Source organism: Gossypium hirsutum, chromosome A12 (assembly GCF_007990345.1).
Source record: "Gossypium hirsutum isolate 1008001.06 chromosome A12, Gossypium_hirsutum_v2.1, whole genome shotgun sequence".
In the NCBI taxonomy this organism is placed as follows: Eukaryota; Viridiplantae; Streptophyta; class Magnoliopsida; order Malvales; family Malvaceae; genus Gossypium; species Gossypium hirsutum.
Window position 1 is genome coordinate 303527 of NC_053435.1, and position 69230 is coordinate 372756.

Genomic DNA, 69230 nt, shown 5'->3' on the forward strand with positions numbered 1-69230 from the left:
AAGTTATCGTTGAAAGAAAAACACGTTGTATCAGTGAAAGTACGCCCTGTAAGACGCGTTTTCTTTTCTCTCTCTAAAAATAATATAAATAGATAAATTTAAAAAATAATTTCTCAAAAAAAAATTATTTGCAGCATATATCTATAAATTAGCAGTCTAACTCGGCCATTATATAGAAGAAGAAAAAAAGACAATGTCTGACTCAGCACTTGTCAGTTGCATGTAAATGCAAACTAATTAACGCACCTAAGTCGTACAAATACCTGAAAATAAATAATACAAATTGTCAATTTCAAGATACTGTTGTTTTCTTTTGACGTTTCATTTTCAACTGACCTTTTTTTTTATTGTTTTCATTAATTCAATTCTCAAAAATAAAATTATTATTTTTATATTTCTACCAATCATATATATCAACATCAGCAACAGTCAATACTTCTCTCAATTACTTTTTCTTTAATTAATAAAACAGTAAAGTAAATGGAAAAATTTTTAGAAATATGAAAATATTTTCTATTAAATTAATGAGTGGAACAAGTATATTTATAAAATTTTTTTATAATAAAAATTGATTTGAAAATTAAATGACATTTACTTGAAATGTTAAACATTTTGGATTCAAATCTATTTTTCTAAATTTCACATGATTTGAAAAAATTAAAGTATCACTACAATAATATTTATTATTTTATAAAAGGAATAATTTTCGATAATTGCTCAATTAAATTGACCTAATTAAAGAGAAATACAAACACTTAAATATAGTAAAAACAGATACTGATGGTTAATTTTATAAATGAACAACGAAAAAATAACGGATAAAGAGTAAAGAGTCAAATTTAACTTAAATTATATGCGTACGAACGTAACTTTTGGTTAAGCACTTGATTAATAAAGTAAATAATTAAAAATTGAGAATCAAATTAATTTGATTTCCTTTTTTAACTCTTTTAACTAATTTTAGATTAGTTTTGGGGTGTTCTAATTTCTTCAACTATAAAATAGAAATCAGCTACTTAAGTTTTTAAAAGTTAAATTTGACATTGAGCATAAACGAGACTCGGCGAGTCGGCTGGCCGTCGAGGACCCATTTTTCATTTGAGAAAATTACAGATACAGGCGGTGGATAACAAATTATCAGAGTCTTGGTCTACCGCCATTAATAATTAATTAAAAACGCCCCCAGCCTCCGCCACCCCCTCCCCAAAAGAAGCAGAGCTTGAGGGAGGCTGTTGCCAACGATCAAGGCAACCTTTTATGCTTGTCGACAAAGGAAAAGAAAATTTGAAATTTCTTAGGGTCAAGGCTTTTGTCAATTTATTTTCCAAACCAGATTTGGTAAGATCTTTTTTGTATTTTCATTTCCAGTTTATTTTCGAAAACCTTTTCATTATTTTATTTAACTAACACCATACCACAAATGAAAAATACACAACATTATAGTGTTAAATTCAATCTTTACATGAATAGATTTTTATTTTTGGGTTAATTCATTATTTGGGGTTTGAATTTGACAAGTATTCTTAAATTGGGATTTGAAAATTTTTTTGTTTAAGTTAGTTTTTTAATTTAATAATTGTTCCCACATTAGGTCTAAATTTTTTTGTTTAAGTTAGTCCCTGAACTTGATAATCATTCTTATATTGGGACTTAAACTTTATTTTATTCAAGTTAGTCCCTATATTTCATTAAAAAAATTTTAAGCCTCAATGTGGGGACAATTACCAAGTTCATAGATTAATTTTGACAAAAAAAAATTCAAGCCTGAATGTAAGAAGGAAACAATTACCAAAATAAAAAATAAACTTGAGATAAAAAAGAATTTAAACATTAATGTAGGAACTATTGAATATTGGTAATCGAATCTAAATTTTCATACTACACAACACCAAAATCTTATCACTAAGCCAAGTTTTTGTGTTGCTTATAATACATGAAATTAGTGTATCATGTCTAATATTTGTTGTTGAGTATTCTTACTTGTTAACAAGAGTGAAATCAGAAAATTTTTTAGGGATCAAAATTAAATTATAATTTTTACTATAAAAAAATATAATTTTACTATTTTAATAAATTATATTTTTTAAAAGATTAAATTAAATTTTTATATTTTTATCATTATTAATTTAAAATTTTAAAAATTTTAAAGGATCGATATAGATTTTTTTTTTTTAGGATGCAGGGCTGTTTCGCCTCTGCCTGTTAACGGCATAATTATTTGGAAGAATTTATGGCTTTACCCCATTAGACTCAAAAACTGAGAAGTAAATGAAACATGAAAAGAAAAGACAAAATGATGTGGTATGCTATGGTGTTAGTAATCAAAAGTAATGGAAAGTAATAGTATTAAGGTACACAAAATCAAAATAATTATATGTTTTGACTTTTAAATTCCATTTTTGTAATTCTGCCTCTTCCACTTCTTCACACAGTCCAAGAGTTAATGTCTTTTCTTTTGTCTTTTTGAGTCGATATCCCTTCAATCATTAGATGATTATTCTTTTTCCCTAGAAGAGCTCACTCCTTTCGCATGCGTTCACGTCACTAATAAAAGACAATTATTTATGTCTTGTCAATTTTTATATACTAATATCTTTAGAAATTGTATATTTAGAACAACATATTATTAAAAATTAAAAAAAAATGTTACTTTCAAATATTTAAATATATTTTTATCTAATACTGGTAAACTACTATGATTATATAACAAATATATTTATTAGAAAAATATATAAAAATCATAAATTAAGTTTTAATTAAATTAATATAAGTATTATTTTACATAAATTTAAATACACTGAAGTCAATTATCTAACTTCTTAGAAAAGAAAAGATAGATATCTTAAATTTCAATTACACGCTAACAATAACTGAATCCTATATATATTGTATTTCTTTTTGACCATACAGAAAATTTTGCTGACATAAGTCTTTCCATCTTTTTCTTTGGTAAGGGAACTCTGATTCTTATATTTTGCTTTGATTTTGGGCAGAACATTCTCTCTTCTTTGCATGCAAACCACTAATTGAACAAGGATTCGCTGAAGAAATTTGCTGCTTTTTATTTAAATTGTAAGTTATGCCAAATTTGTGGACAAGAGTTGGCTTGCTTTGCTGATTCTGGTTTTCTCATTTGTATTTGGTTGAACACTTTTTGAATTTAATTTTACCAATATCATGATTGGATTGGAATGCAGGTTGATAAAAGAAAGCAAAAGTTATCATGCAGAAGTTTGATAGTAGCATGATGGACTTTGAAGAGAGAGTAGACATTGATGATTTTGAAAGCGAAGTTATGGAGAGGATTTACAGTAAACCTCTTTTGATTAAGAGAGTGAACACCACATCCCAGATCGCTATTGTGGGTGCTAATGTTTGCCCCGTTGAGAGCCTTGATTATGAGTAAGCAAGCCTTTCCCCTGCGTTTCTTCATTTAATTTAGTATACCCAAATTCCCCCCTTTTTTTGTGTATGACAGGGTTCCAGAAAATGAATTAGTGAATGAGGATTGGAGGTCAAGGAGGACGGTTCAAATATTTCAGTATATTCTGCTTAAGTGGGCCTTTGCACTTATTATAGGGCTAAGCACTGGCTTAGTTGGCGTCTTTAACAATATAGCAGTTGAGAATATTGCTGGGTTCAAGCTGCTGCTCACCACAGAACTCATGCTGAAGCACAAGTAAGCCAGCTATTCTATTGCCTGCAACATTTCAATTTCTCAATGCCTTAAATTTATTCATGCTATGTTCTGCTTATTTTACTGAATTGAAAACATACTATTATCATTTTACTATCAATTCTAATGTGGGTTAGATGTTTAATTGGATTTACTTGACAGCTCCGTATGATAATTTGGACATGTTACTGATTCAGTGCAGATATTACAAGGCTTTTGCAGCATATGCTGGCTGCAATTTAGGTCTGGCAACATCAGCTGCAGCTCTTTGTGCTTTTATTGCTCCAGCAGCGGCGGGTTCTGGTATTCCCGAAGTGAAAGCGTACCTGAATGGTGTGGATGCTTATTCCATATTGGCTTCAAGTACTCTTTTTGTAAAGGTGAATGTCATTGGTATTGTAAGCCAGTATTTAAGAAGATTTCTTTCACCTCTCATTTATTACCTATTTGTGCTCCTGATATACTGGTTTACCCTTTATGCATATCTCATTACATACAAAACAATACTGGGACAGCAGGGCAATCTTCGATGTTTTGACTGATGATTAAACCTGTTTTCCCCGGTTGCGAATATACTTCTAATTTTCTTATGCTTATATCTGGCAGATTTTTGGTTCAATTTTTGGGGTGGCTGCTGGATTTGTTGTTGGCAAAGAAGGGCCTATGGTTCACACAGGTTCTTGCATAGCTTCTTTGATTGGGCAAGGAGGTTCCCGTAAATACCATTTGACTTGGAGATGGCTTAGATATTTCAAAAATGATCGTGACAGGAGAGACTTAATAACCTGTGGAGCTGCTGCTGGTGTGGCTGCTGCCTTTCGTGCTCCTGTTGGTGGTGTCCTCTTTGCTCTTGAAGAGGCAGCTTCATGGTAACCCCCTATCTCATCAACAAAATGGGTTTATGTGTTACTGCCTCATGCTATTGAGGCCATAACCTTTTTTTTTTTACTTGTTCAATGGCAAGTCTCAAAACACCTTCTTCTACTAAACAAGGTATAAAAGCATGATATTGTGATCATTGGATAACTGTTTGGAAGTCTGATATGCAGGTGCAAACTGGAGAATGTGTGAACAATAATCATGATCTAAATGGTGCTTGAATATATGATTTCATCAGGATTTGTTGATGTTTCAAAAGAGTGCATTTTGGAATGGATAGTACACGTATATTCTTTAGTGATATGTATTTCTTCCGTTGCTTGTCTACAGGTGGAGGAGTGCTCTTCTTTGGAGAACCTTTTTCACAACAGCTGTAGTTGCTATAGTTTTGAGAGGTTTCATACAATTGTGCTCTACTGGAACTTGTGGGTTGTTTGGGGAAGGAGGACTGATTATGTATGATATCAGTGCAGCCAAAGTTGTATATAGCACTCCAGATATACTGGCTGTGATACTTCTAGGGGTCATTGGAGGAATCCTTGGAAGCCTATATAACTATCTTGTGGATAAGGTCCTTCGCACCTACAGCATCATCAATGAGTATGTAACACATTCAACCATAGATCTTGGAGTATTCAAGTAGTTCATTAATTTTGTTAACGTTATTAACATGACCCCGTCAATAATCTTTGCTTGTGAATTATCACTTGTTTTCATTTGATGAAAAGTCCTACAGCCTAATGGTTCTGTTTCTGCAGAAGAGGAGCTGCTGTTAAGATTTTACTTGTTATTATGATCTCCCTGTTAACATCAATCTGTTCTTACGGCTTGCCGTGGTTGGCTACATGCATCCCCTGCCCCGCCGATGCATCTACAAGTTGCCCCAACACTGATGTATCTGGCAACTACAAGAGCTTCCAGTGTCCACCTGGTCATTACAATGACCTGGCTTCACTGTTTCTAAACACTAATGATGATGCTATTCGCAACCTATTGAGTACCAATACCGTGAAAGAATTTCATATCTCCTCTCTTTTCATCTTCTTTGTTGCTGTTTACTGCCTTGGCATTATCACTTATGGCATAGCTATCCCCTCTGGGCTCTTCATCCCTGTCATATTGGCTGGATCTTGCTATGGCCGCCTTGTTGGTAGACTATTTGAACCAATCTCTAAACTTGATGTTGGACTCTTTTCCCTCCTTGGTGCAGCTTCATTTCTTGGTGGCACTATGAGAATGACAGTTTCCCTATGTGTCATACTGCTTGAGCTCACTAATGATTTATTGATGCTTCCCCTTGTAATGTTGGTTCTCCTTATCTCAAAAACCATGGGTGATATGTTCAACAAGGGTGTGTACGACCAAATAGTAAAATTAAAAGGATTGCCATACATGGAGGCTCATCCAGAACCTTACATGAAACATTTAATAGCTCGGGATGTTGTTACAGGTCCTTTGATCACCTTTTCTGGTGTTGAAAAGGTGGGAAACATTCTACTTGCATTGAAAAATACAGGACATAATGGGTTCCCTGTGATTGATGAACCACCATTTTCAGATGCACCTGAATTGTGCGGCCTTGTTCTAAGATCTCAGTTGCTTGTTTTGCTTAAGGGAAAGGCATTTTCAAAGGACAGGGTACTTGCGGGCAACAAGGTTTTACGTAAAATTTCTGAACTAGACTTTGCCAAGGCTGGGTCAGGAAAGGGACTCAAACTAGAGGACCTAGACATTCAAGAGGAGGAGTGGGACATGTATGTTGATCTCCATCCTATTGCCAATACATCACCATACACCGTTGTTGAGACCATGTCACTCGCCAAAGCTGCAGTTCTCTTCCGTGAACTTGGTCTTCGCCACATGTGTGTTGTACCAAAGAGTCAAGGGGTAATTCTCTCGCGCTCAATATTTTGGTGTGTACTAAATGCAGGCAATTTTGTATGAACTAATCGATTTTATATGTGCTAAATGCAGAGACCTCCAATTGTTGGAATCTTGACAAGGCATGACTTCCAGCCAGAGCATATTCTGGGACTGTACCCTCACGTCAGGTTCCAACAGTGGTGATTCGAATGAGCTTATATTGGTGGATTAATGTTTTATGGTAAGTTGAAGATGGATGTTTGGCGTCCTCGCTGGAAATGAAATCCAAACATTGTTGGAAGCATAGTATTTCAGGAAGAGGGCTTTATATCATCTCAAGGCAAACATGTTTGAAGCAAAACATCATAAGCATTCAGCTTTCCCTCAAATATAAACAGTTAGATTTCTTTTCCTCATGTTAGAGTGCATGCAAAGTTGTTGTTGGTAGCAATTGAACATAATTGCCATGGAATTTGTTGTTGGCGCAATAGGAGGCTTTACATTTTACAATGAACATGGTGATGATGATTTTGTTTTCATTGTTGCCTTTTTCTTTTTCATAAAAAGTAAAAAATCTTCATATTAATTATTTCTTTGTGTTGCAAGAACTTGAGATTTAAATCCTGAGATAGCGGTGGTAGATTCTACATGAGAGCTACATTTCATTGTCTAGTTCTAGTTCATGATTACATCACATGTGCTTTAAATAAAAATTAAGATAACATATAACTTTTTATCTAGCGTTTAATATTATATTCTCTGGGTTTTATATCATTTTAAACTTAATTTTTTTTAATAAGGGGAAGGGAAGAAATAAACTCGAGAATCCTGAGCCATGTGTGCCAACCATTCCCAATAGTCTCAAAAACATAAACCCAGTCAATGCAAGAAAAACATGAAAATCCGAAAAAACACAGTCAAAGTTAAACTTTGATTTTTTATTTGCTTCCATTAATATTATGTATTTAGTTGGTGATTGTAATTTTGTCTTCTAATTTTTAAGGTATTTTTGTTGAAGTAATTCAAATAATAAATCTCCGACAACAATGAATTGCATTATGTTTATATTTTCATTTTGGTCACTTAACTTTTAGGTCGTTTTCATTTTAGTCGCCCAAAAAATGTCTTTTTTAAAGTATTGATTAGGGTAAAAAAACTTAAGGATTAAAGTGAAAAAGAGATAGAAACTACAATAATACATAAAAATTGTCAAATTGTACTTATTTATCCTATTGCTAATTTTTTTTTCATGCATCGATAATGTCAATCAATTTGCTATTATTATAATATTGAAATTAATTAATTTAATTTCATTCTAAATTTTAAATTTTTATTTTATCTTCCCAATTATCATTAATGAAGTCAACTCAAATAAATCATATTTAAAGATGGCCTATGAAACTTAAATTTCTTTTGATCATATAATCTAAAATATTCCATTCTAAGCTAAAAGTAAAAGAAAAAAAATTACAATTAATTAAATTAATTAGATTAATTACTTGTTCTTCATTTGGGTAAAGAAATGAATAAAAAATTATGAGTTTTGTTTGACATAGAAGATAGAATTAATTAAATTAATTGTAAGGATTTTGCTTTGTTTTTAGCTTAGCATGTAAGATTCAAGATCATATAATTAAAAGAAATTTGTGTTTCGTAGACAATTATTAAATATGAGTTATTTGAGTTGATTTTAATTTGGAAATATCAAATAAAATTTAAAATTTTAGATGGAGATTAAATTAACTAATTTCAATATTATAATAACAAATCGATTGACATAATTTATTTAATTGATTTTAATGTTTTGAAATTTAAAATTTCAATATTAAAAAAATTAGAACTTCCGAAAATGGGGTAAATAAGTAAAATTTGACAATTTTTTAATGCATTTTGTAGTTTCTACCATTTTCACTTTAACCTTTAATATTTTTTTTATCCTGATCAATACTTAAAAAAGATTTTTTTTTGGATAATCAAAATAAAAAAACTTAGAAGTTGAGTGGTCAAAATGATCTATCTAAAAAATATTTTAATTTGATCGTTTTCTAATTGATCTGGGATTAAAATTAAAATTTCAATTTCTTAAAACATATCTAAAAGTATCTATCTTCTTATTTTATTAATTTATTTATAAACTATTTAGGATAAATGACCTAATAATTTTTTATTTAAGAAGAAAGATAATGAGATATTTATCAAAACTTTTTAGACTAAAATAGTAAAATAAATGGTTAAAATAAATCTTTTTCGCTCATAATGATTTATTTGATATTCATGTTTTTAATTTTTTTTAGAACAATGGATGTTTATCTACCAGTAAATTTTAAATATATATATATATTTGTGATATTAAAATTTACATTTTATACATTTCAAGTATATAATAATATTGGATTTTAATTTAATAGGATGTCTAACTTGACATTAGATTTTACATCTTTTAATATATATGATTATAATTATTATAAATTTTTTTATATTTTATACTTCAAAATTTATTCAAGTATTAACTCTATTTTAAAATTAGAATAATTTTTTTCTAATAATTATAAATTAAATTATAATTACTTTTAGATAATAGGTTCTCTTTAGGAATAAAATTCTATCCATTTTATTTATTTTTTAGAAAAAAAAAAGGACTACACCACGGTGTCCATCAGTTCATGGCATCCAAAAGAGCTATAAGACCATATCAACAGCATTCGCACGTGTGGGCACCTCTATCAACCGCACGGTAATCGCGTTTCTGTTATTGTTTTGGCTAGCTCCTAAGTCAGACCATTGCATAATGTTGGTTGAATCTTTTGCTTCTCCAGGTTGGTTGTGTAAGTGTTTCTTTGCTTCCCAATTTTCTCTTATTACCTCTTCTACCCATAGCTTCTCCTTCTCGCTCTTAAGCTTCGGTTACCCTTATCAATCCCGTGTCCCTACTTCCTTTTGAATCAGGCGTCTTCTCTTGTCCTCAATTCTTCCATTGCCATGTCTTTTCTGTCAGACGTGTCTCACACCTGGGGGACTTGCGACGGATGCTTTCCATTTTTTTTTCTGCTTTCTGTTTCAATTTTGATTTCGGTTCTTTCTTTGCTTGTACAAATAAATCTGCGAATACCTTGATTTTGCGAATTAGATCGCCAACAATCCGCGTCAGGGATCGTGCGATTCAATTCAGTAATATAATTCTGGCATCTCTGCTTTTCCTGTGATTGTTTAAATTTTTGTTTCATTCATGTCTCAGGTATCGTTTAGCCAGGGATCTGCCGTGCCGTATCGAAATCGGATTCTATGATATGAGCCTATTCCGGCTTGATATTATAGTCTGCTGCATGAGTAGGTAATGAAGGGTTTTCATGAGAGGAATGATTCTCTGAATTGCTCTTCTAAAGCTTCTATTGATAGCTCACCTACCCCTGGAACTGGATCAGAACCAGGTCCCAACGACTCTAAGTTCTCAAAGACTTCTCTCTGGTCAAATTTCTTTGCTTCTGCTTTCTCAGTATTTGACACATACAGTGAGTCGTCTTCATCTTCGGCTTGTGAAAAGAAGTCCTCATTTTCTAAAACCAATGGGTGGACAGCAGCTGTGAAGAGGGTTGTCTCCGGTGGCTCAATGAGGAGAATTCACGAGCGTGTTTTAGGGCCGAGCAAGATTGGAATATCTAGCTCAACTAGCGACATATGGCTTCTAGGTCTCTGCTATAAAATTTCACAGGAGTCCTCGGGAGACGTGGATGCCACCAGTGCATTAGCTGCATTCAAACAAGATTTTTCATCACGAATATTGATGACATATCGTAAAGGTATTCGTCATCAAGTTTGTGCTTTACAGGATGCGTGATGATAATACATTTTCTAAGTTGTTCGATTACAGGTTTTGATGCTATTGGCGAGACAAAAATCACAAGTGATGCCTGTTGGGGTTGCATGCTTAGAAGTAGCCAGATGCTTGTTGCACAGGTGTATTTTCGTTTTATTTTATTTTTCTCTCGAGAATGTTCAATAGTCACTAGGGTATGACTTTTGATCATGAAAATTGGCACTGCCTGTTATCTTGGGATTATTTTAGCTATCATTGCCTGTTATCTTGGGTTTATTTTAGCTAGTTCATGTAGTGGTTTTCTTCCCTTGCAGGCATTGCTTTTTCATAGATTGGGGAGATCTTGGCGAAAACCTTCACAAAAGGTTGTTTGATTGATTTATTTTTGAGGCCTGGTCTTGCTTATCTTCTCTTACTCATCTGGGATTAAAATTCTAACCTTTTTGCCTATGCAGCCATTTGACCTAGCATATATTGAGATTTTGCATCAGTTTGGTGATTCTGAGACCTCAGCTTTCTCCATTCATAATCTTGTTGAAGCTGGAAAGAATTATGGACTTGCTGCTGGGTCATGGGTAGGCCCATATGCCATGTGTCGCTCGTGGGAATCTCTTGCTCGCAGTAAGAGGGAGGAAAATGACCTTGAATGCCAGTTACTTCCTATGGCTGTTTATGTTGTTTCTGGTGATGAAGATGGTGAGAGAGGAGGAGCTCCGGTCGTCTGCATTGAAGATGCTTCTAGACATTGTTTTGAATTTTCACGACACCAAGCTGACTGGACACCTATTCTTTTGCTTGTACCCTTGGTTCTTGGACTTGACAAAGTAAATCCCAGGTTTGTGAGCTTATTACGTTTCTTCATTTCATTCTTTCATGTTTGATAGATTCATCGGGCATTATCCTTTTCGTAAATTGATTTATCATGTTTGTATCAATTAGCTTTCTGATTCTGAATTTTTCTTCAGTCTGGTTCAATCTCCAGACACCTATGATTGCTAAAATTAAGACTTCCACTTTAAGTAATATTGCAAGACTGTCCACTTAATAGTGAGAAGATAGGATTTTCTTACTCCTATTTGGTGCTAAATAATCAACTGGCACGTTCCTAAAATTCTTAGGTAACAACATTGGATAAATTCTAGGTCAGTTTATCATAGCATGGTTGTTGTCTCCTATTCCTGAGCTGTGATTATATTGAAGATGAGTGCATTGATTTAGTGAAATTTAATGAAGGAATCAAGACTAGTTCTTCAAAGCAAAGAAGTTTAAGACTAAGTAAACTTTTGAACATTTTTTTCAACACCCTCTGTTGCTTATCGCAAAAGATAGATTTGAAAGTCTGAGTGGGTTTTCAATTTTTTATGCTAGACATGTTTGCCAGAATTGATCCTAACAAAGTAATTGATCTGTTTCATTTCAGAAAGGCATCTTGCAAATGGCTACTTCTTTAATTAGTACTTGTTATTTTGGTGGAATTATTGGTAAAATCCCACCGTTGGTTCCCTTAGTTAGAAAATTAGGCCATGTGTATCCCTAAAATTATAATCCTAAGATGGCCTTATTAAGTTGTATGAGCTCAGAAAGTGGATCATGAGTATTTGCCCCTCCTTGGCTGTATGGGCACCACCTAATTGGATTGATGGATTTTTTTCCCCTTAGATAAATTCTATATAGAAGGATTAGTATGTTTATGCATTCAGAGTGAAGTGAATATGTAAATAGTGTCCTTTTGTAGAATATCAATAAGCAATAATGAGCAAAAAACAGTTGTCTACTTTTTTATTATAGTTTCGCCCAAAATAGTCATTTACTATTTGACCATAGTTTATCTTTTCTTCAACAAGGAGATGATTGGAATATTTTCTCTTCTATGTCAAATTGGTTCGATTGTATATGTTTTAGCATTAAACAGCCTCTCTATGTTTTATTAGTATGCTTGTTTTGCCATTGAAGTTGCATGATTAAGCTATTGGTTTAATCATTTATGATCTGGTCTGTAAGATCCATATAACTTTCCAGTTGTGGTAAATTAAGAGTAAATACCAAGTTATATGGAGAATATTTTTATCTTTGGTTGTGAGAAAATGTTGATGCAACCATATAACTAGTGAACATGATGTTAAAGATTATCAGCCTTATGGCATAGCATGCACTATATAATGGTGGTAGCGACTCCCTTCACCATTGCTATTCATTGCAATTGAGGTGTAAAATGTGATCTACATGCGTAGCAGCATAAAAGAAGCTAACAACTATAATGGGACTCTAAAGCCATGATTGATTTCTTATATTTCTCTATTATTAGTTTCTTCTTTTTCTTTGATTAAATCAAACGAAAACCCATACCAAAACTGAGGGAACTCATCCAAATCCAAGCAGTTCAACTAGAATCAAAATAAAAGTGGGAATTAATCAGGTAAGAAACAATATTCAGATAGGCTACCCTTTCTCACAATTTTGTGAATTTAAATTGTGGATGGCATGGAGAGATCTCTTTTGTAACTGCTATGGTCGTGGGTTTTAGATTATATGTCATTTTCTCTAGTCTTGTTTCTTGAAAGAGAGATCAGACTTGAGAGTTGAAACAGAGTGACTGTGACTATGTGGGTGAGGTGTGACAGTGCTTGGCTTTAGATTGTGGATGGTATGAGTATGGCCGTTTTAAATTGTGGAAGGGTATGGAGAGATCTATCTTGTATCTTCCATGATCATGGGTTTTAGCTTATGCATAATTTTCTGTAGTCTTGATTCTTGAGAGAGATAGATCAGACTTGAGAGTTGAAAATCCTAAAGAGAGGCCATGATAGTGCTGGTGAGGTATGAGAGTGATTGGTTGGGTTGGACGTAGGTGGTTCTACTATGGAATGAGGAAGAAAAATGGACAAGATCTTAGGAAAATGAATACATAAGAGAAATATTATGGTTTGAGGATTGTGGAGGCTTGTGTTTCTTGTGGCATCTAAAAGAGGAGAAATTATTTTATGAACCCTCCTTACCACATCATCCATGTTCCCTTCTTACCAACTATACATATGATGTGGAAAAGAGATGGTGTTTATTTTTAATTGGTAGAGCCCATGGATGATGTGGTAAGAAGGGTTCATAAAATAATTTCTCCTAAAAGAGATTTGATTTTTCATTACTTTTTTGAAAATTTAGGAGGGAAAAGAAAATGGTTAGTTGAATTTGAGATTTTGATTAAAATTTGGTACAATTGTCAATTGTTGATGACTGAATCTATACTATTATTTAAGCCTTTGATAGAGTTGGTGTCACGAGTCAATCAGGCACCAACTCAGTTGGAAAGTGACAAAAGGGTCATTCATTTTACAAAATTATATTATTATGAGGGTGTTTTTGTCTTTTCATATTTTAATAAATCAATAAAAACTTACCTTTGGTAGGGTTTGAACCAATAGCACCATGAATTTTAAATCTTTGACTTTACTTTTTCATCCAATGCTTTATTTGGTTCTTAGTAAATTTTTAATAAATATATTTGTTACATAATGTTTTTTTTACCCACATCTTGGTGTGCCATAATCTAATATTTTTTTTATGAGTTTATTTATGTTCCTTTAAGAAAACAATTAATTTGAATTACTGTATAATACATTTTGAAATTTCAGTGGAAGTTTATATTTGTTATCTGGTGTAGCCTTCTGTGAAAAAAATGCTTACTGAAGTGGAGGGTTTTATCAAAGTTATTCTTGATTGTATGTGTTTGATTGAGATTAGGTCGCAAATGATTATGTTTTCTTTTTCAATTAAGTATTTAAAGTGTTGCACATGGGCATGTGGCATAATTGTAAAGTGTATTTATCCTTGCTTACAAAGAAAGCTTGAATCCCCTTCTCAATAATTATGTCTTCCGAGAAAGAAATTTATTTAAAGTGTTCGTCCCTTATTTTTCCCGATTAAATTAATGTGAACTTGACTTTATATATGATACCTTTTCAATCATATATATTTGTAGCACTTATGTCCATAGTTTGTCTATACGACCTTTTAAATGCGCATATTAACTTCTAAAGTATAGCTAAACAATGTGAATAATTTATTTTATCATGTAAATTAAAGAATTACGTAATTAATTACTTAAGATATCATAATTAGAAGTTTCGAGCGGCACAATTATTTTTTGCTTCATTCAATGGTAGGTTATGCAGAACTGACAGAATATTTTAGACAAGCAGTTTGATTACATCTATTTTATCATTTTTTACCACATCCACAATAAATTTGGTGTCATTGAAAACTTGGTTGTGATTGCAATTTAAATCTCTTTTTATAAATGAACCTGATAATTGCTTTTAGTATTTGAAAAAGATTTTTATGCTTGTTTGTTTTGTTTCCAGTAATGTCCCCTGTACACTTTCTAGTGTAATGCCCCTCTTGCTTTGCATGCGTCTGTCTTTATTCTGTATGAATGGAAGTCCATAGGTTTGAGCCATACTGAGGGAGGTAGTTCACTCTCATTCCCTAATTAAATCCTGCCCTGCTCTCCTCTAGATTGACTTGACATATCTTGGGAGAGATCTCAGTTAAACAGTTTACTCTCATTCCCTAATTAAATCCTGCCCTGCTCTCCCCTAGATTGACTTGACATATCTTGGGAGAGATCTCAGTTAAACAGGGGTGTGCATTTCTGCGTTTCCTTATACATGTACTGTTTACTACATGTTGAAAAGATGAATTCAGCTTTTGGAATGCTTGTTGAGATAATAAAGTATTCTATTCACTGTATTCAGGATGTGGAGACTTTAGTATGCTACTTTACATCTATATTGTCTGTTTCATTTTTTGTCCATAAAAGATTTCCTGACCAGATAAGAAACAAATTTATATTTCCTTTATTCCATAATTGCTGGTCTCATTTCTATTTTCAAATTTTAAAAGTGTTTTTCCTCTTTTTTTTAAATACTTGAGGATATTTTCTATCAAACCTCCAACTTTGCCACAGCCATTATGTTATTCATGCTCGTCATTTTCCTTGAACTGTTCTTGTTTGACATATTTTTGGACATAAATATGGGACTGAGATACTCCAAATATATTTAAGAATTTGGAAAAGGATGGTCATATCACTAAATATTCACCTCCGAGTCTGAGTGACATAGCAGCCAATTTGATCTTCTTGAAGAAAGAAAATCTGTAATTGTTTTAAATGGGCACATTTTGTTATCAATGTGAGTGCATTACATGTTTCCTTAAGCATTGAGCTGGTAAAATAAGTTTACTGCTTATTTAGAGTCAGTAAAACATGTATATACTTCAATTAGTACTCATTGTTTTTCCTCACAGAAACAAGTAGCTTTATAGTTATAAATTATTAATTTGTACTTGAACTGCCATATTTCTAATCACTTGGAATTTCCTAAATTTTTTATCAGGTATATTCCATCGCTGCAAGCAACATTCACCTTTCCGCAGTGCCTTGGCATTTTGGGTGGGAAACCTGGTGCCTCAACTTACATTGTTGGCGTTCAAGAAGAAAATGTTTTCTACCTTGATCCACATGATGTTCAGCCGGTAAATTACTCAGTTTCTTGACATAACCACTCATATGTTACATTCTATTGTTCTTTTAAATGTGATATAAGTACTTAAGCTGATAGACTCATCTGGGGAACTTCTTTTGCTTGTTTTGTTTGTTGCTGATGAATGTCTTCTCTCTTCACTGAGACTCTGTTCTGGAAATTGTTTATTTGGCCACTTGTGTGAAAAGTTATAGGAGTAATATAAATCCTTGTATGAACCAAACCTATATGAATTCTTTCAAGTCAGAATTGATTGGTAACTTCAGATGCCTAAAGCCTGTTATTCATCCACTGGCATGGTAGTGAAGAGGGTCTGAAACTTGTTTCTTAAATCTTATTCAAGCCCTTTATTCATGCAGTGCTGAAGTAGAAAGAATGAAAAAACCTCAGCCAAGGGTAAAAATTGAATTTGGAATAGAAGTAAGGAGAATAAAATGGTTTTAAGATTGTAAAACCTTAACAGATCCAAGTGTAAATGGTTGCTTATTATGTCTAGAAGACTATTTATACTGGAGTTACAACATCGTTTTCTCCTAACCCTTAAATACATATTTCTGGTTTCTCCATCCTTTTAACAACTTAGGTTTCTGAAAAATAAATGTTATACTTGCATAAACAATGTAGAATGTCACTTACCAAAAAAAAACTGTAGAATGTCATCATCTAACTTTCAATGATGGTTACTGGATCTACTTGGTACACTTTCATCGTTAGAAGCAATGCATATTCTTAAAAATTTGCTTACAACTCAAATTAGTCTGAGATTTTCCAACTTGGTTAGACGTAAGAGATAATAACAAAACAAGAAGGCAGTCACTTTGTCATTTCTTTCCAATACTGGCATTTACACGTAGTTGCTTTCTCCATTGATTTTACTTTGAGTTTTTCTTGGTTTGCATGAATACAGGTTGAGGATGGTAAAAGAAGAATGTTCATTTTTTTTTTGAACCCAGAATCTATATTTAGCAGTGGGTTTAAAGGGAACCTTAGAAATATTTTATTATCAGTTTCCAGTGAACTTGGAACAAATGTCATTTCAATCCTATTCGATATTTGAAGAGAAGTTTAATGGTAATGGTCATTTCTTGTTGCTGTCCTTTTATCTCATCTCTAGGAATATCTGTTATGTTTGGAGTAAGGTTTACGTTCTCCTGCTGCCCTTCTGGCTAACAAGTTTGGCAGCTCATTTGCAGTCCCAAACATGTTATGGCCCTTACCAAAAGACCCATTTTATATTTTTTGGATGACAATATTACCCCTTTAATTATTTACATATTTAATAATTGAGTTTTAATTTATAGTTTGAAACAATTTTTTATAAAGACAATGTAAAAAATTTTAGTGTAAAATTTTAAGAGTAACATCCACAATATTATCTGTTTTGGTATAATATCTTCACAATAATTTACTTAAATTCAAGAAAATGAATTTAATTTTCAAAGACAGGTTCTTCTTAGACACTTTCACTTTTCACATCACTTTCTCACAACTCTTCTAAAACTTGCCTGTTCGAACTTGAGCTTTTTCCAATTCCAATTGCTTGACTATATCCAAGTGTGCTTTTGTGTATGCTTGCTGTATCTTAGTTGGGTTAAAATCGAACTTAGGAGTTTATGTTAGTTGTAGTGACACTGAAAATTTTCTTTACCAGGTAGTTAATCTGAGTTCGGATAATCTGGAGGCTGATACATCATCTTATCACTGCGAGTAAGTACCTTTCTCTGATTAACTTGTATGTTTTACATACATTGGTTCTTTTCCCCCTTAATTTTGTTCTCTCTTGTATGCTCCAGTATTATACGATACATTCCTCTGGATTCACTTGATCCATCCTTGGCAATTGGATTTTTCTGCCGAGACAAAGGTTTTCTTGTTAATCTTGTTGGTATTTACAATTTTTCATCATAGGTTTGGACCAGGCCTACTTATCGACTATGAAATGAGCTTGTTCTTTCTATCTTGATCATTTTGGCAGATGATTTCGATGATTTTTGTTTCCGGGCATCCAAACTAGCTGATGAATCGAATGGTGCTCCCTTGTTCACTGTTGCTCAAACTCATAGTGTTTTTAAGCCTATTATCCACGGTGATACTATGGCTGATGCCGGTGGTGATCGAATGGATGATTCCATTGGTGTACTGCCTACAGGTGATGTGGATGGCAACAGTCATGAGGATGACTGGCAGCTCCTTTGATGGAGCTTTCTGTATCTTCTACTGGATTGTTATGTAGACGTAATAGAAGAACCATGATTACAACGTGTGTAGGTTAGTATTTTGAGTTGTAATGATTCTTTCACTAAATTTCAAACTATTTGCTAAGTTATAATTTATATAATTGACTACCAGTGATCAACAGATACGTGCAATTATTGTTGGATTTTATTTGGCAGACATTCTATTTCAATGTTATATTATTTAGAAGATGAGGTAAATTAAGTGTATAGCATGCCATGTTCTGAAATTCATAAAATTACGAGTTTTCATCATGGTAGTAAATATGGTCTCGTTATTGGTTGTATTAGTCTGTATGTATTATTAGTGCTGAGCAAGAAAAATTAAAGATTTGGATGGTTTACAAAATGTGTTTCTTGAAATTGAATTAATTTTATTTTTTATAGTATAAAAATAAATATTTTATATTTAAAATAGTTGAAATAATTTGAAAGTTTTTGAAAAATTATTTTTTAAGAAGTATTTAGAAATTTTGTTAAATAATATTCAAAAGTCATAAAATAAAGTTTATTTTGTCAAAATAAATTAAAATATTTAAAATAAAAAATTAATATGAAAAAATCGAGCTGAATCGAATAATGGATGATTCAAAAAATCTAAAAGAAAACTTGATCGAATTGAATTGATATCACTCGTAGTATATATCGTTTTGATTTTAAATTGGTATCAAGTATAATTTTTATTTAGGTCAAAATTTCAATGTGTTTCAATTCGTTTAATTCAATATCAACTCGTACTAATGCGTATTGTTTAAATTGGTACTATAAATTCGGTTACTTTTTTTTGTTATTTTTTTTTCTTGTTATTTTTCACTATTTTGCTACCATTTCACTACTATATTGCTACTACTTTGTTGTTATTATTTGGATATTGTATAACTTTTGTTTTATTGTTAATTTTGTTACTATTTTAGATGCATTTACTTGTTAAGTTGCACCTGTCTTAGTGCTATTTAAGTGTACATATTGTTTTTTAATTTATTTTTAATTTGTTGAAAAATATTTATTTTAATATTTTTAATATTTTTGATGTATTATATATTTTTTAAAAATATATAAAAGAATAATATAAAAATTAATACGGGTGAGCGAAGCCAAGCTCGAGTTTTAACATTTTTATCCGAGCTGGACTTGAATAAAATTTTAGGTTCATTTTTTGAGCTGAGCCTAAAATTTCAGTTAGGCTCGGCTCATGAACAACTCTAGTTTAGAGCTATTTATACTAAGATTTTGTTGATGACTAAATAAAAAGAAATTACCCCTTGAGAAAAAATAATGAGGTGGATATTAAATAAATCGTAAGTGGAAAATAGAAAAAGTGATTTGGCAGTGAGTTTGGGATTCTGCCAACCCATATGCCCATGGTGACTAAAATGAAACTGAAGTACTTAAATTGCAAATTGTATTTAGATGCCTAAAATAAAATTTTATGATAATTGGGTTACTATATGTGCAGTTTACCCGCTAGCTTTATTTCCGCCAGCAAAGAGGAGTGCAAAATATAAGTTAAAAGATTCCAGAACAGATCTACGCTGGTACCGAACTTCTGCTTTGATAAAATAAGCGAGTGTCTCTCTGGTATTTGTATGTTTGTTTTGATTTGAACAACTCAGAAAAAAAAAAGTCCTTTTTCTTTTGTTTTCGATCTTGGAGCTCCCATAAACCCTAACCCGAGAGACAGAGAAAAGGAAAACTATGGCGCCGCCAGCAGCAGCGGGCGGAGGAGGAGGAGGAGGAGGAGGAGAAGAAGGACAGCAGCCGCGACAGCAGCAGCAACAAAATGGATTTGGACAGACCATAACTGGAATTATTAGGATCGCCGTGTTTTGGTACTTTGCTTCTAAATTCTTTTCTCCAAAAAAGCCAACCGATCCCTCTAACCTCATCTCCAATCTCTTCCAGAAGGGCGAACCCCTGGTATGTTGGTTTCATCAAATTTCACTAAACAAACTAACCCAAACCCACAGTTTTAAATTATTTTTGGGTTCTGTTTTTAGGATATGTGGCTTTATCTTTCTGAGCATGAAAAGTTCAATGATTTTGGAAACGAAGCTTCTCTTGTATGGCATGAGACTAACATTCCTTATGTCACTTGGGGTCCTGAAAGTACCCGTACTCTTTCTTTGAAATACTATCCTTCCCAGGTAACTTGTTTAAGAATGTTTCCTTTTACTTGCTTGCAATTTGGTTGTTTGTTGCACTCTTACAGTTAACGAACATGATCAATATGCGTTAATCTTTCAGGCCTTGAAAAACAATGGCAGTCTTTATGCCCACGTTTTCTTTGCACGCTCTGGTTACCCTCCAGATCCTAATGACCCTGAATTCCAGCCTCAAGCTACCTTTGGGAGGACTTACTGTGAGTCTTCCTTTCTCCCAAAAGATTCTTTTTCCAATTGCTGGAGATAATGGTGATCAAGTAACCAAGTAACCTCCTTTTAATTCATTTCAGCTGTTGTGGCATACTTACCCAAGTCAAGATCAGATAAGAGGAAAAGTCTTCTTGGAAACACCAAAGAAGGGGAAGCAGTTGAATCCGTGGCTATGGTTTGTTCTTTCCTAGTATAACTTATTTCATTGATGGATGTTCTTTCTTTTAAGAAGTTTGGGTTCAAGTAGAATAGTCCTAATCTTTCTTGGTGTTTATGTGTTTGAACTTTGAATTTCGTTTAATGTTCTTCATGATAGCATCTCTTTCATTTTTGTTCTCATATGTGCTTCAAATACCCTTGAATTATGCAACAATATAATGATAATGGTTTTAGCACGGAACCATGCTGCTTCAGGTGGCTGATGATGCTGAAACTGACTCTAAAGACGATGGCCCTGACGAGTGGATTGCTTATTGGAAACCAAATATCACCATTAACTTGGTTGAAGATTTCACACGGTAAGTTTCAACTTAATGTCTTGCTTCTGTAAATGTTCTGTAAACATATGCTTCAATGTTGTTTATTTTTTATTATTTGGTATGAGTTTATGCCAGTGGTTTTGGAAAATTAACTATTTTCATTTGCCTTAATTCTTTTCCAGATATGGGCACAATGCTGTACCACCAAATATTGCTCCTTGTATCCTTACATTCCTTATCTCAGTTATGGTTATTGAGTCCTATATAATTCTGCACTTTCTTAGTTTATTTTTGTAGTCTTATGAGTCCTTTGTTTGTTCTTCAAAGAATGTTTAGGTTTTATCTGGTATGATTTGGATTCTGGGACATCTTTTTCTTTTGGAAATATAAATTTGGTCAAGACTCAGTCCTATATGAAAGTGAAGTTATGTATAAGAGTTAATCTAGGAAGGAAAGTCAGATTATTGAAGGATGACAATTCAGCTCAGCCACTCTTCTTGACACTAGTATAGATTGTAACTAGATAGTGACTATTGAAGACTAGCTCAGCCATTCTTGTCATTGATTAGTATAAATAAGTACCGTATTGGAGCTAATCTAGGAAGGGAGTTTACAGGATTACAAAGCATAGTTTGAAGCTACTTTGCCAAATCATCTGTATTTTCAGCAATTGTTGATTGATCAGAATATAGACTTTTATAGTTTTGCTCAGCTGTAATAGCATTTCTGTACTTGAAGACGTAATGGAACTTATCCAACCCACTAAGCCTTTATGCCAATTCCTCATTCAGTTGGGTTTGGCTATATGAATTTTCTCCATTATGACTTTTTCTGGTAAACTCTTCATTCTAACTAATTAAGGCTCTATGCATTTTTTTAAAAAGAAAAATTTTGTGCCATGACGATCAATTGATTCTTTATTGATCCAATCAAAATTTTATTGTTGTGTCTTGACTTACCAATGCCCTAATTTTATTGTATATTTTTTTATAGAAAATAATTTTATTGTTGTGTCTTGGCTTACCAATGCCCTAATTTTTTTTAGAAATTCCTGTGTTTCCTATTTTGTAAATGAGCTGCAGCTGCAGAGCTTTGAGTTTCTTGACTTCAAATTTGCAGACTTAAATATTGAGCCTAGTACAGGAAATTACTACCCGACCATCTTCTTCAATGAATTTTGGTTACTTAGAGATAAATTGATTGCAATTAATGAGTCGGTCACAGAGTTGCCATTAAATTTGGAGGTTGGCCCCATAAGCATGATGAAGTGGCAACTATTCCTGCAAATTGACCAATCATTCCAAATTCATCGTAGTTATGGAAGCATGCTTGAAGGCGAGGCAGATGAACTAAAGGTAATTCTTATTTTTTATTATTGTGGAAAATTTAGATATCTCAGAAGTGTGTATGATTTATGACTATCGAAAAAGGTTAAAAGTATGTTCACATGATAATACTTTTTTTATGTCAAAGTTACATTTTAAGAATTTAGAAACTAAAAAGTATCTCATTTTTCATGAGAGCAACTAACCCTAAACCTTGAACTTCTACCTTGAAGTGAAGAATTCTTTTATTTGCATCTAATTTCTCTGAGTGCTAACTATATACTTGATCAATTTTTGTAGAGGGTCTTCTTAGAAGGAAATCCGTACTTGCTAGTGATCACCATGGTTGTTTCTCTGCTTCATTCCGTGTTTGATTTCCTGGCTTTCAAAAATGGTAAAATAATTCTGTAGTTTTGGAGATTTTTTATCCATACATGGATGAGTTTTGATAATTTTCTCATACACTCTGGAAACAAAGGTTTAGGATGTTGGCTTTCTTCTCTGCAGATATCCAATTTTGGAACAAAAATAAGTCTATGGAAGGACTGTCTGCAAAGTCTGTTGTAGTGAGCTTTCTGTGTCAGCTCGTTGTTTTCCTCTATTTACTTGATAATGAGACCTCATGGATGATACTGGCAAGTTCAGGAATTGGTGTCTGCATCGAATTTTGGAAAATAGGGAAAGCAATGCACATAGAGGTATGAGCTCATTTTTGCATTTGTTTTTCTAAGTATTATTTGAATTGCGAGCATCCTTCCAAGAAGGAAAAAGCAAAAAGGGCTTGTTTTTAGATGCATTTATTCCGTAAGTTTGATACTGAATGAGATCATTCTGTGGGTCTGTCTGTTAAACTTTCCTGATACTGTGAGGATATAGGTGACCATGCTTTCTTCTTGGTTAACTGAGTTCACTCCTAAAATGTATTTTATGTTGAAAGACCATTATTTTGAGGATTGTAAATGTATTTTGATTATGCTTTCATATTCTACCTGTAATTGAATGCAGAAACCGTCATTTTCAATCTGCTGTCAAATCTTTAGGAGGCTCATTATGTATGAATGCCTTTTCCATGCATGTTTCTTGTTTAGATGCCTCATTCTTCTTCTATTTTTTGTTGTTGCTTGAAAAGTAAAAATAGAACAATCATTCTTCTTACTTTTCTTCAGTACCAATCTAATTGTTTGTCTACTCTGGAAGTCTTCTTATTCTGTCCTTTTTTGGAAGTGTGCATGAAATGTTATGTGGTTCCTATGTCGTCATTACCTTTTATTTGAAACTTGATCTTTAGACTTTGATGGTGTTATGTATAGGCTAAATCTGGTTATCTGCAAACTTGTAATTTATTGAAGAGTATCTAAATCTGTAACAATTCCTTTTCATCTTCAGATTGATAGAAGTGGAAGGATACCTATGTTGAGGTTTCGAGATCGCGATTCTTATGCAAGTAATAAAACTAAGGAATATGATGATATAGCAATGAAATATCTATCCTATGTGCTCTTCTTCCTTGTTGCATGTTTTTCTGTTTACTCTCTTATGTATGAGCGCCATAAGAGCTGGTATTCCTGGATTCTCTCTTCACTCACTAGCTGTGTATACATGTTTGGTAAGCCATCTGTCCTTTCATGTTTCTTGCTTTGATACTTCTGTTAGTTACCCACTGTCAACTCCAACTTAACATAGTGAAAGTCTGATGTTTTGAAAGTTGGACAAGACCATGACAATTCCTATAAAAAATTTCTTTCCTCAGGGGCCTTCTAGTGTAGGAAACTGCTTTTTTTTAATGGAAAAAAAAAACTCTATGCATTATGTAACCTTTGATCCTTGGTCTCTTTCTATGTTTCTCTCAAGTCTGTTGCTGGTATAAAAATTCTGGTCAACAAAAAAATTATGGCAAATCATGTGTCGCCAGGCTTAGAAAAAAGCTACCTATGTTGTTGTTAGGTAGAAGACAAAAGGTTATACCTTATAATGGGGTGAGCAAGGAGCCGTCTACATTAACATTACTAGTGGAAATTTGGTCCATTTTGTTGAAATTCAACTTGGGTTGCCTGTTTCATAATATCTGATCATTACATAAATTTTTTTATTATCAGGCTTATTAGTTATATATCATGATCGAAAGGGGATGGCAAAATTGATTATTTGTTCTTATGGCTAAAAAAATTGGTTTGGGCAATGATCTTCAACTTCTGCTTTCTAATATTGATGCTGGGTTCCTTTTACATCTAATAACTGTTACAGAAAGTTTGAGGTTTATTTATTTGCTGCTGGATTTTCAATTGACCAACTTAAACCGCAAAAATCTGCGCTCCTATGTTTTTGGCAGGTTTTATTATGATGTGCCCTCAACTTTTCATAAACTATAAGCTTAAGTCTGTAGCTCATTTACCCTGGAGGCAAATGACTTACAAGTTCCTCAACACCATCATTGATGATCTCTTTGCATTCGTCATAAAAATGCCAACACTTCATCGGCTTTCTGTCTTCCGTGATGGTAAGATATAATTCTCTTTTCTTTTTAATATAAAAGGAAAAAAAATGTGCTTTGCTTGGTTGTGAGGAAGGAAAGGAGGAAAGAAAAAAAGTGCTGTAATCTGAATTGAAGATCATTCTGTATTAAATGAAACGTGTTGTTTTTACTTGAATATTTCTGGTGTAAATCACGTTCTCATTCTGATTGTGATGCTTAATTTTTGCAGATCTTATATTTTTAATCTACCTGTACCAGAGATGGGTATATCCTGTGGATAAGAAACGTATAAATGAATTTGGTTTTGGTGGTGAGGATGAGCATGGTCAGACGTCTGCCATTGCCGATCAAGATGACAAGAAAACCAACTGAGCTTACGCCCTATTACATTTTGCTCTAGCCACTCTTTAGTGCCAAAAAGAAATGCAAAAAACAAAAAAGAAATGTAAAAGATTCTGGTAGTGTGACCACGATATTTTGTAAGAATTTTAGAAGTTTAGACTAGAAAATTGTTCACTAAAAATTTTGGTTACAGGTCGTTGGCTATTCTAATAGCAGGCAGCCGATATCTTTTGCTTTTACTCCCCCTGATTTCCTTTGCTTTTACTTACCATTTTTGTTTGACCATTTGAAACTTGAGCCAGGTGCATACTAAGTCCATAAAAAAATTGTCTGCCACTGCCGTCACCATTTTTTCTCATTTCTCTTCGGTTTTTGTTTCACTCACTGGAAAAATAAAAGTCTCTGCCTTCTCAACACTGTTACGTGGTGACCACTGTTGTTGATCTAGCTTGGCGGAGTTGACTCATCCCTTTATTCTGGTGACACTCAACGTCTCGTTTCTTTGGGTTCGATGTGTTCGTTTAGAAGAGCACAAAATCATCCTTGTCAAAATTGCAGCACCAGTGAGGGGTATGCCGATTTAGTGGCTGATACCAGCAGTGATGGTGTTGGGATACCATTTGTTTTTTGGTACAAAGACGAGAGTTTAAACTAAAGCATTGTTACAAATGACTAGCCTTGCTATAGTAATTCCTTGCACATCTTTTAACAGCGTACTGCCAATATCCTCCTGTGGTTCTTCAAATATGTGAATACAAATCTCATAGAAATCGCCTGCCCTTTTTCTACGCACTTTTCATGGCCCTTTTTCCTTTTTACTCGAATAAGGAACGTGTAACATCACTTTTTTCTTTTTACTTTTTTTTTAAAAAAAAAAGCAAAATCTAAATTTTCATTAAATTAAAAGGAAGAATATCTTTTAATAAAATTAAGTCAACAAAATAATTTCTATTGATTTTAGTGAAAGTTAGTTTTTTAATAACAAAAAAAATATTTTTATTGATAATTACATTGAGGTTTTGGTAGATAGTGTAGATTTGGATATCTATAGGCGTTCGACTTATTTTTTATTAATTCAAATATTACAAATGCAAATAATATTCGGATTTAAATATTTCAAACTACTATTTACAATAGATTCAAAGCGGATGTAAATTTTGATTCTAGGATGTCCATTATTTAAATCTACTTTACTTTTGCAAATATTTATTAGAAAAATATAACTATCATCTTTTTGTTGTCTTTTTATAAAAATAGTATTAAAAAATTAATGAATTACAAAAATGAAGTGGGAAACAAATTAATTAAAAAAATGGGGTGTTTTTTTACAGTTGTTTTGAATGCCGCTGATGAACTTCTTTTTAAAAGAAATTTGACAGAAAAATAAAAAAAGTTGAAAAAGTAAAAAAAAAATTATGGTACAGCTTGACACATTGACAACACTAGTAAATTAAAAAAAAATCTGATAGTAAAAAAGCAGCTGAAAAAATGAAAATAAAAATAAAAAACTTTGGTTTATGGTTCAAACACCAAAGAATAGCCTTTCTCGCTACATTTAATGCATCAATGACTTTTCCATGCATTTTCCCTACATTTAATTTTTTTCATGCATTTAATTCCTAAAACAACAGTTTTTATTTATTTATTCAAGGAGTGTTTTTTTACACATTGACAGTGCCAATTAAAAAATATATTTTTCTTACTTTTTTTAGTTTTTTTTCGTTAGATTTTTTTTAAATTCATTGGTGTCATCAATGTGTCAAACGTCACCCAAAGTTACTGTAACAAACACTCCATTTTTGTAATTACTTTTTCCCACCTTACTTTTGTAATTAATTAACTTTTAATATTATTTTTATAAAAAATCCCTTTTGTGGATAACAAATTTGGATATCCATCATCTAAATATGTTTCACTTTTGCGGTTACGATTTCAAATTCAAAATTCGAATCAATTATTATCTTTACTTTTATTTTTATTTTTTTTACTTACTAAATGAATATATTTAATTGATTTTTATAATTGGTGGATAATTTAATAAAATTTGATTCAGATAGAAATATTTCAACTTAAGGTGGATAATAAATATTTCAGATTTTAAAGCATATATTAAAATTTTAAAATAATTCCAATTTTTGTAAAAGTTTTTTGGTAAACAAGAGCAGCACTAGGCGATTACAATGAAAAACATAAAACTATAAGCCTAAAATATCTTTTTGAATTAAATCCCGAACTGCTTGAGGAGATATGAAGAACACCTGGATACTTGTGAATCCTATAGCAGTATGTTTGGCCATAAAATTTGTGACTTCATTATGAGCTCTAGAAACATGAGATACAAATCTTCCAATTCTTATGCAACAGCTTATGAATAGCCCGTTATTCTACAATATGACTAGCAATAGAGTTACCGGCTAACATTAATTCTACTAACAGAGCGTTAACAAATTCAAGCTCAACCTGTGGATAGTCCCAAGCTAATCGAAGCCCTTCTAACATCGATCTCGCTCCAACCCTATACACTTCATCTTTCCCTAATGCTATCGAGTAACCACATAATCAACTACCATCAGCATCTCTAATAACTCCCCCAACTGCAGCCGAGTGAGCGCTAGTTAAAACTGCACCATCCGTATTAAGCTTAACCCAACCACTCTCCGAAGCTAACCATTTTGAATCAGAAGCCATAGAATTCGAATGGAACATAGCCATTGAGGGTGGTGAATAACTTCTCGTCCAACTGATACCTGTATCTACCGCATCCTGGATAGAGCTATGACTATTGGAAAACACAAACATATTCCTGTTTTTCCATAATAACCAACAAACTATAGGAAACAATGTTTGCCAATCAATTTCAGGAATACCACAATTCCCTATATTCTGCAAGTTCCAAGCAACACATTCATGAAAAGGTAGTGAGAAGAAAATTACCTGTTTATGAATTTGTACAACTGAATTCCAAATTGCCTTGGGAAACGAACAATCTCTAACAACATGTAACTCTGTTTCAAATGTACCATTGCATCGAGGACATTAGCCCTCCTAACCCATAAGTCTCCTAACTCTCTTGGAATTAGTTAACAACTTGTTTTTCCACAATAGCCAAATGAATACTCTAACTCGCTGAGGAGCCTTGGCTTTCCAAAACAGTTTCCAGATATTAGTTATTATTCGAATCAAACTGGTATATACCTCTATAAGTTACTGACATGGAAAAGCATTTCTGGTAGCCTATCTCCACGATAAACGATCATTTCCCGCATCCAGAAAGGGAGGTAAAACCAAAGCAATTTGCATCACAATTGGTTCTAGTAGGAAATTTTTAAGACGTTCCAATCAAAATTCCCAAATTCATCCACTAAATCATATACTCGTATAGTGTCATCTGGTTGCTCGGATCCCATGTAGAAATTCCTTAAGAGGACTCACCTGATAAATCCAACTATCATTCCAAAAGTTTGTCAAGGCTCCATCACCAATGGCCTAATAAACATTATCCACCAAATCCTGCCAAACCCACATTAAAGACCATATGTAGGGGCAGTTACTCCTATCAATTGAAATCGGTAGCACCCCACAAATCTTGTACTTGCTGATCAAAATCTTAACCCATAAGTTACCTGTCTTGGTCAATAAAAGGAAATCGAGTTTCAAAAGGAATAACTTGTTCTGAACAATTAAACTTCGTAAACCCAAACCCCTAGTCTCAATCGGGCGGCAGCATTCATTCCATTTTATAAGGGTCGGTTTCCTAACATCAAACAAAGATCCCCAAACAAAATTGCGAGCCAGCTTCTCAATTTCTCCACACACAGTTATGGGATACGAACAGTAGACATAAAATAATTAGGGATAGAAAGCAATACTGATTTAGCTAGCGTAATTCTACCAACCAGTGATAGTTTCTTAGCCATTGATTCTGCTACGTACCTTATTCACCAAAAACTCAAAAGTGCCAACTCCAACTCTCTTATGCATAATCGGAAGACCAAGATACATCCTCAAATCCTCCACACGTCCAAAACCCACAGTCTTGCATATATCTGAAGCAACTATTTCAGGAACATTAGGCGAGAAAAAAACCTGATATTTATTCTTATTCACATTTTGTCCTGAGAAATGACAGAAAGTATTCAAATATTATTTATCATGTCAGACTGCTTCGGATCCGCTTCACCAAATAGCATTAGGTCATCTGTAAAAAATAAAGGTGATAAACCTGGACCACCCCTAGATAAAACCAGAGGCCTCCACCTCCCGTTATTCATTGCTTCATCAATAAAGTGCACCAATCTCTCCATACATAGAATAAATAAGTAAGGAGATAGGGGATCTCCTTATCGTAACCCCCTAGTAGGCCTAAATTCATCCGTCACCATACCATTCCAGAGGACTTGGAACGTAACCGAAAACACACAATTCATAATTACCGTAATCAACATGGGTGGTAGTTCTGCTTCTGAAAGTGTATCCTTCAAAAAGTCCCCATGAATTCTATCATACGCCTTCTCGAGATCAATTTTAAAGATCATCCCAGTTTTTCTTCCTTTAAAATTCCTCAGAGAACGAACCACCTCTTAAGCAATGACAATATTATCTGAAATGCTTCCACCCATCATGAAACTAGCTTGATTTTGTTGAGTAAGTCTCGACATTAACAGTCTCATCCTGTTGACAATTGCCTTGGTAATTATCTTATATAAAACCGTACAAAGGCTGATTGGGCGAAATTGAGTGATTCTTTCTGGACTATCAACCTTTGGGATAAGAACAAGGAGAGTTTTATTAATCCTATGGTCCATTAGATAACCTCTGAACACCTGTCGTACCATCGAAAAAACTGAAGAACCAACAATATCCCATTGAGGTTGATAAAACCTAGCATGAAAACCATCAACTCCAGGAGATTTAAGCGGGGCCATACCAAAAACAGCATTACGGATTTCTAAATCTGTATCTCCATATCAAGACTACCTTTTTCAACTAGAGATAAAACCTGGAATTTACCTCTGCAAGGCAAAAAACCATCAACTGAATAATCCATGGCAAACAGATTCTTATAAAAACCCACAACATGTTGTTTCAGTAAAACAAGATCAAAACACCAATCAGTCCCATCCACCTTAAGACCCTCAATTTTGTTCCTTCGACGTCTAGCTAGTGTCCTTCCGTGGAAATATTTGGTATTTCTATCACCATTTAAAAGCCAAACTGACCAGGATTTTTGAAACCATAAGAGCTTCTCTTGCTTCAAAACCTCCTCTAAAGCTTGTCTCAATTCTATTGCCCGACTGCGAAATCTCCTATTCAGCCTTAACTCCATTAGTCTCTGTACAATCTTTAGCTCGTGAATCAATTGCTTCTTCCGACTAAAGATGTTCAGGTAGACATGATTGTTCCAGTTTTGGACCTTAACTCGAAAATTCTCCATCATATTCACCACGGACTCTTCAGAATTCCAGTTAGAACTAGCCAACATTCTAAACTCAGAGTGAAGCATCCAACTGTCAAGACACCGGAAAGGTCTTGTCCCCTCCACCTGGTGAGGTTTAAGGGACACAAAAATTGGACGATGATTAGATTTTAGTCGGTGTAGATTCCGAACCAAGCATTCAGGCGCAAAAATATCAAAACTAGAATTCTCTATAGCCTGGTCCAAATGTTGAGATAACCCTCCTCTACTCCAAGTAAAACGAGACCCACAATAACCCAGATCCCGAAGTTCATAATTGAACAGAAAATCCTGAGAAAAAAAAGCACATCTATTTCTAGATGTAGCCGAGCCACCTCTCCTTTCTGACACGTCCAAAAGCGAATTAAAGTCACCAGCAATGAGCCAAGGTTCATCACACGAATCAACTACCGAGTTCAAATGATCCGACAACATACGCCTATTACTCCTTTGGGGACTAGCATAAATTGTCAAACAATAGAATCTCCACGAATACTGGCTAGAGCCAATCCACATGTGAATGACCTGGGAATTTAATCCCAAAATTTTAACATGAACATTATCATTCCAGAGAATCCAAATACCACTCAAGAATCCATTCGTCTCAATTCTACAAGAGTTCAGATACCCCAATTTGCTAATAACTCCATCAACATGACAACCATTTATCTGTCTCAAATAAACAAAAGATATTAGGCTCAAACTCATGTCTATATTCATAAATAAATTTGTGGAAACAGGGATGACCCGCTCCCTAACAATTCCAAAAAATTAAATTCAAATCCATAAAAAAAATAAATGATGAGAACAAGCATCAGTCATAAAACACAGCACTAGCAGCTTACCCCAACTTCATGATCAGGCACCGCTACCGAACTCGTACTCTCTGTCAAGGAAGCATTCTCCACATTCGACTACTCTAGAGCCTGATGTAAATTACCCACAATACCATTCATGGCTTCCGATAAATCCATCGAAGATTGCCCAATATGGCCGAATTTACCATCAGGTGGTTTCCTTATATTAATACTATCAGCAAGAATCATATTAGATCCTTCTCCCAAGGTTTCTTTCCCGGTAGCTCCAAATTTAAACAGATTATTCTCCTTCCCAGTCCATGTACCATGCGCCTCTATCTCTATCGCTCGAAAGGTCGTATACTTTAATTTATCCAAACTGGGCTTAAGAGGGACACTCTTGAAGTTTTCTTAACCCAAGACTTCATCATTACTCACACGGCCCAGTAGAATATATTACCAGACCCATTAAAATTTTTTCTTACATTCTTTTGGTAATGCGACATTTTAACAAATTTGCCCCAACTTTTAATGTTGAATTCATTTTAAAAACTATGGATCAGATTTTCCAATTCTTTAATATATTTTTAATATTATTTCAATTATATTTATATATATTTATGACTTAACCCATAAATTAGTATCTAAACTATACTCTTTTTTCCTATCTCCTAAACTTTTTTAGTTACAAGTGGTATCTGAAATTTATTTTCCTCAAGTTAGATACCTCCATTAGTCCAACCATTAGCCAAATTTAAAAAAGAAAAAATTCAGAAAGCTTAACCTACAAATTGACATCTAAACTGTGCTCTTCTTTCTTTTTTTTTTCATTTTGGTACCTACATATTTTTTTGGTCAGTACTTAAACTATTTTTTCACCAAATTGGTATCTGTATTAATTTAACCATTAAATTTAAAAAAAATAAAAAATAAAATGACCATGTGAAAAAAGAACAAAAAGTATGACTTTCATTAATATATATATTTTCTGTATATTTTCTTTCGTTCTTCCTACTCTCACATTAGGTTTTTTTCTACAATTGTGAGCATTATAGGCTTCATGGCTTTGATCAAAGTTTTCAAATTTAAGCCAATGATCGACCGATCATGCTTCAATTTTTAGTTTGACTGGTTCAATCAAATAGGTTATTAAAAAATTATAAAAATAATAACAAACTAAAAATATATTTCAAAAAATAAAGAATCCGTTCATCAGAATATTTAGCTTAGTTCAACCAATCTAAATCTATATCAATTCGTAGGTCAATCAGTTCAACCCTTGTCTCTGAACTGATACTCCGACTAGTTTGATCCAGTTCTGGTCGATGAAAGAATTTATTTATCCCATCAGGATGAGCAAGCAAGAGGTAAAATTCAAAAATAGAATTAATCATTAACGTCTCAACTTCGCAAGGGCAAATTTCAAGTATGGTTGGCATTGCCAAACATTATAAAGGAAGAAGAAAAATTATAAAAAAAAAAAGTGAAACAATTTTAGAAATTATATGATGTGGCAATCTAATATTGGCTACAATATCTTAACGGATATAATATTTTGGTGTAAAATGAGAATGAAAGAATAGTTTAAATAACTAACGACAAAAAAAAAACCTATATGCCAACTTGAGGGGGGAAAAAAGGTGTAATTTAAGTATTAATTTTTGAATTAATTCTTGTTTTGAAGAAAACAAGAAACTTCATAGTAACCAAAGGAGGTACCAAAAAATAGTTTAACACTACTTGTAAAATAAAAAATAAAAAATAAAAAAAAGTTTTACGTACCAAGATAAAAAAAAAGGTATAGTTAAGGTACAAATTCTAAGTTAACCCTATATTTATTATTATAATATGAAGAAATTTATTATTTAGTCTATTATATAAATTTTGCCCAAAATATTATTTAAATAAAAATTTATCATTCTTTTATATCATTTTAGTTAAAATAAAAAATGTATTTTCTCTTTTCCTCACTCCGATTAAAAGAAAAGCCCTAACTATTTATAACTTTCCAATTTTAATTTATTTATTTAAGAAAAGGGGTATAAAATTAATTTATTACAGAAATACATCCATTTACAAAAAAAAATAAAATACTAAAAATTTCAGCCTTTATGTATTAAATAATAATAAAAAAATAATAATAACAACTTTTATAAGGATCATTTAGTAAAATGTACTTTCTAATAATTTTAGGTTCCGTCATCTAAACAGCAAAAGTTTATATTCTAACCAAATGAACTAAACATTGTAATGTAACATATCCAGTAAGGTGCTAAGTAATTTTAGATTCCGTAAATCAAACACCTCATAATTGTTAAAGTTATTACTTTCTGCTTTCAAAAAAAAAAAAAGTTATTTAGTATTCATCAGCCTGGCATATTTATGCATAAAACAATTAACTACTTGATCAAAGATGTCAATTATTAATGGTAGCAAGCAGTTTGAAGAACCACGCAAAACAAGGCAAGTTGTGGCAATACATGTAGAAAACACAAGTTATTTCATGTGAAATTCAACTAAAGGTCTCCCATAAAAGCAAGGAAATAATACATTTTATATATGAGGACGATTATTCATTAATATGTTATCTACATTTTACTTGGTAGAGGTAGATACATAGTATGACGACCTTGAGCTATAATTTTACCATTACTTTTCTTCCTAAACTCAGCACTGAGGACAGCAACAGCCTTCCCAACATGTAAAGCCTTTGCTTCTATCTCAATATCCTCCTACATAGCAATAACATTACGCAAATTCATAAATGGCTTATGTATTATTTCACACAAGCTTGCTGGAAAAAAACACCACCACCACAACAACAATAATAATCATACAAATGTAATATAATGTTCTAGGGTTGATGGCCAATTGTCATAAACCTTCACCATCTTCAATTTAATAACTTGAGAGCAAAACCAATAAATTTAGAAGTGATATGCCAAAAAGAAAGGCTATATCTTAGAAAAAAGTGAGTGCATAAAGAAAAGGTAGCTAAATCGGTTACATCTTAGAAATAAGTGTATGCATAAAGAAAAGGTGGCTAAATTGGTATTTCTCTGCCATGTTCTGGACAGTGAAGTGCAAGGGACAGAAAGCAGATCACAACAATAAATTTCAGTTCATTTTTCAAGAGAGAAATATAGTTTAGCTGCTAAGTAAAGTTGAAAAAGAAACAATGCATAGTTTAAATGCTAAGTAGAGTTGGAAAGAACGAATGCAACTCTTATGCTGATGAATTTCATAAACACTTTGGCCATCATAGTAAGAAAAGAAAAGAAATGTCTACACAAATTACGATTCTAAGAAGAAATCCTTCCTGGTGAAAACATTTTGCTCATAAGGAGAGCCGCTCCAGGGAACTAAAAGGGCTGTCTTTTGATATCCTAGATTGCACTTTGTGCCACATTACAATTAAGAAACGTGCAGCAATCTTGACAGCCAACAATTAATGGTCAAGGCTTTGCAAAAGGTATAACAGCATTATTAAGTATTAAAGGAAAGAGTCCTCTAGTGTTAGAAATACCGAAAACTTAAAAGAAATTAAGCAATGATCTCAATTTTATTCAATAGAAGACTTCCTTTTCTGTTTACATCAGTTGCTATTTATATAGCTTGAGTAATGAATCTCAACTAAGCTAAATTCTTGAACTAACTGCTACTAACAACCATTATTATGCTACTAACGACCTATTAGTTATCTTAACAAGAATTTACCTAACTATTAGCATTTTAGCATGTGAGTCGTATGCTAATATTCTCCCTGCTTTCTTTTTTTTTTTTTTTTCTAATATCTAGTTGCTCTCCTCCAACCCTGTCAACACTTCAATAAACTTTTTCCCCGAAACTAGATCACTGGAGGGCACACTAAAACAACTCCAGGGCCCGTTTGTGTTTCTTTGTCCTGAAGTCTCTCTTCTCACATCAAGTTTAAATATATCAAGTTCACTCCTCAATGATAACAACATAAAATGATTTTAATTAGGATATAATACTAGAGAAATTCACATATATTTTATTTCCAATAGCTAGTTTGTTTATCCAAGAATGTCTACTATGCAACTGACTGAAACCCAACAAGTGGTGAACATTGCAAAATACTGAACAAATTAAGGGGAAATTTGGAGCAGAAACTAAAAAGTTTCAAGCGTAGTGTTAACAAAAACCAGTACCCTATCAAAAAAGACGTGTAGCAGCAATTAGCAACGGTATGAGACTTCAAAAATGTTGCAAAACTGGTCAAGATTCATGCCTATCTATGCACATAAAAGAAACTGCTAAAGCAAAATTTATTTTCACAGTAAAACATGTAAGTACCTCTTCTTTTTTCTTTTTTTTTCTTTTTCATTATTGTTAGCCATTCACATTGTTACTATAAAATAAAAGCAGGAGCAATACTCACATCAGCATGAGCAGCATCCATGAAAGAAATATTGATCTCAACTGAAGTTCCAACGAAGGTACCTCCAGCAGTGTATATTGCTGCGGAGGAAACCAAGTCTACAAATGTCGCTACGGCTCCACTATGCAAGTAATTTCCCTCGTTCTTTGCACAAATATATTATAATCAGTAATCTAGAACATGAAAGGAAGGAATATCCATGGTTCTATTAATTTGCTTTCTAGAAATCTTAACCTAAATGGATGATTCATAAATAAGATCAGTGAATTACCAACAGACGAGGGGTGACCTTAAAAGAGAAAACGACGCGATTGGTTTCGATGAGTTCAACGCGGAGACCATGCATGATTAGGCGTTCGAAAAATCTCAAAGGCAGCTTATCTCCATCGATGGTGGCTGAGCTCTCCAAGTATCTCTTCACTTTTTCCACCTCCATCCCCTTCAGCTGTTTGCAATTTCATCCAATCAGCTCAGTCGTCACTCCACAAGACTAATTTTCTTCACTCAATTTCTTCTTCTTCTTCTTCTTCTTTTATTTCTCAAGGAGCTTTTCCGGCCGAAAACAAACAAACAAAGGACTGCAGCTAACATGACAGCCCTGTTCGTTTCCATGGATGACAGATCCACTTCGAGCCACAAAAAATAAATTTTGTTGCGAATACCAAAACTAGACTTAGCCTTAGTTTGGATGCGCCTTATGTTACTCTAGAGATGAGTTTGGATAGGCCATAAGTGTTTAGATTCAACTACATTTATAATAAAATAAATATTTATATTTATTTACATAATATAACATAAAATAAAATTTTAAAAGATATATTTTAAATAAATTTATACATTTTTTAAATAAATTTATTCTTTTAATAAATAGTATATTTTATTAAAAGGCACAATTTTTATATTTGTTATTTACTCTTTTTAATTACACATTGTTTTATTTTATTTTTTTCGCATTTTCACCTAGATCACTTTATAAATGTGCAAAATATGTTTTTTTTTCATTGTTTTGATTTTTTTTTTCAATTCACAGTTATTTTCTTAGTGTTCTACTGAAGGTAATCAAAAGTATTAAAACATATTATTATTGCTCAATATTTTTTGAATTTTTAATTTTTAATTTTATTAATATTTTATTTTAATTTAATTAAGTTAATAAATGATTTTAAATTCTATTAAGATAGTATTTTAGGATAATATATTTTTAATTTATTTTCTCTACTTTTATCTATTAATAATTTTAAATGAAATAAATGTTCCATTTTTATAATTTTAAAATTATAAAAAGATATTGATTTTCATTTATTTAAACCTATTTTTATTAAGGTTTTATTTTAAATGGCTTTTAACTTTTAATTATTTATACTTTTTTTTTGAAAATCTCATTTATATAATTTTAATTATCATTAAATAGTGTAAAATTTTAAAATTACAAACATGGAATTAAAAATAATTTTGTTGATATATAATTTTTTTATTAATATAAATATATACACATATCTAATAAATTTTTTTAATACTTTTCTTTTACACTTGTATATTTTTACACAGAAAAAAAAATTGTTCTGTGACATGAGTTCAGTATTTAATTTATTTTTCTTTTAACTTTAAATTATTTTGATCATTAAGATAATATGAAAGTTTAAAAATTAATATAATTTTAAAAGTTTAAATGAAAAAATTTAAAATTTAAAATATTTTAATTTGAATTTGAATTTTAAATTAAATTTATTTTTAATTATTTCACAATCGTACCTGTTTCTTCTATTTTGATTAAATAATAATTTATTATTAAATTTTCTTTTTTTATTATTAAATTATATTTTAAATATTTTATTATACTTAAATTATAATTTAATAATATTTTATATTTATTTAAAAATATTTTAATTAACTTATTTTTATATATTAAATAAATAAAACCGCATGAGTAAAATTTAATATATAATATTTTAAAATTTTAAACACAATCTAGATGCAAAAACAAGTTTTTTAATATACTTCTTAATCATTCATTAAACATACATTTCACGGTCATGAATTCCATTCGGATAATCCGTACCAAACATTAATGGATTAGCCTTTTCTAAGCCCATGTTAGCAAAATAGTGGGCAACTCTATTTTCTGATCCACGTTCCAAAAGGAAAGATACAAGCAACAATAACTTGATGATACTCAACAAAAAAATAATGAATAAAAATTGAGAAACCAAATCATGTTAAAAATTAAAGTACAAAAGTTAGGGACCAAAAGTAAAATTTGACCATTGTTTATTCTAAAAAAAATATAAAGCAAAAAGCTGTATAATTGTACACCTGTCATGAATGGAATGCCTCTATATACCAAGTACAGAAAAAATAACTAAATTGATATTTTTGGTCATTTAAGTGAATAAATGAGCTTGAAATGGAAAGAGTAAATACTACAAAGTCAAATCCCACGTCATAATATAAATGAGATCGTCAACATTTATCATACTCAAATCTACATGACGCTTGCGCGGGCCCAGCACTCATCAATCAAAATTGCATCAAAGGAAGACAAAGCTAATTATAACAAAATTAAGATCTTACCATAGGTATTGTAATGAGCTGGGGTCTTCTCTAATTAACTGATGTGTACTCAACTTTTTTTTCACATTGATTTGCATTGCAATTTAAAAGTAATCCTAGTGGCAATAGAGCTTGATTGATGAATCAGCACCAGCAGTGAATAACCAGGGCTGCCTTGGATGGAACTTACAGTCCATTACTCCTGCAATCAACACCACATTTACTTACCTACTGCCCATACATAACTTCAAACAAGAAACCAAGTATATGCACCTAGATTGTCGTCTTAACTTGATATCCAAACCCAGTAGTAAAAGGATAACTTACCTCTTCCATCATAACTAGTATGCCCTCTCAGAATTTCCAACGGTACAATTAGCGGATTCTGGTTAAGATCAGCATAAACCATGCCATGAAAGATGTAGGCCGTGCAATCATCCGAGCATGATGCAAATAGCGGGTATGAGCGATGGAATGCCACTTTAGTAATGTCTTTAGGATGACACCTGAAATGTCCAAAAATAAATGTGAAGTATAAAACAAAGAAAAAAGACTAGCCTAAAAATTCTCAAATGGAATTTAATGACTTCACCAATCGGCAAAAGAACTTGATCAATGCCTATCTATAGCAGTTTCACAAGATAGAAGAAATTATATAGAATTAAAAGCAATGTTTCTAGTTTCAAGAGAATCATTGTCACATACTTGAGAGTTTTGTAAGGTTTTGATGACAGATCCATGTCAAACCAACACAATTTTCCCTCTTTGCTTCCTACAATTAAATTATCACCTACAGAAGAAACAGGCATCATATATTATTTTAAGAAAGCTGATAGTAGGGGGGAAGAAGGAAAAGAGAGTAGCAACAAATTAAAGAGGAAAAAAATACCAGCAGGATGAACAGCAATTGATGAAACTTCACGCAGTTGAGTCTCAAGCTTTTTTATTAGCTTTTGCTTCAACAAGTCATACACACGAACATTCTTCTTTGTTGCAACGAAAAAGATAGAACGAGTAGGATGAAAAACTGATGATACTGGGAGCCCATGGAGCTTAAAAGGTAATCGCTGAGTAAGCCTTTTAGAGAGCTGATGAATGAGAATTGCTCTTGATTCTCGTGATAAACAAGTTAAGAAACCAATGAAATGACCAAAAGAATCATATGGGAGCAAAAATCTCTTATGTGCAGAAGCAATATCTTAAGATTAGAAGACCTGATCAAAGATCAGCAACAGCAAAGAAATATATCCAAAAGAAATGAGAAGACTTCAGGAAACAGCCCCAAATTGTTCTTTTCACAAAGACTACTACATATGACATCAATTAATGCTTAAAATAGACCCAAAATTATAAAGTTAATAAGATGAGATTAAAAAAAGGATATCTGCTGGCATCACTGTAGAAAGATAATCTCCTTTACGATGCCATTCTATTGAAGATACAGTCTGCAAAACCATATCCAAGCAAATTATTATCATTTACGTATAAAACCTTCCAACTGGTCTCAATTTCAGCATTACTAGATAATTTTGAATACACCTAAAGAGGAAGGGACGGAACCAAGTACCCTATAATGCCTTAGTCTGATGCAGTCATACTTTTCATCTTGAATCCAGCTTAAGAAAGATGACATATCATCTGTGCATTAAAGTAACATTTTCCAGAGTCAGACCATATCCATTTTATTATATGCATGGGGAAGAATATATGTTTCAAACAGACCAGAATCATCAGAGGTAGGTGTTCCAATATGTAGAAGTTCCTTAACTCTTTTCTGTTCCTCCTCATTCCCAAATCCAGTGTTCAAAATAAGTACATCAGCTCCCCTATCAAATATTAGTGTATTAGCATGGAACGCATAAACACTGCTTCATTTGATAAAAACAGGCAGTGAAAAAGAAGATACAAAAAGCATAGAGTGATATCAATACTGCAATTACGATCTAATCAGTCTTACACTGAAGCTGCAAGAACAGGAAGCTCTGGCAAAGGATTCCATGCAACAAGCTGAACAGCTTCACCAATCTCCCAAACTCTAAGACATCTACCAGTCTCTACCTCCCAAATCCGCACAGTTCCATCCTTAGAACCTTTGCAAACAAAAGCAATTATCAAACGCTTGTGTACTGGTTTTATATTTGTGATAGGAATCATTTAATACTTTGATAACAAATTGTAGTTTATAAATGTTCATACCAGAAGCAATCCATTGCCCTGAAGGTTCCACAGATATTGACAAAACTGCACCCTCATGACCTCTATACTCGAGATAACATGTAGATGGGTAAGGCCTGAGATCATTTCGACGAGGTAACTTGGGCTTGAGCGATTCAGGGTCGATATTAATCTGAAGCATAGATAAGGGCAATTCAGATTAACTTGGTTGATATGAGAAAAGAGAACTGTAGAGGAGAATTCACAATTATGTCAGAAAACCATTAAGATTTCCTCCAAACAGAAACTCAGACTTACACGTTTCTTCCGTACTCTAGGGCACAAGTATAGATCCAAGCATCGTTCAAATGAGTCCTTGATAGCATTCTCATATGCCGGGATGCTTCTAAAGGATGTGAACCTAAGCATATCAACATGATTAGTATGCTAGATCTAACATACAAGTGAGTAAATACTTTCAAGTCAAATTGTAATTAACAAATAATGATTTAGTATATTACTTTTTAGGAATAAATTTAGGGCGATCTTCTTCGTACAGCAGCTGATAAGAGTTGATCTCTTCTTGTGTTGGTATGTATTCTAAAGAAGGATTATATGATTCCTCATGACCTGAAAATTGATAAGAGCAAAGCTTTCGTAAGAGCTCAAATAGCATAGCAAAATGTAAGTTTAAACAACATGGCCCAAGGTCAAACCTGGCAATTTAGGTTTAGGAGGGGGAATGTAAGCCAAATGCTTAGTCCTATCAGCTGAGCTTGAATCATCTCCCCAGAGGCGATAAAAACGAGGTTCTTCTTTCGGCTGGTCAAACTTTATTAATCCTTTACGAATTGCCCTAACATACTCAACAACCTGTAGACTCACAATTCAACCATTAAGAAAAACAGAACAACATTCACCCTTATGAACAATTTTGTCTTTCCTTTTCCTAGCAAATAATCATTACAAGTTTTTACTTCACAGATATAAATGAAGCTGGAAAAAAGCAGCTGCAGAGGGAGTTGGAGGGACAAGATTCTCACCCATCATCTGAAACCTATACATGTAAAGAATTACCTTTTTGCTCTCCCATTTTGAAGGAATAAACCGCCTCTTTGGTTCCGGAGCATTAGATAAAGGATGTTTCGCATCATCCCACTTAAACCAATCAACATAAGGCTGCAAGAAATGGCTATGAATTAACCTTGAGAATAAAGCCAAGACAATATCTAAGGCCAAATATCATCAATGCGTATGAACATGAGTAACATACCGCATATGGATCAAATTCAGCATGTGGTGCCTTCCCTTTGAGCAATCTACGAATATGTTTGATCTCTTCTTTAGTCAGCTCAACTTCCTCATCATTATATTCATCATAAATCTTGCGCCTGAAGGAAACAACATTCAGTGGTGTAAATGAATGTATGATGCAATATGCCATCAGAGTTAAAATGTACTTAGCAAACATTATTTAATTAATAAATAGAAAAAAAAAATTTAAGTAAAAGAAGCACCCAGTAACACTCATTGTGTGAGACAATAATTTCCCAACTGTAGCAACTTAGCTTCCATGTACTTATTGGACAAAAAGAAACTGAGACTGAAATGTATGTGTATAAAGGCAGAGACCCATTACTGAGCAAGAACGTCATGTGAAATAGAGAAAAAAGAAGCCTAAATAGCATTGAAAATATTATAGCTTCCCAAATATAGCAAAAGAAGAGATAAAGGAAATAACTAAAGACCCAACTGTTACTAACATAAAAACTAAATAATCAGTAGCAGGAAAACTAACCAATTCTTTGAATCATCAGCACTTGCGAGAAAGGAATCAAGTTTATCTCGTCTTTCTTTCTTTGTTATCTTTCTACCAGCAATGTCATACCCAATATGTTTTTCATCCTTGTACCACTCCAATGGAACATCACCAATTGTATTTCGAGGAGCCACCTTTTAAGCCAAAAGAGAGATATAAGAATCTAAATAAAAATATGATTTCTAGAATACTAAAAGCCATGCCTGACCTCATCTTCAGATGAGTCACTCTCATCAACTGCTTGATGGGATTGGGAGCTTTCACTATGCTCGTCTTGATCATGGTTATCGTCCAAGAAATCATTATCGCCTCTTTCAATGACATCCTGATATTGTTACTCTTAATTAATAGTTGCATTAACACATAAATATCCATGTTAAAGAGATAAAAATGTTTTCAAGCACACTGAGAAACATAGCAAGGAAGGCATAAATTTCTATATTATTGAAACAGGAGAGATGTCTTCTGGTTTCACTTGTATTCTTCTTCTTTTTTAAAAAGCTTGTATTGTTAAAAGAAAAAAAAAGACAGGAACAGTTACCTCAACTCTTGTCTCCAAAGGGTTCACATTATCCAACTTCTGACTCTCCTGATGACTCATAGTCCTCAAACTTGGAGTCAAAAACCTTGAAGATTTCCTGGAATTGCAAAAGGAAGTTCTAAAAAAATGTTGCTTGATATAAATGGTGATTTATCAAGAAAATTAGCCACCGATAAAAATGAATAAATCAGCTAAAAGATTCAAGCAAATTAAAAAATAAAAAAAATCCAGCCTACCATCTATAGACATAATATCCCATCCGAAGAGGAGGCAAAAGATTTACTTTATCCACCTTCTGACATTCTAACTCTAAAAAATTCATGGTTTGACTTGACAGTTGACAAAATTGATAAAGAAGTAATTCAAAAGAAATAAAATAGTGATGCTAACGCAAGTATACTTAAAGCATAATGACGTAAGGCCACAGTGGCTAAAATTATTGCAAGGCTTGAACATGATGCACTAGGTGCATATACATTCATATGTTCTTTTTTTCCTAGTTTCCTATAAGCTTTGTAATTTACTAAGCATCATTGTTGATACTCTTCAAAACATCTAACTGGACACTTAACAGAAAAGAGGAAACAGTCCACATTCCCAAGAAACAGCCCCACATTAATCCTCAAACAAACTCAAAAGGTATTAGCCTATATTAAAGTAACACACTCTTGTTTCAACAAACAATGCTAGTAAAATAGCGTATCCCCTTAAATCCAGACAATGCACAAAGTCAGAGAAATAGTTGAATGCCCTTCATAGAAGATAAAGGCTGAAAGCCTTCTAAAAACCAGCTTCCCTACTTCTGAATCAAAAAGCCAGCAAGAGAAACCAGAATTTTCTTTTTCTTTTTCTTTTTTACTCAGCCAATAAAGAATATTTTATTATAAAAAGACAACAGGAAAAAGAACAATAAAGTTGGGACATACAATCACTTGTTAGAAGCATTGCAGATCTCAGCAAAGGAACCAAATGCAGACTCAAAAAGATATGGAACCTGATTACATTTACTCCATCAAAACTGATGTTAAGAAAAAGACCATACAACTAGCAGCTCAAAAAATTTGGAAACTCGAAACTCAATTATATTAAAGTCTCAGCAAGCGGGTAATATTGTCTCGGAAAAAAAAAACATGTATAGTATAATTCAGACGCCATAATTGTTTTGTGGGAGGGCAGTAGTGGGCAAATTATTGTTTGATAGCATAGGTTAGTTGAACGCAAGAATGGAAGTGTAACTGCATTTCACCAAAGCAAAACTTCAACATAATGCACAAGTATCTGCCATCGCTCAAGGCTGAGAAACAAATTTAAGCTATTCTTTCACCAGTTTCTACAAAGCTAATATCGGAAACGTAACTTCCAAAGCAAAAGAAAACAACAATGGCAACTACCTTAGCGATTAATGCTCTAAGAAAACTCTTTTCTCCAATGAAGACAGGGAACTGTATCTATCTTTTTAAGATGAAGCTCTAGGATGCAGAAAAAGATTCATACTGAAACTGAAATTATCAAACAATGACAAACCAAGCGAACCTACAAATTTGAAGGAATGCTTGACAGGGAAGTCGGTAAATTAATAAATTTGATAATATAAGGGGGGAAAAAGGCAAAAGCTTTAAAGCAAAGTCACAAAATTGATAAAAGAAAAGGAGAGAATTAAAGCATATTGAACTGCTTTGCTGTTCAGCCAAAGTGAGAGATGAGAGAAGAAATAAAAAACCTGACAAGAAGCTGACTAAAGGGAGTCCACAGCGGCAAGGGAAGAAGAAGGGACTATCGCCGGCGCGGGAGAGAGAAAGGAAGATTACGTGCTGGGGGAAGAAAGGGTATTAAAGTTAAAACCCTGACCAAAATGAAATTAAAACCCTATTTCTTAGAAAAAAAATAAAATAAATAAAACCCTAGACCTGGTTAGCTTTCTTTTTCACAAGGGTGAAGCACTGAAGCTAAAGAAAAATACGTATCCTTCTATCGTACTAATTTTTCTTATGCATAATCGCTTTTTGACCTAAACTTTATAAACGAAAATATTTTAGTTATTTAGTTGTTAGTTATTTGTGAAATCAATTAAAATAGATGATTTTAAATTATACAAGATATATTTAATTTAAAAATTAAAAATTATAAAAAAAAGTACATTTAATATTTATAATTTAAAAAAATTAATTGGTAACTTAAGTCAAGTTAGCAAAGTTAAGCTATGTTAATTTTTTCATTTAATTTAAAGTGCTTTGACAAATTAAGTTTAATGACTAAAAAATACGAAAAATTAAATAAAATATTAAAATAATTTTTTTTTAAATTAGAAGCCAAATAAATTATTATGTCAATTTCTTACATCATGTGTTAATATATGCAAATTAAATTATGTTAACCAATAAGTGTTTGGTGTAGTGATAAGACATATTGCATTCTAAAAAAAAAGTTCAAATCTTGAAAAAGGGCAACCACAAACCTTGAAAATATTTTGTTAAAATATTAAATTTGTAACACCCTATGGCTGGCTCTATCTTCGAGTCCGAATATCAGGATATCACGCCACCATCACATGTCATACACAATAATTAAAAGCTCACGTCTTCCATTTTGGTATCCATATATGTTTTAGGTCAAACTTACTTTTAAGTTGTCATTGTTACATGCTAAACATACATCAGATAGTCATATAACAATAGTTTAACATGCATAAGGTCAACTTAGCAAAATCTCAAAACTGACTACGTAGGTATCGATACTAGAATATGGGTATCAATAATTCCTTCATTTGGTATCGATATCAAATGAAAAATTGGTACCAAAACAGCATTCTATTTCTTGTCTAAAATCCGAAGTCTCGAAAATTATCAGTACTTTTCAAACAGTATCGATTATTTTAACCCAAATATCGATACTCGTGATAATATATCAATACCAAATTACATTACTGACTTCCTGCACTTTCAAAAACATGGAGGTGTCGATATTAAAACCCGAATATCGATTAAAGTATTAATTTAGTACTTATTATGGTTCATATGTAGTTATATATATAATTTAAATTATGGTTCATATGTATTTATTCCTTCTTTTAATTATTCGTACTATAATTCGATTAAAGTATTAATTAGATCTTTTAGTGTTTAGGTTAGAATTGATCTGACACTTGCCTCATTTGGGTACGATCATCGGAGTACTCACCTACTTCGCTGTAAAACTATATTATAACTCGACCCGTATACTTGTGGATACCGCCTTATCTCTCTATATTTTATTGTAGTATTCACACTCTGGACGTTATTACGTCATGAGGCGATCAGCTTTCGCGGCAACGGCGCCAACAGCTTGACCACCTCCGAATGAACCAACGATATAAAAAAATTAGTATTCGCAAATATACGGATCAAGTTGTAATATAGTTACAACGGAGTAGGTAAGTACTCCAAGGATCGTATCTAATGAGGCAAGTACTAAATTAACTCTAACTTAAACATAAATAGATCTAATGAATACTTTAATCGAATTATAGTACGAAGAACTAAACGAAAGGTTTTTGGATAAATAATAAGAAGAAAAGAAATAAAAGAAAATTAAATAAACAAAAAGCAAGAAATCAAATAAGGAAATATATATCAAATCTAGGCATGTGCGATTAACTCGCTTTGGTAATCGTAATCAACTGTCATCTCGAATTTTTTTGTTCAATCAATAGTAAGTACCCCAGCAGGATCTTCTGATACATCCATTGAAATACTGATTCGACAAGAACTACTTATCTTCCGACCTCACAGTCCAAACTGGTTCAGGGCTAAGGGGTTCACGGATAGCTCATACCAATTTTGAGTTAATTCTCGTCTTAATGACTTTGCCAGGCCTAGGGTTTAGGTTCTTTCTTTCCTGAACAATTGATCTATTTAGAAATCTCTACAAAACAGTTAATTATTCATACCTCCACTCGCTAATTCCCCACAGGAGGATTAGTTCCTTATGGATCTAGTAAATAATATAAACTTGAATGAATGAATGAAAATAAAGAACAATTTCAAGAATAGAGTTTAGAAGAAGTCTGATTGTATTGAATTTAAATGCTGAATCCTCATAGAGTTTGAGAATAATTTCATAATCTGATTTCTCCCCAAAAGTAAATAACAAGAACAATAATAAAAATCTAAAACCTAAGAGAATGAAAAAACTAAAGACTAAATTAAAGAGAAAGTTATACAATAGAAAGAGGTGTCCATAACATGTGTTAGATAAGCTTATTTATAAACTTAGAATGGTCGTCATCCTTAACCTTAGGCCAGCTTACGTTCCAGAGCTTAAAGTTGGATTGTGCTGACCAAAACACCCCTGGCTCGTATTAATTTCTCGTACAAAGGTGATGTTGCAACATAGAGGGCAGAATGCTCAGCTTCAGTGTGTCTTCAGGGCTATGTTGCGACATCCTCATGCTATGCCTCAGCATCGAAGGCAATCTTGGACTTCTTCAATTTTGCTCCCTATATTGCGACATCCAATGCTCTATGTTGCAACTTAACGATTAGTATCGAGTTAATACGACTTCTAATGGTCTCCTGCACACTTACAAAGTATGTTAGCTCATATTTAGGCTTCATTCGATCCCTAAAGTCAATAAAAGACTCAAATTACACATTTTATTACACTTAACTAAACTTGCTGAAATGTAATTAAAACACAACTAAAGTGTGAAAACTAGTTTAATCTGCTACACCGAATTACGACAGATCACTTGCACACTCGCAAAGCATATTAACTCACCCTTAGGCTTGATTTGGCCCTTAAGGTTAAAAAAAGACTCAAATTACCAATTTATTGAATTTAAATAAAGTAACGAAATCTAAACCAAAATTTAACTAAAGTGCTTGTATTCAAACTCCTCAAATGCGAAAACTAGTTTAATCTGCTACATCAAATTACGACCGATCAATTCCTTAAAATAAAAGTAAGACTAACTTCTAAATATACAAAAAGTATAAAGACTTGGAGTGATTTTTTTTAGAAAATCTTTTTTTTTTTTTGCGGCATTTCAGAATTTGATTGGCTCCAAATTACTTTTAAATCAGCAAATGGTTAAACCAAAAGTAGTAAAAAAAAGTTTAGTTATATTTTAGAAAAATAAATGCTAAGTGCAGAATAAGAAAAAGCTATAGTTTAGGGGTATTTTTTTTTTTGTTATTATTCCAAGTGCTTTAACAAAATGAAGAGGACTTCGTTGGATTTATGTGCGTCGATGGCATATTGTAGTGTTTTTTTCTCCTTTCACTTCATAAAATATCGGCATATGCATCCAAACTATTACCATCAGTTAAACCACAGCTTCCTCTTTTGCCTCTTTAGCAATCTTTCCAAGTCTGTCCTTCAGGACTATAACTTGGCCAAGTTGGAGTTAAGGTCTCTTAACTTAAGACAAACGTTTATTTGAGTGTTTGTTTATTTGAGTATTTTTCCAAATAATTACTACAAAAACAAAATTTAGCTATGAACTATATATTTATAGTTAAGCCAAGGTGAATTCAAGACAGCTTCAGAAAACCATAGCCTTGTGTTCAAGCAAGAAGTGCCATCAGCCATGGGCAATTCCACCATCATTGAAAGATTGTTGTTTTGTAACGTTTGCAAGTTTTATAGTTGTTCTTCTATTGTTCCTCAACCACAGCCCTGGTAACACCAATATATCAGTTCTTCAAAATCTAACAATGCCGATTGAAGCTTTCAATGGCTTCCCCATGCACAAGCAATCTCCAATGCCCCCAAGCGTCATTGAGAATGAAGAACCAGATAAATCTTCAAATGAACCTTCGTCCAGCTCTCAATCTTGCATAATTCTAACTGAAACATCCTCTTCTCAGGTTCCTTTATCAGGCTTGCAAAACTCAAAACCAGCCTTACCAGACTTATCTGATAGTGTGAAGCAAGCAACCACTTCGTTCCAGCAGCGCTCAGGTTTGGGAGATGCAAAACCATCAGAATTGAGTGATAAAATTGAAGCAAGAACAGCAGAATCTTCTCTGGTTTCTGTGTTGGAGGCGCAAAATCAAGAACAACCCAAGGACAATGATGACGAGGTACCGGTGGCAATGGAGGAAGGAAAAAAATGCAACATCTTCGAAGGAAAATGGGTTTACGATCCTAAGGAAAGTCCTCTATATGATTCAGCGATGTGTCCATTTTTAAGCGAAACAACGAGTTGCAGAAGGAATGGACGACCGGACAAGGAATATGAGAAATGGAGGTGGGAAATTAACGAGTGTAAGATTCCACGGTAAGCAACAAAATTTGACTCTGGTTTTTAAAATAATTGATAGTTTCCATATTTTATTGTTTTGTTTCCCTCTAAAGGTTTAATGCCAAGGACATGTTGGAAAGGCTTAGAGGGAAGAGAGTCGTAATAGTTGGGGACTCCATCAACCATAGCCAATTTGAATCTCTTGCTTGCCTTCTGTATGCTGCTATACCTGGCCTATCTTCTTTCGATGCTCGGAATCGGGTCTTCAGGGCTGAGGTAAAGCATATAATTAAAGAAATTGAAAAGTACTTTCACCATATGGATAGAAGCAATTGTTTGTACGTACATGTTCCTCTTTACATTGATTCTTCAATATTGGGTCTTAAGTCTTAACATTTTTCAATAACTTGCTTTGCTTTGGTTTTGTTTGTTGTCGTGTTGACAAGAACATATTTGATTTTACAGTCTTATAACTTGGTTATTCAGTTTGACTGGACTGAATTTCTGGTGGAATTACTTGTGAACAAGACGGATGGAAAAAAGATATTAAAACTTGATTCACTTGTCCCTACTGCTAGGAAATGGAAAGATGCAGATATTATGGTGTTCAACACTGGTCACTGGTGGGCGAACCGCCTAAGGTAAATGCATGAATCACGTTCACATCTACAGATATATACAAATATGTAAAAAAATAAGTGGTGAAAATTTTGCAGGTGGGATTTTTTTGGATACAAGAGGAAGGTGTTTGCTGATATGAAAATCGAAACAGCATTTAAGGTTGCAATGAAGACTTGGGCTCGTTGGGTAGAGAAAAACGTGGACACTAGCAAAACAACAGTGTACTTCAGGGGTATGTCTCCGCCGCATTTCGGGAAAAACTGGTGCTATAAATCAACCAGGCCCATCATGGATGAGTCCTACAAGTTGACATTCGGTAAATCACTGAAAGAAATTGTAGAGCAAACGCTTCAAGCCATGAGGACACCGGTAAAATACTTGAACATCACAAGGCTCAGCCAGTATCGAGTCGATTCACATTCTTCCATTTACGCAACGAAGCAAGGGAAGTTTTTGGTTTTGAGAAAGCAGAAGCCCCCTGCAATGGTGGCGGATTGCAGCCATTGGTGTTTGCCTGGTGTTCCTGATACATGGAACCACCTGCTTTATGCATCTATGGTGTTCGAAGGATCCAAGAGCATTTCTACTACATTAAATATATTAACATGATGGCTCATATTTTCTTTGTTTTAGCAAATTCATCAGTGAGAGGGGGCTTTCATCTGCTCAGAATCAATAATAAATTTAGAAAACTGAAGATAAGCCTTTCAATTCCAGTAATTTATGCTAAACTTAGATTGCTTTTCACTTCTTACTTCACAATACTGATTCCAATAAATTAATCCAGCCTTGAGAGTCGACTCATTCTGTGGGAGATCAATTTATGGTATGTTGCAGAATGCAGAAGCGCCTTCATTGGCTGCCCAAGGAAAGAAAAGTTGACAATTTCATTATATTTATTTTCATTAAAATAAATAAAATTGAAATATAAAATCAGATATTTGGTAAATACAAGGGCAATTTTTTTATTAATTTGTGTAAATTTTGAGTATTTTATTTATATTAACGTAACATTTAGAGTTTAGATAGAATAGTTATGATAAATTATGCAAAATTAATTTGTATACTTATATACTGGTTGATTATATGTCTTACCTTAACATATTTGGTATCATAATTATGGTAGCTAGCTAAGTGGTACCAAGTACACTAAGATAAGACATATAAGCCTTAGTTGATGGATTGATCCTCACAAACTTATTTTGTATAAGTGATATTTCTAACAATACTGATACCTTTTACATGAACTTGTAGCTCATATTTACATCAACTGAGGTGTTTCATATGACAGACAAAATGTTCGAGTAAGACAATACCTTCTGCTGAGGTTCCAAGACCAACCTTCCCTCAACCACGTCTATAAAAATTCAAAAAATCAAACTAATGATATCAATAATAATCCAAAATTCATATAAAAGAAAATTGTAACTTTTAACTTTAATCATAAATTAAATAAATAAGAAGTTAAATTTAATGCAATTAGACTTAACTTAGAACTGAATTGAAACAATTTTAGAATAAATCATGGCTAAATTAAAAGCCTGATAAAAGTGAGAGACCTATTCTTACGTGAACGTTTTAACACATGGAACCATCCACTTTATGCATCTACGGTCTTTGAAAGCTGGAAGTGCATTTCTAAATTTGTTGGTCCGTCTTTTCTTTGTTTTAGCAAATTCATGACTGAAGGGGTGTTTCCTCTGCTCGGTATTAATAATAACTCCAGAAAGCTGAAGATAAGCCTATTAATTTCAGCAATTCATGCTAAACCTAGTGTTCAGGTTTGATAATTAATCTAGTGGTATGTTGGTGAAACAGCCTCATTGGATGCCAAAGGGAGAAAATTGATAATTTTGAAATTAAATTTGGTGCTTTAAAAAGTTTCCTATTATACTTTGATTTTGTTAAGTTGTATAATTAATCTGTTCAATTCCATTCTATTCATGGTAGCTTAATATTGTTTACCTCTTCATTTTTAATTGAATTTTTACTGAACTTATTCATCACTGTTCACCCGAAATTCCAACTCATTTTGGTTTTGTTCTATGCTTGGTGTAACTTTCAAACTCTACTAACTGCTCCATGCTGTCCATCACATAAATCGAGAATTATTTAACAAAGTTGTTTTGGGCTTTTTTTTCTGTCTGAATTCCCCCTAAAGTTATTGTTACTTATGTTCGTTTACGATTCTGATAATTTAAAAGCAAAATCACAACCCTCGCTAATGCTCAGGGAAAGGAACTCTCGTTTCACTATAAACTAACCGCTATTCTGTCATCAAGTGAGAATCCAACAAAATAAAAGAGCTAAAGCAAAAGCAGAACAGCTTCCACGGAACACTATATTTAATAAGAAAAATCCGAATCCTATTCAGTGTACCGGCAAATTCTAGGGCACGACATTGATGTGAATATTCAGAACATTCTAATTCACTGTAGTGCTTGGGGTTCTCCACATAAAGGAAAAGTTCGGAATGATTCTATGCATCTCCAGCAAGCCATATCCTGAAATCAACTAACAATCCCCAATTTGAAACTGGCTTTGGTTTATCCAAGAGAACGTAGCATGTTGTTCTTCCTTGTAATAGCCGTTTGCATCCCACAAGTTGTGTCATGGCCTACCAGAAGCATACTTGTCTGAGAGGCATGAGAAATGGATGGCTGAATATGGACGAGTTTATAAGAATGACGCATTAGAAGGAAATGCAATTCAAAATATTCAAAAGCAGTGTGGAGTTTATAGAGTCGTTCAATGCCGCAGGAAACCGTGGTTACAAGCTAAGCATAAATGAATTTGCAGATCAGACCAACGAGTTTAAGGCTTACAGGAATGGATACGGAAGGCCACAGAGACTGAAATCAAGAAAACAGACATCATTTAGGTACGAGAATGTAACAAGTTTGCCTGCCAGCATAGACTGGAGGAAAAGAGGAGCCGTTACGCCCATCAAGGACCAAGCACAATGTGGTAAGCAATATGTAACAGTTAGAGCATACACCTAAATCTTACTTTGATAAACCAAAATAATGAAAAACTCATTTAAAAAACAGGTAGCTGCTGGGCATTTTCGGCTGTCGCAGCAACTGAAGGAAATCACCACCTACAAGACAAGTAATTTCCTTGTCTGAGCAAGAACTGGTTGATTGTGATAAAGGTGTGGATCATGGATGTGAAGATGGTGAAATGGAAGATGAATTTGAATTCAGAATCAGATATCATGGCATTGCATCAGAAGCCACTTACCCTTACAAGGGTGATGATGGTAATTGCAACAAATCAATCGAAGCTTCCCATGCAGCTACAATTAGTGGCTATGAGATTGTTCCTGCGAATAATGAACAGGCGTTACAGAAAGATGTTGCAAACCAACCGGTATCAGTGTCCATTGATGCCGGAGGTTATTCCTTCCAATTCTACTCGAGAGGAATTTTCACCGGAGAGTGCGGAACTGAACTCGACCATGGTATTACAGCTGTTGGGTACGGTACCTCTGAAGATTGTATTGATTATTGGCTTATCAAGAATTCATGGGGCACAGGACGGGGTGAAAAAGGATACATCATGATGCAGCGAAACATCAAAGCTAAAGGTCTTTGCCGCATAGCCATGGACTCCTCTTATCCAACAGTCAAACAAAAAAAAACTTCAATATCATGATTACAATCTTCATCTATGACTAGCCTATAACTTCAATATCATGATTACAATCTTCATCTATGACTAGCCTATCTTAATTCCTGTTTTCTCCACTCTGTTGATGCCCCCATTCCCATGTAAGAGTGAGAATTGATTATCTTAGCAAGCAAAAATATGGCAGTTCAATGTAAACTTGACCCTAAAATTACTTCTGCTAAGATACTGCTTTAATGCTCAGGTCCTCAAATAAGCTGTTCGCAAAGAAAATCACACCTAATGTCATGATTACAGTCTTCATGTCCTCAAACAAGCTGTTAAGAGAACATCCAATTAGAAAACCTTCTCGTGTGGTCCTTTACCGCATTTTAAGTGATAGCTTAACAGATTCCAGTCCTCTATCTTCCTTGGGTTGAAACCAATAAGGTCACCACAATGCCCAATTCACATCACCTTATCTCTCTGAATATACAAATCATAAGCATTAACAAAGAAGTTGAAGCGCTTTCAGGTTAGATAAAGGAATTATAAAAGGGATAAGTATCAGTTCAAATGTTCATTGAGAATAGATTTAGTAGTAAAGCACAAATTTGAATGCTAACTAGCATAAAAGCTAATTACCAACAAATGAAGAAGTACAGCCAAAATATATAACTACAGCAGACACAAAAGTTAAAGACCTCAATTGATTTGCCACAAGGGATTCCAAACAGAAAAGTATGGATAGAATTTGGATTGAAATCAGTATACTCACTTTTATAGAATTTAGTCGATAAAGCAACTAGTAACATCGAAGCATTCAGCAACAGTAACTGAGACAACCTATAGTGGGAAGTCATAAGTGATAATTCTACCACCAATCCAATTGTGTTGGATTCGCGTACGATATCGAAGGCAGAATTGAGACTAAACCCAGGTAACTTGAATATTTCGATTTTAAAGATTGCCATAAAAATTTGAACTACACTAATTGCATGGTTTACTTGATTAAAAAAGCTACCTTGAGGAAGAAAGATAAAACAATTACACGGCAAAACCCTTCAAGAAATCAGAATCACGCTTGGCTTTCTCCTGAAATTTCTTAAACCATCTATCCAAAATGTCCATAGGGACTACCAACTTAGACCCATCAACCCCACAGAACGACTGCATAAAGTTGAACAAGTTTTCCCCAACTTTCAACGCCATGCGTTCGATCTTCTTCTCAGCAGCCACATCTAAGGACGGCAACGCAACCAGATCCTCCACCGACACACCAATCTTGGCGGAAGGCGCGGCGGAATCAGGAGCAGTCAACTGCAGCTGCCCTCCAGGCTCAGGCCAAATCAGGGAAAGCACGGCGGAGGGGCGTTGAAGAGTGACGGCGCCGCAGAAAACAAATGGACAACCAGGGGACTGGACGTAGACAGCCAAAGCCTTATCTGGGGGCAAAGTGAAGTTGTTCAAGAGGAAGATGCACATATCACCAATTTGATGGTAGGATTCGCCAACGAAAGTGTTCATGTCGAGCACCCAATGGAAGGTATCAATTTGGGTGAAGCTAGAGATATCCATTGGGAAGCTTCGGTTGGGGAATACCACTCCGAACATTCTTGTGCCTTGTGTCTTTTGCCTTTCGCCAAGCAAGGTTTTATGTGGTTTTCCAACAGCGAAGCAAGGTCTGAGTTTGAGAAATGAGAAATGTCTAGTAGCATCCAGAACAACTAAGAACATGCGACATTGATTTGCTTTCTTTCATTGCATTTGTTGGGGACATGCGACTGGCTTGTCTTTGCCGTGTCCAGGAAACCTGTTAAGTAAATGACACCCTCTACAAATGAGGCCCAATGGAAATAGTGTGGGCTATTATTCTGATACACCACAAGGCCTCGGATTAAAACTTGCTCGTCCTAGTTTTGGACCCCCTAAAGCTACCAAATGGGCTGCTTTTATCAATGTAAGATTCAAGTAACTTGATAAAGTATTTGTTTAAATAATTAATTTTAGTTTCGGATTAAAAATCTCGATACGTGACATTAATTCGAAAAGTTTTGATGAAAATGGTCGACAAAGCTATATTATTATCCCATTAAAATTTCGCAGTTACGTTTTTAATAAAATAATATATTACACATATCATAGATATGTACACTTTCCTTAGAAAGAAATTTTTTCCCAAATAATTTTTATCTTGGCCAAATTTTAACATATTATTTACAAATTAATCATTGTTATAAATATTTTATTAAATGAATGCTTATCAAGATTTAAATTAGTTCAAATTTATTTTAAATTCTAAATATTCCTTTACTTTCAACCTTATTATTTTATAAGGTTCCGAAATTAATGTAATATTTTAATATTTTATTTCATCATTTAAAAAATTTTGAAATATTAAATGAAATAATAATAATTCCATTAATAACCAAACCAAGCCAACCGTTTCTACAACTTTATATATTTATACCCTTTCAAATAATATTCTTCATAAAACTAAATAGGCAATTTCAACATCATTTTATTAACATACGCAATTAAAAAGGACATTCAAGATCAGAAAAACAATTCGAGTCACTTTTCTGTAAGAAAATTACTGCATTTTCTGAATCATTCCAAAAATCCTATCTTCCATCCCAGCTCTCCATCTTACATTGCTTGAACAATAATATGAAATAAACATCAACAGTTCAAATTTATACAATATTTATAAAAAAAAATAACAAATCTTTTAACCGAAAAAAAGCAGAGAATCAACATAACTTCAAGTTCCAAGGTGCAGTTCGCATTTTGCGTACTAGCATTTAATGTACGATAGATAAAGTAGACTAGAAGGATGGCCTATTAGAAATTACAGAGGTAGGAACATAAATTCTTCAAGCCGTCTAGGTACTTCATTAACAACCTCAGAATGATGACATTTCAGATCCGAGAACAGTATATAATAAAATCACTTCTTCACCAAACAGAGACTTAAAAAAAATATCAGAATAAAAACAGCGTTACCCAATTCCTAGAATTTCTTCCTTTTAGAAAGGAGAGTGGCAGGCTCAACTGGGACGAACGAGCAACTTCATTTGGGTTGAAGCTTAGAAACTTAGAACATGAGTATAATGACATTCCCAAATGGTAACCCAAATATGTCCAATACAAATAGAGGAACTGAACACAAAGCTTCTAGCCAAACACAAGGCTGTCAGCTGTCTATGCTAAAAACTTAAAGATAAAAGTTAGAAACGCATGTTTGAACCTTGCCAAAACTAAAAAGACAAAGAAAAAGGAATATACTTCCATACGTTTTCGCGTTAGAGTTACCCTTATGATTGTCTTCTCTTTTTCTTGCTTTGGAGGATAGGGTTGAAGTCTTTGAAGAGTTCTGTTGGAAAATATTGGGCCCCAAGTAGGAAGGAGTGAGGCTGTCGCAGCATGACCTAGCTAGGGTTAGCAATATAGCATCCGCATCTTACTAACCGAAGATAGATCATGCTGGCAGCTTCACTTTTTCCCTTGCAGACTTCTCCTTTGGAACTTGCATTACAAGGAAGTAGCCAACTTTGTATTTATAAACGTAAGAACTAATAACACACGGAAAACTTGCTGGATATTCTTCCATATTCTTGATGACAGTGATTTGGAGTTTGGAAATAGAGCTCAAAAGCTTGAAACAACATAAGAACTGAAGATTTTATGAACATGCTAGACTGCTAACGGAGCTGCTAACAAGCATTTCAAAAAATTTTAAGGAAATGGAGGTAACTACAAGATTTATAAAAAAAAATGAAGCTGTGAGAGAATGTACGAAGAAAAACCCTAAGGAAGGAAAATATAAACAACCGATTCTTTATTCAAAAGAAAGTTAAAAAAATAAAAAACAAAAGAAAAGATGGTGGTGATGTAGCTGCAGATTATACAGTTATTTATAAAGGTTGAAGAATGAGGAGGTCGGTGTTAATCAAACGAGAGAAGAAAAAAAGGTAGATGGGGCTTGAACCGTTGAATGAAGAGGTTCATAAAGACATAACCCACCTCGCAGAACAGTAACAAGATCATGAGGACAGCTAAGAGAGAGAGTAGTCTGAATGGAGAAAAAGCTTAACAAAGGCTATGGACATAGATGTATCATAAGGGGCTAACAGGTGGTAAGTTAGGGCGGCATGGCAGGTGGGGGCTTCTCAGCTCTCATCTCTGGATATCAATACTGTAGTAAGCCTAGACTGTGTAGTAGAGGAACATAGGGTTCGTACCTCATTTCCTAATATTGACTGTTGCTCATCACTCATGAGAGGGCAGAAGGGGTACTGAAATGCAATTATTGGGATCTATTTCAAAAATTAAATAATTTATGCTAGTAGTAACTAGTTAACTCATTTCTTTTTTTCTTTGAGAATTTCAATGCGTTATTTTGGACTACTTGGAGAACATAATAAGTTTGTTTGTGTCTTTTTCTCCCTCTCTTAATTTTTTTTTCCATTTCCAACCTTTGTTCAAAGTTCAGTTGTCAATTCATGTTTACTGATGATTTTAATGCTACTTCCCGTCCATCGAGAAAGAGGAAAAAACCAAAACCCAACAATGTTTGAATAAATTACACATCCAATTATGACCTTTTTTTTTTTTCACTCAAATTATACATATATTTTTAAAGTGAGTTATTTAACTATGAATTTATTCCTTTTTTATCTCATATGAATTTTTTTAATTCATCTTCTAATTAATTTAAATTATTTTATTTAGCTCATTTTCTTTTAATTACACTAACGTGAAAGTTTTAATGTTTAAATAATATGTAAAATTAATCATGTTAATTCTTATAATTTAATTTTAATTTTAAAAATTAAAAATATAATAGTATTTTAATATTAATATTAAATTATTATGTATTATTTTAGCAACTTTCATGGCCTTGAATCATTGAAAAAATTCGGTTCAAGAAAAAAAGGGATCTCGAAATTGTTGATGAACAGATAGATGCTTAGAGGAAGGGGCAGAGATCTTTATAGTGAAATTATCAGATGTGAAAACGCATAATAGATTACACAACCTCAGAATTAAGAGCGGGAAAACAAAGAGAAGAACAAGAACAAGAAGAAGAGGAATCAACAAAAGAAAACTAAGGGAAGGAGATGATGATCTGTCCTCATCACCACCGTTCACTTTATCATTAACAACAGCATTAACAGCATCCTCGATTGAATCAGCAACAGCACCATCATCTCCTTCAACACTGGATTCTCCCACCAGACGTCTGAAAATGACAAGCTCTGAATAGAGCAGCATATTTACTAGTAAAAAGAAAATTCAACTTTTAGAAGATTAGACCAACCCAAACCAAACCCCTCTCTACAATTCTCCCGTTAATATTGTGACCCTTTTTTGTTTCGCTTTGCAAATAAATCAATGCCCCTCAATTATTGCTTGAAAATGTTAAAATTTCGGTGAGGGTGAGGGTGAGGAAGGGGACGGGAATAATTTTTTTTATATTTAATATCAATTAAAGTTTAAAATTATTATTATGATTTTTGAAAATGTTTATCTATTCTTGAAATTTTTTTGAATTTTTTAAAATTAAAATTAAAATCAAATTAAAATTATTTGTTAATTTTGAATGTTAATTTTTTAAAATTATAATTAAATTAATATAATATTAAATAATTGAAGATTAAATTTATTATGATAGCGATTTTTCAACTTTCACATCTTTTTATGAGTGCAATTAATAGGAATGGATCAAATAAAATAATCTCCATTAATTAAATGGTAAATTAAAAAAAATCATAATTGGTCATAAAAATTGGTTTCATAATTGGGTAAAAAAATTAAAATATATATAATTGAGTAACAAAAAAATAAACCCTAGTTGGATGATCTATGTAGATTACCCATAGAGTTTTTATGTTAGCTTTATTAGCACAGGAAAAACAAATGAAATGATGCAGTTGCTACGTAATTATCAAGAAGTTTGAGCTAAAGGAAGATAAGAAAATCATGCGAGAGAAGGGGGAAGAGAGGAAGATGATGACAGTACTGTGAAATGAATTAAAAGATCAGAGATGGCCTCCTGGCTTTTGGTTCTCTTAGCACTGACTTTTCAATGCATGCTCAATCTTTGGAGACTGGATGCTATTAGTTTAGTCAAAGACCTACATACACCTAAGTATTGTACCATCAAATTTTCTGGTTAGTAGTTCCATATGGACTACCAAGTTCTTTGAGGTTGTCTCTCTCCTGATGCCTGGCTAAGTAAGGTTGCTACTATATTTTTGTTTCCTCTTTAGGACAATGGCAACGGCATTCGTATAGTCCCTTTCGAGGCCATTAACTTTTATGAGCACATGGGTGTGGGAGATTCTGTTCTTGGACCTTGCTTGGCCCAACTCCTACCATGCCTGGAGGATATCAACAAACTCGAAGAGAGAGTTTCCACCTAATTCTCAATTAACGAATACCAATTATCACCAAATTGTAGGATGAAATGGTAGTTGCTTTAAATGATCAAATAGGTCAATTAAACCATAAGCCCATGGCTGAAACAGTAGGCTGGATGGAATTTTAAACCATGCTAATATTTTACTCTTTATTTATCTTAATACTACCATTTTCTTGTATAAAAGCCAAGCATGAGATGAACACGACAAAAAAGATATAACTAGTAAGGGGAAATCAATATCTAGATAGTGAAAGAGCTAGAAAACAATTAAGAAATAGCTTGGTTGTGTTGCCAGCTAGTGTTAACTTTCTGTTACCTTCATTGTAGCCCTTCGTATGTATAAATGCAGCAGCTAGTAGATAGGCATCTCTGTATCTGACTCTCTGAAGAAGGGCACTGTGGTCTACAAGTGTGAATTCCATAGGGCGGTCCCACTGGCTTTCGCTATTACCCTTTGGTACATCAAGTGCTTGATGAAGATAGGACCTAAAACATCGTCTACTTTGGGTATAATTAACACACTATATTCATCACTGCAACAGAAAATGAAACAGAGTCAAAGTTTCAGCCAGTATTATCCTCGAATATAGGTAGAATCAAGTATCTTTGTTTTTTTTTCGAAAATGACTAAAAAAATGATTATTTGTAAAAATGACCCAAATGAAAAATAATGTAAAATGATGAAATTTACACTATCCCCCAATGATAACCCAATCAATACATTTTTAAAACAATAGTTTTTTTTAGTGTAGTATATATTTTTCAAAATACATGTAATATTCAAGGAGGGAAAAAAAAGGAAAAAAATATTTTTTAATAGGTGATGCGATCTATTTATCTGGTGGCAATGGAGAAATTTTAAAAAAATTATTTTGTCAGATTAAAAAAATTGTCAAGAATCTTTTTAATGTCATCGAGCTATCTGGCGACACCAGTATCGACAAGTAAAAAAGTAATTTTTTTTTTTGGTGCCCGTGTTGTCGGCCAGCATTGGCGTCAGAAAGTTGAAAAAGTTTTTTTTTCCATGTTGTCTGGCAACATCGGTGTTAGAAAGTTAAAAAATTTATCCTTTTTGTGTTGCCAGGCACCAGAGTCAGAGAAATTTGAAATGTTTTTAGTGTCATCGCGTTGTTAGGCAGCATCGGTTCCAGACACAACATACATACCCCTATCAGTTCGGCTAAATTTGTATCAGTTTTGGTTTTTCTTGAAGTTTTCTTAATCTATTAAGGAGAGAAAAAAGAAGAATGAAAAATTTGTGTTTAGTAGGAGAAGATAGATTGTATTAAAGATGGATAATCAATTCTATACGTTAAATTCGAAGAAATAATTTTACAAACAACGGTTGGTGTTATATTTGAAACTCGTCACAAAATTGGGATAAGATTTAATAAGAATGTAAATGTCGAATAAATGAAAAAAAAAGCAAATTAGTGCCAAAACATCTCTTCGTTGTGTGAGGATGATGTCCAAACTATTCTACAAATTCCCATTTTCCTCAAATTCATGCAAATATGAGGAGTTAAAAGTTGTAAATGATGATGAGTTGGGCACTATAATCACTATTTATTGTTCCACTAAGAACGTCAACGTCAAACCAATTGAGTTGTTTGCGGAGCCCATTGAAAATATCACTCAAATAAGTCAATAATACACATTTGACTTTGATTTTAATATCGGATGAGCTGAATAGTCAGGTTATTGAAGGACATTGGCATAAGTTGAAAATGTTCACTATGGTGAGGCTGCGTATAACAACCTTATTCCAGGTCCCCCCCGTCTAGAGATACATCCGGAGTTGATAGGCACGATAATGTAACACCCTTAACTCGAATCTGTTGATAAATTAGAGTTAAAAAGTATTATTGAGAAAAATAGAACATTTAAGTTCACAACATAAACAATTATACAAATTAAATACTAACATATAATAGTTGAATCTAATTAGGGGCGAAGCCAAAAAAAAATTTAGGGGAGTCGGATGAAATTTTAATTTTTATAGTTTATATCTTTATAATTTGTAAAGGATTAAATCAAATTTTTATAAATTTAGGGGCCAAAGTGTAATTTTACATTTACTAATTTATAATTTTTAAAAAAATTTAAGGGTTTAAAATGTAATTTTACATTTTAAGGGGGATTGGGGCCCATGTCAGCCCCCTGGCTTCGCCCTTGAATCTAATCATGGCAAAAATACACTTATGAGCCTTAACTCGAGTCTAGAGGGCCCTAAAAACAGTTTGGGATCAAATCGGAACAAATTAGAAAATTCAGGAAAAACTTGAAAACTTTTAAAAATGGGTCACAAGGCCGTGTGACATAGCCCAGACTATGTGAACATTCAATGCTGGGTCACACGACTGTATCTTAGGCTGTATGCTAGACACACGACCGTGTCACAGGCTGTGTCTCAAACCATGTGAAATCTGCATTAAAAAACATAATGACACACAGCCGTGTGGGGTGGCCACGTGTAGCACAATGCCATGTGACAGCCCATGTTCCAAGCCACGTGCTTCTCAAAATGATCTGAAAACAAGCGAAAACATTTACGTTTTGTTTCATAATAAACCATACTAAATTAAAAATTAAAATTAAAACAGTTAGAAATATATACCCAAAATGCATCAAGCTATCCGCGTCGATCCGTCCACACATGCCATTAAAACAAATAAAAACTTAGATAAAAGAAATTTGAAATTAAAGGAACTAAAGTGCAATTACCGTAAAAAAAGGTTGAGGGATTGATTTTGGAATTTCACCTTTGCTTCCTTTTTTCCTTCTCTACGCGAAGATTTGGGGTTAAATTTAAGAAAATGTCAAATTTAAAGAAAAATTAGGGCTTTGGGCTTGTTTATGAGATATTTAGAGAAATAAGCCGATTTTAAATATAGAAGACGAAAATAGGGGTGTTCCATTGGTTAACCGACTCGAAATAACATTAACTGAATTAACCGACCCTTCAAAATTTTTAACCGTTAATCGAACCGAATTTTTTTCGATTAATTCGGTCAGTTAACCGAATTAACCTAAAATTATATGTTTTTTAATTTTTGGTTAAAATAAGTATAAAATTAACCGAATTAACCGAATTAACCGAATTATTTGTACAAAATTATATGTTTTTTATTTTTATTTTTAGTTTTAGATTTTTATTTTTATTTATTAAATTATTTGTAATTTTTATGATTGGGTTGGGTAATTGGGTTGGGTTGAGTTGAGTATTTGGGCTAATATATATTAGATTGGGTATTTGGGTTAATGTTGGATTGAGTTTAAGTGAATAGTGGGCTATTTATATATTATAATTTTATTTATTAATTTTTTCGGTTAAACCGAAAAAATTCGGTTAACCAACTGGTTTCGAACCGAATTAACCGTTAATCGAAAATTCAAAAAATTATTAACCGACCCCGACCGAATTAATTCGGTTAACCGACCAATTAACCGAATTCGGTCGGTTAACCTAATTTTTTCGATTTTACCCGAATTTTGCACACCCTTAGACAAAAACGTGTTTAATAGGACACATTTTTTTGCTGATGTAGCTGAAAGTGTATCCTATAGGACGCGTTTTTATTGCTATGTCAAATAAAAATGCATTCTATAGGGAGCGTTTTCTAACATTTTTAGGGTGAGTTTGGATGGGCGATTGGGTGCGGTGCGATGCATTTAACTTACTTTTTGTCTCATGTTATAGTTTTGCTATAGTATCTAATCTCACCGCCACCACTGTTTTTACACTAACCGCAGGTAAACGTACCGTGTATCCAAACTCACCTTTAATGTATTAGTTTCTTTAATTACATGGTTAAATGTTAGTGTTTTATCTTTTAAGTCTTGAGTTCAATTCCTCTCCTACTTGTATATGTATTTTTATTTCATATTATTTCAAGCCATTTTCTTATTTTTAATTAATGTTTTTATCATGTTAACTTGTCTAGTTAAATGGTTAAATATTAATGATTTCATCTTTGGGTCTTAGGTTCAATTAGTCTTTTAAGCACATTTGTTTTTTTTTTCTTTGATGTTGTTTCAAGTTTTTTTTTTATTTTAAATTAATAAATATATTGTTTTCAAGTTTTTTTTAATTTTCAATTTATCTTTTTAATTTATAACTCTTTTATTTATAAAATCAAATAATTATTAAAAATATCATTAATTTTAGTAAATATAATTTTTATATGTGTAATATTTATTTTTCAATCCATATCACGAGTTATTAAATTTCAGTATCATATGTTTTTGTATGTGTATTTGAAATATTTTACATATAAACATATGATATTTGAAATAATTAATTGAAATATTTCATATATAAAAATATTTGAAATATCATACCTGCAATGCAGATGAAAAACAATTTTACATATAAAAATAATAATGATATTTGAATTAATTATTTTATTTTATTTTATTAGAAATCACAATACTCACAATATAAGTTAAAAAAATAAATATTTGATATATAAATAATATATATAAAGAAAAATATATCAAAAAATTAATTAATGTTTCTTAAAAAATAAATATATTTAAAATAATGATAAATATAAAAAAATATATTTTTATTATATAATTAAATATTTATTATTTGATTTTATAGATAAAAGAATTATTATTTTAAAATGAAAAACTTAAAATAATATGAAAATAAAAAATACAAATATTAATTGGAGGGAAATTAAATTCAGGTCTCAAGACAAAATTAGTAATATTTAATTATCTACAACAACTGTTGATGTGCAAAAAAAATGTGTCTGTGTGTTTTCGTCTTCTTTTTCTAAAATCGATTTATTTTTCTAAATATCAAACCCCTAAATTTTCTTCAAATTTAGCCAAAATTAGGGGCACAACTTTATTTATTTTTAATTTATTTTTTATGTTTTTTTCCATCTTTTTCCTGATTTTCCTTTTCTTCTTCCCAATTTCCCTTTTTATATTTTCTCTTTTATTTTTCTTGCCGCCGTTCACAGCTGTCGGAGCTCCGATCGGGCACCATCAGAACACTCCTCTCCACCATCTCTCTTCAAATCGTCGGTTAGTTTTCCAAGAATTCGACCCAAATTTGATGAAACAAAGGCCAAAGCTTCGATCTCTTTCTTTCTCCGATCTCCCTTTTATACTGTCAGATCACCACGGGTCTCCGGTGTGTGGTACATCGTGCCGTGGTTCGCCTTACCACCGTGGGATCGTCGAACAGAGATCCAGAGTTCCGAATCCGAACTCGAACAGAGAAGTCCTTTGACTTTCCTTTCTATTTTTTGCTTCTCTTTTTCTTTTCTTTTTTTGTTACTGATTTTGGGTTATTTGGTTGTGGTTACTGCTTTCGGTTAATTGGTTTTGCTAGGTTTGGGATGTTGAGTGGAGGTGATGAGTGGGGCAATGATGGTGGTGCCCGAATGGTGAGGTGATGAAGGGTGCTGCTACGGTGGTACCGAGATGGTTGATTATTAGAGGCTCAGTTTCGGTTGAGGGAGTTAGAGAATGATGATCGGTGATGGAGGGCCACTGGTGATCCCCGAGAGAGGGGCAGGAGGCGATGGAGAAAAATGGTGAGAAAGGCCCCCGCTTTTTCTTTCTGTTTTTGCTGTTTTATGGAAGGTGGTGTTTGAGAGGGATGACGGGAGCTGTGGCTGGCAGAGGTAGGGAGTGGCTGATGGGATGGTGGCAAACGGGTAGGATGGCTGGTGCAGGGTCTTTGGGACCAAATTGCGAAGGTTGAAAAAGTTTACGGGCTTTTTTGGATTTTTCCATTTTATTATTTTTAAATTTCTAATTTTTTGATGTAATTTTAATAAAATGTTATATATATTCAAAATTATAAAATTAAAAGCTAATTGGCTGAAGCCCAAAAACTTATTTAAAATAGAAAAAACCATTTAAGCCCAAATTCACTTTAGGTTGAAGCCCAACTCCCATTCAAAAGGTACAAATTAATTTGCACAAAATTACCCAAAGTTAAAAAAAAAAAGTCCAATCAAACCCAAATTTAAGAAGTCCATTATTTGTAAATATATGAAGCAGATTAAATCAAAACGTAAAAATGTCAACAAATGAGTAATTTTGTGGGCTTTTAAAATCAACAATTAAAATTGAGCTAAATTGGATTGATTGTGAAACATTATGTTGAGCCTGACGAAATTCAGTGTCAACAATACCAAAATGTATTATTTTATGTTCGAAAAATATATGGAGACTGGCATGATGCTAGGGACTTCCCTTTACGAGTTCATTAGAAATGACTAGTAGTGGTCAGGAAATGGGAACCCTTCTACTCATACCGGACGCCAGCGATCATGATCGTCCATCTCTTTTGTTGTAGCCCCGTTCTTGTAACTATCTTTTGCTAAGTTTCTATTTAATAAATTTAAAGATTTTATGGATGAAAATAGTAAGTATTAATGAAAATGGGCTTTTACAGTTATTAGCTTAAGCAACACGGTAGAGAGATGCTTTTGATATATATATATATATAGATACACTTAGGATGAAGAAGGCCAGGCAAATATCTATTCATATGTAGTGCGAAAGTCAATACTGAGCTGTGGTTGTGGAAAAGAGGGGATTTGCAGCAGAAGGTAAAAGAAAAGAAAAGCATGGAAAAGAAGGGTTTGGTAATTATTAGGATTTGAAGGAAAGAGGGTAAAAGTAAGGTTTGTTGAGATGAGATTCCCTGATGGAAGATGACATATGCAAATTCCTGTTGAGAGAGGAAAGGGGGGAGGAGGGGAATAGAAGAGAAGCTTTTGGTTTGTCTGTTGTGCTGCAGAGGGATTTAAAAGAAAAGAAAGGAGTCTCTTTTTAGTAGGCAAATGGTATGTATATCACGTATTGTACCTTAATCCTGCAACTCCCACATACTTTCTAAAAGCTTGGATATATACCCATAAGCACTGAACTACTTTCATTAATCCCAAGGCTCCTCTCCATGTAGTTGAGCTTGAATATACTAACAAGGATTTGTCTGCAAGAATCTTTATCTTTTTAGCTGGTTAAAGTTGTTAAAGAGTAAGGTGGTAATGAATTGGATTGATCTCCTAACAATTGACTCTTAAACCATTTGTTACTACGCAAAGTTAGGCTACTCTCTTTAGCCTGAGTTGGTGCATTTAACTATTTACAGCTCTTCTGTTGCCCAAATTAATTTCATGCTTACCCTTCAATCTAAATAGTATCCGTCTTTTTTTTTTCTTCAGAAAAGTAAGGCCTCAAACATTCAGAAGCAAATGGAATAAATTGGACTGCATGGGCTCATACAATCAAAGCAGGGGCCTAATATTATCTGAACGTAATATCATGCAACTTCAACCACTAACCTAAACTACTAACGTCTGTTGTATCCAATGGTAAAGAGTTTGATCGAGATATGACTTGCTGAGACTCTAGATTTAGACCCAAAACGATTTGCTAACCTAAAGCTGTGATATAGGACGTGCACAGAAATTTATAAAGTATCACCACTCACCAGGCCGAAAAAAAAAATGACTCAAGTGTTGTTTCAAACTTTCAAAGTTATATCCATCACCTTTTTCACAACCGTTGACATTGTCTTTGCCTTCTCCTTTTCTTGTTTTATTACTATTTGTTTGCCCTTTTGGTTTAGTACCACTAAGTCCCGGACCACCAACACACCAGCACATTTTCACATAACACCATCAACTTAGTAAACCTTTTTTCACTCACGCTTACAACAGGTTTTACAGCCCCCCTCCCCCACCCTCCCTCTTTACAAAAGGCTACATATTTGTATGGTATATATATATATTATATTATCCAATTTCTTTCTTACCATCCCACGAAAAAAAAGTGGTAAAAGGAAAAAGAATTTCTTGGAAATTGATTGCATTATCAATCTTTAAGAGGAATTTGAAGTGTGAAGAGGAAAAGGGAAAGTGATGTGATTGTATTTGTAAACAAACTACAACCACGCGTATTTAAGTTAGGGCATGAGTATGATTATAAGTAGATTTGAAAATTCGTGTTTATGATTTTTGTATTATAATTATTTATATAAATTTTAGTGTGTAAAATATTCATTTTTTATTTACAATCTAATATATTTATGTATGTCTTGTACTTATTTTTGGGTAAATAATTAAATATACCTTTTTGACAATTAATTTTGGTTTCAATGTTAATTTTCATTTTATTTTTTCAAATTGACACAAAACTATACATGAGACAATGGGTGTTTATTTTGTATGTTATCCAAAGAACATTTTACACATGACAATAATGACTTTATCATCTGAAAATTAAAAATATATATTAAAAAATATATATTTATTTTTTATAAAAATTATAAATTTTAGGTGATCCAATGGATATTTTCATGATTTTAATTTAATCTTTATAAAACTATTAAAAAAAAGTGGTTTTCTATAATAAAAAATTGATTTTTTAATAATTTATTTAATTTATACTGCATAATATTTACGATTTTTTTATAATTTTAAGTTTTTTTATTATAAATTTTATGTATTTTCTTAAAATTTTTAGATGATGCCATTGTGATATCATTGTCACATGTCAAATACTAGATTATCATCTTGTGTAATAGAAGCTAAACATAGATACTAATTTTTATAAATAAAAAAAACAATAATTACTAAAATGCAAACCGAAACAAAATATAAGTACCAAAAAGATATATGTATCTTTAAATTTTTTAATGTATTGTGTGGTTAAATAATGTTAGCTAAAATTATCCCATTTAGCTTCAAATGGAAACGAAGGAAACCCTGTTTGGGGTTTGGGTTAGTCAAGCTGTTTTTCCCCTTTTTAAGGTTGTCTTTTCTTCTTCTTCTTCTTCTTCGGAGGCTGCTCTCCTCTTGGATCTACTTTTTGTGATCCTTTCAAATTGAACCATAACTTGTCATGTGCAAACACAAAAAGTAGGGAAAAGAAAAGAAGACGACATAGAGTTATTGCCTTGTTTAGTCTTTGATTTTACTTTCATTAGCTGATGAAGCATATCTTCGCGAAAAAGAACGCATATCTGTATATTAATAGAAAGCTAATTGAGTTTGGATAGACTGCCTTAGATATGATTATTTTTTTAAAAGAATATGCAATCATATTCGGATTCACCGACATTTCAACTCTTCCTGTTACTTGTGATCCATGTTCGAGTAAATTAATACAAGGTATAACAAGAGAGGAGAATAAAGAGGAGTAAAAAAGAGGTTAAGGAGAGGCAATGGGAGTTGGTTTACTTGTAGAGATCAAGACTAAAACAGGGATAAGAGAACAAATTAGTTGAGAAGGTAAATGCTCAAAGTTAATTACACATTCTTGGCCAATGATATTAGGTAAGCCGCAGGAACTGGAAGGCGTGTCGCTCCACCGACATCTCATTTCCTCCCTCTCGATACTCTAGCTATAGCATGTTTATTCTTTCTTTTATTATGCCATCTTAATAATAGATAAAACGGTACATGAAAACGAAGGGTACAATGGTAATTGTAATGCATGCATGACAATTGATAAGCATGCCATTCCATGAAACGTGTAGGGTCATATCATGATGATGGAGAGAGAGAGAAGAATAGTCGCATCACATGCAAAAACTGAATAATGACTGATGAATATTCTTTTTCCTTTATTTCATCCTATACATTGCATTTTCAAAA

The 69230-nt window shown here is 33.0% G+C and overlaps 8 protein-coding genes, 1 long non-coding RNA gene and 1 pseudogene across 29 annotated transcripts; 6 read left to right on the forward strand and 4 right to left on the reverse strand.

Moving 5' to 3' along the window:
- Nucleotides 1-1032: 1032 nt before the first annotated feature.
- Nucleotides 1033-7152, forward strand: LOC107931260 (chloride channel protein CLC-c). Its single transcript, XM_041082365.1, has 9 exons — nt 1033-1338; nt 2994-3072; nt 3198-3402; nt 3479-3679; nt 3879-4056; nt 4283-4545; nt 4886-5155; nt 5314-6442; nt 6530-7152. Exons 3-9 carry the CDS (start codon nt 3224-3226, stop codon nt 6620-6622), a joined length of 2313 nt encoding a protein of 770 aa, XP_040938299.1. The 5' UTR covers nt 1033-1338; nt 2994-3072; nt 3198-3223; the 3' UTR covers nt 6623-7152.
- A 1929-nt stretch (nt 7153-9081) lies between these two features.
- On the forward strand, nt 9082-18128 carry LOC107931271 (cysteine protease ATG4). 4 transcript variants are annotated; one of them, XM_016863127.2, is made up of 9 exons: nt 9082-9234; nt 9654-10215; nt 10287-10372; nt 10547-10597; nt 10688-11067; nt 15626-15764; nt 17424-17479; nt 17566-17636; nt 17748-18128. In XM_016863127.2, exons 2-9 carry the CDS (start codon nt 9753-9755, stop codon nt 17966-17968), a joined length of 1467 nt encoding a protein of 488 aa, XP_016718616.1. In that variant the 5' UTR covers nt 9082-9234; nt 9654-9752; the 3' UTR covers nt 17969-18128. The 4 variants fall into 4 exon arrangements, with proteins under 4 accessions (XP_016718616.1, XP_016718621.1, XP_016718627.1 ...); XM_016863132.2 differs by having other exon boundaries at nt 9092-9243; nt 17566-17653; XM_016863119.2 differs by having other exon boundaries at nt 9093-9243.
- Nucleotides 18129-19445: 1317 nt separating this feature from the next.
- Nucleotides 19446-25236, forward strand: LOC107931293 (cleft lip and palate transmembrane protein 1). 3 transcript variants are annotated; one of them, XM_016863149.2, is made up of 12 exons: nt 19446-19923; nt 20004-20150; nt 20251-20365; nt 20459-20553; nt 20772-20896; nt 21040-21077; nt 21977-22212; nt 22483-22576; nt 22690-22880; nt 23569-23788; nt 24512-24679; nt 24885-25236. In XM_016863149.2, the coding sequence occupies exons 1-12, from the start codon at nt 19702-19704 to the stop codon at nt 25025-25027; spliced, it is 1794 nt and encodes a 597-aa protein (XP_016718638.2). In that variant the 5' UTR covers nt 19446-19701; the 3' UTR covers nt 25028-25236. The 3 variants fall into 3 exon arrangements, with proteins under 3 accessions (XP_016718638.2, XP_016718644.2, XP_040938300.1); XM_016863155.2 differs by having other exon boundaries at nt 20793-20896; XM_041082366.1 differs by lacking the exons at nt 22483-22576; nt 22690-22880.
- Nucleotides 25237-27195: 1959 nt separating this feature from the next.
- Nucleotides 27196-31730, reverse strand: LOC107931304 (uncharacterized). Its single transcript, XM_016863167.2, has 2 exons — nt 31298-31730; nt 27196-31121 (listed from the first exon to the last, which is right to left on the reverse strand). Exon 2 carries the CDS (start codon nt 30966-30968, stop codon nt 29946-29948), a length of 1023 nt encoding a protein of 340 aa, XP_016718656.1. The 5' UTR covers nt 30969-31121; nt 31298-31730; the 3' UTR covers nt 27196-29945.
- A 2049-nt stretch (nt 31731-33779) lies between these two features.
- On the reverse strand, nt 33780-36380 carry LOC107931313 (acyl-coenzyme A thioesterase 13). 2 transcript variants are annotated; one of them, XM_016863179.2, is made up of 3 exons: nt 35923-36380; nt 35652-35795; nt 33780-33981 (listed from the first exon to the last, which is right to left on the reverse strand). In XM_016863179.2, exons 1-3 carry the CDS (start codon nt 36085-36087, stop codon nt 33838-33840), a joined length of 453 nt encoding a protein of 150 aa, XP_016718668.1. In that variant the 5' UTR covers nt 36088-36380; the 3' UTR covers nt 33780-33837. The 2 variants fall into 2 exon arrangements, with proteins under 2 accessions (XP_016718668.1, XP_016718676.1); XM_016863187.2 differs by having other exon boundaries at nt 35941-36369.
- A 1627-nt stretch (nt 36381-38007) lies between these two features.
- Nucleotides 38008-44742, reverse strand: LOC107931324 (ribosome biogenesis protein BOP1 homolog). Of its 5 annotated transcripts, none has more exons than XM_041082368.1 (20): nt 44623-44742; nt 44436-44526; nt 43642-43709; nt 42716-42812; nt 42383-42499; nt 42154-42308; nt 41629-41746; nt 41433-41534; nt 41072-41228; nt 40877-40985; nt 40674-40776; nt 40398-40548; nt 40159-40291; nt 39924-40027; nt 39769-39839; nt 39586-39646; nt 39091-39318; nt 38907-38991; nt 38529-38707; nt 38008-38403 (listed from the first exon to the last, which is right to left on the reverse strand). In XM_041082368.1, the coding sequence occupies exons 4-20, from the start codon at nt 42773-42775 to the stop codon at nt 38318-38320; spliced, it is 2019 nt and encodes a 672-aa protein (XP_040938302.1). In that variant the 5' UTR covers nt 42776-42812; nt 43642-43709; nt 44436-44526; nt 44623-44742; the 3' UTR covers nt 38008-38317. The 5 variants fall into 5 exon arrangements, with proteins under 5 accessions (XP_040938302.1, XP_040938303.1, XP_016718684.2 ...); XM_041082369.1 differs by lacking the exon at nt 43642-43709 and adding an exon at nt 44107-44248; XM_016863195.2 differs by lacking the exon at nt 43642-43709.
- Nucleotides 44743-48065: 3323 nt separating this feature from the next.
- On the forward strand, nt 48066-50359 carry LOC107931344 (protein trichome birefringence-like 6). 2 transcript variants are annotated; one of them, XM_016863220.2, is made up of 4 exons: nt 48066-48974; nt 49052-49214; nt 49404-49579; nt 49655-50359. In XM_016863220.2, exons 1-4 carry the CDS (start codon nt 48409-48411, stop codon nt 50166-50168), a joined length of 1419 nt encoding a protein of 472 aa, XP_016718709.2. In that variant the 5' UTR covers nt 48066-48408; the 3' UTR covers nt 50169-50359. The 2 variants fall into 2 exon arrangements, with proteins under 2 accessions (XP_016718709.2, XP_040938304.1); XM_041082370.1 differs by having other exon boundaries at nt 48116-48974; nt 49517-49579; nt 49677-50359.
- A 1507-nt stretch (nt 50360-51866) lies between these two features.
- On the reverse strand, nt 51867-54972 carry LOC107931352 (protein OPI10 homolog). 10 transcript variants are annotated; one of them, XR_005905939.1, is made up of 5 exons: nt 54193-54972; nt 52803-53654; nt 52569-52659; nt 52385-52411; nt 51867-52195 (listed from the first exon to the last, which is right to left on the reverse strand). XR_005905939.1 is itself a non-coding variant. In XM_016863233.2 (2 exons), the coding sequence occupies exon 1, from the start codon at nt 54903-54905 to the stop codon at nt 54216-54218; it is 690 nt and encodes a 229-aa protein (XP_016718722.1). In that variant the 5' UTR covers nt 54906-54972; the 3' UTR covers nt 51867-53654; nt 54193-54215. The 10 variants fall into 10 exon arrangements, 1 of the variants encoding a protein (XP_016718722.1); XR_005905938.1 differs by having other exon boundaries at nt 51867-52219; XR_005905941.1 differs by lacking the exon at nt 52569-52659.
- On the forward strand, nt 52262-53216 carry LOC107921037 (senescence-specific cysteine protease SAG39-like; annotated as a pseudogene).
- A 9310-nt stretch (nt 54973-64282) lies between the features above and the next one.
- On the forward strand, nt 64283-65435 carry LOC107931357 (uncharacterized). The gene is made up of 2 exons (XR_001693215.2): nt 64283-64834; nt 64946-65435. It is a non-coding gene; the product is annotated as an uncharacterized lncRNA (long non-coding RNA).
- The last annotated feature ends 3795 nt before the right edge of the window (nt 65436-69230 follow it).

Coding starts and splice junctions, on each gene's coding strand:
- LOC107931260 (XM_041082365.1), top strand. CDS start 3,224: ATGCAGAAGTTTGATAGTAGCATGATGGACTTTGAAGAGAGAGTAGAC. Junction 3,403..3,478: donor GTTGAGAGCCTTGATTATGA/GTAAGCAAGCCT, acceptor TGTGTATGACAG/GGTTCCAGAAAATGAATTAG. Junction 5,156..5,313: donor ACCTACAGCATCATCAATGA/GTATGTAACACA, acceptor CTGTTTCTGCAG/AAGAGGAGCTGCTGTTAAGA.
- LOC107931271 (XM_016863127.2), top strand. CDS start 9,753: ATGAAGGGTTTTCATGAGAGGAATGATTCTCTGAATTGCTCTTCTAAA. Junction 10,216..10,286: donor ATTGATGACATATCGTAAAG/GTATTCGTCATC, acceptor GTTCGATTACAG/GTTTTGATGCTATTGGCGAG. Junction 10,598..10,687: donor GGCGAAAACCTTCACAAAAG/GTTGTTTGATTG, acceptor TTGCCTATGCAG/CCATTTGACCTAGCATATAT.
- LOC107931293 (XM_016863149.2), top strand. CDS start 19,702: ATGGCGCCGCCAGCAGCAGCGGGCGGAGGAGGAGGAGGAGGAGGAGGA. Junction 20,151..20,250: donor TGAAATACTATCCTTCCCAG/GTAACTTGTTTA, acceptor TTAATCTTTCAG/GCCTTGAAAAACAATGGCAG. Junction 20,554..20,771: donor CAGTTGAATCCGTGGCTATG/GTTTGTTCTTTC, acceptor TAATGGTTTTAG/CACGGAACCATGCTGCTTCA.
- LOC107931304 (XM_016863167.2), bottom strand. CDS start 30,968: ATGTGGATTGGCTCTAGCCAGTATTCGTGGAGATTCTATTGTTTGACA.
- LOC107931313 (XM_016863179.2), bottom strand. CDS start 36,087: ATGGAGGTGGAAAAAGTGAAGAGATACTTGGAGAGCTCAGCCACCATC. Junction 35,796..35,922: donor AGGTCACCCCTCGTCTGTTG/GTAATTCACTGA, acceptor ATTTGTGCAAAG/AACGAGGGAAATTACTTGCA. Junction 33,982..35,651: donor TGGATGCTGCTCATGCTGAT/GTGAGTATTGCT, acceptor ATTGCTATGTAG/GAGGATATTGAGATAGAAGC.
- LOC107931324 (XM_016863195.2), bottom strand. CDS start 42,775: ATGAGTCATCAGGAGAGTCAGAAGTTGGATAATGTGAACCCTTTGGAG. Junction 40,777..40,876: donor CCTAAATTTATTCCTAAAAA/GTAATATACTAA, acceptor TGATATGCTTAG/GTTCACATCCTTTAGAAGCA. Junction 38,708..38,906: donor AAACCTTACAAAACTCTCAA/GTATGTGACAAT, acceptor TGGACATTTCAG/GTGTCATCCTAAAGACATTA.
- LOC107931344 (XM_016863220.2), top strand. CDS start 48,409: ATGCCGATTGAAGCTTTCAATGGCTTCCCCATGCACAAGCAATCTCCA. Junction 48,975..49,051: donor AACGAGTGTAAGATTCCACG/GTAAGCAACAAA, acceptor TTCCCTCTAAAG/GTTTAATGCCAAGGACATGT. Junction 49,580..49,654: donor TGGTGGGCGAACCGCCTAAG/GTAAATGCATGA, acceptor AAAATTTTGCAG/GTGGGATTTTTTTGGATACA.
- LOC107931352 (XM_016863233.2), bottom strand. CDS start 54,905: ATGTTCTTAGTTGTTCTGGATGCTACTAGACATTTCTCATTTCTCAAA.